This window comes from Balaenoptera ricei, chromosome 4 (genome assembly GCF_028023285.1).
Source record: "Balaenoptera ricei isolate mBalRic1 chromosome 4, mBalRic1.hap2, whole genome shotgun sequence".
In the NCBI taxonomy this organism is placed as follows: Eukaryota; Metazoa; Chordata; class Mammalia; order Artiodactyla; family Balaenopteridae; genus Balaenoptera; species Balaenoptera ricei.
Genome location: NC_082642.1, coordinates 56,454,059 through 56,525,547, shown reverse-complemented (window position 1 = coordinate 56,525,547; position 71,489 = coordinate 56,454,059). Strand labels below are relative to the sequence as shown.

General features: G+C 43.5%; 2 protein-coding genes across 6 annotated transcripts in view; one reads left to right on the top strand and one right to left on the bottom strand.

Annotated features, from left to right (window-relative positions):
* The first annotated feature begins 27,834 nt into the window (after positions 1-27,834).
* On the top strand, positions 27,835-66,834 carry LOC132364618 (NACHT, LRR and PYD domains-containing protein 1b allele 3-like). 5 transcript variants are annotated; one of them, XR_009502852.1, is made up of 20 exons: positions 27,836-28,073; positions 37,410-37,441; positions 40,270-40,314; positions 46,043-46,084; positions 46,416-46,445; positions 49,905-49,949; positions 50,313-50,360; positions 50,519-50,565; positions 50,661-50,710; positions 50,997-51,214; positions 51,328-51,578; positions 53,866-54,000; positions 56,662-56,800; positions 58,095-58,148; positions 58,407-58,487; positions 61,096-61,368; positions 63,076-63,412; positions 64,944-65,129; positions 65,580-65,817; positions 65,925-66,834. XR_009502852.1 is itself a non-coding variant. In XM_059920467.1 (17 exons), the coding sequence occupies exons 1-17, from the start codon at positions 28,042-28,044 to the stop codon at positions 63,093-63,095; spliced, it is 1,542 nt and encodes a 513-aa protein (XP_059776450.1). In that variant the 5' UTR covers positions 27,836-28,041; the 3' UTR covers positions 63,096-64,529. The 5 variants fall into 5 exon arrangements, 2 of the variants coding, with proteins under 2 accessions (XP_059776451.1, XP_059776450.1); XR_009502850.1 differs by having other exon boundaries at positions 65,580-66,834; XR_009502851.1 differs by lacking the exon at positions 64,944-65,129 and having other exon boundaries at positions 65,580-66,833.
* A 3,750-nt stretch (positions 66,835-70,584) lies between these two features.
* The window catches only part of IL12A (interleukin 12A), a 7,109-nt gene continuing 6,204 nt past the window's right edge, over positions 70,585-71,489 (bottom strand). The window contains exon 7 of the mRNA XM_059921955.1: positions 70,585-70,843. Coding sequence (XP_059777938.1) covers positions 70,688-70,843 — 156 coding nt within the window. The 3' untranslated portion in view covers positions 70,585-70,687. The remainder of the gene's footprint in view (positions 70,844-71,489) is intronic.

The window sequence follows — 71,489 nt, the reverse complement described above, 5'->3', positions numbered from 1 at the left end:
CTTTATTTTTATTCTAGACTCTACCTTGATAATGTCTAGAACTGATTCTGTCATATTTAAGAAAGTTTTCCAGTTTCTAGCAACAAGTCCTACCCTCAAAGTTTTCCAAAAAACATTCTTGTTGATACACCAGAAAAAAACCTGAGGTCCTGAAGGGATGATTTGTCCCAGCACACTCAGAAGAAAAGCTAGAGATAAAAACCAGGAGACTTGCTGGACTTTTAGTGAACAAATGACCCCCACTGGGCATCTGCTAGGCCCTCAGGGGACGCCACTGGGACTGGGAAACTGGAGGATGAACGCTGCCCCTTGCCCTTGAGAACTTGCCACTTAGTATATGCTCTCTTCTCATTTTAAGGTCATGGCTTTTGTCATACACTGTTTTGTTTTGTTTTGTTTCAATTTTTTTTTTTTTTTTTTTTTTAATTTTTGAACCTCAAGTAATTTTCACTTTTTTTTTTTATATATTCCAGTTTACCAATATTTACCCTATGGTTTCTTCTGTTGCTCTTTTCTTTTTTTTTTTTTTTTTAATATTTTATTTATTTATTTATCTATGGCTGTGTTGGGTCTTCGCTCCTGCGCGAGGGCTTTCTCCAGTCGCGGCAAGTAGGGGCCACTCTTCATCGCGGTGCGCGAGCCTCTCACTATCGCGGCCTCTCTTGTTGCTGAGCACAGGCTCCAGACGCGCAGGCTCAGTAGTTGTGGCTCACGGGCCTAGTTGCTCCACGGCATGTGGGATCCTCCCAGACCAGGGCGCGAACCCGTGTCCCCTGCATTGGCAGGCAGACTCTCAACAACTGCGCCACCAGGAAAGCCCTTTTTTCAATTTTTGAATTTTATTTTATTTATTTTTTTATACAGCAGGTTCTTATTAGTCATCCATTTTATACACATCAGTGTATACATGTCAATCCCAATCTCCCAATTCATCCCACCACCCACACCGTCATACACTCTTTATTCAAAAAAAGTCCCAACGACCTGAAAAAGCATATCTATCTATCTAGATAGATAGATACATCTCTCTATATATCTGAGTCACTTTTCTGTACACCAGAAACTAACACACCATTGTAAATCATTGATACTTCAAAGACAAAAAAAACAAAAAAAAGTCCCAAAGATCAAAAAGGTTGAAAGGCAACTGAGTTTACTGTATTTTATAACCTGAGTGTCTGTGAAAGGATAAAAGATGTAGTCAAAATCCTTTCAGCTCAAGGTTTTGGCTGGAGCCTGGCAAAACAGGCGGGAGGGGGAGCTGGTCTGTAGCTATCCTTTCCCCTTTTTGCCTCCCACAAGACATATAGCGTCCTCCAGCATGCCCTCTCCTTCCCCCGACCAACTATGGCCAAGCCTGTCCTGAGTCCCCAGGCTCGAAGCTGTCAGCCCTGGACTGGGAACTGCTTCATTTGCCAGCCCTCCTGAGGCAGCAGATCCTACACTTGATAGAACTCCCTGGGTAGCCTTTTAAAAATATAGATTCCTGATGCTACACTAGATGTTCTGAATTAGATCTCCCTGGGATAGGGGCCTGGAAATCTACATAGTGAAAAGCTTGCCAGATGATTAGCCTGGTTTGAGGACCAGTGTTTCAAGGGATATTGCATTTAGGTATCAAAGGGATAAAGCTGGGACTTCCCTGGTGGTGCAGTGGTTAGGAATCCACCTGCCAATGCAGGGGACATGGGTTCGATCCCTGGTCTGGGAAGATCCCACATGCCGCGGAGCAACTAAGCTCATGTGCCACAACTACACTGAGCCTGCACTCTAAAGACCGCGAGCCACAACTACTGAGCCTGCGCGCCTAGAGCCCGGTCTCCGCAACAAGAGAAGCCACCGCAATGAGAAGCCCGCGCACCGCAGTGAAGAGTAGCCCCCGCTCGCCGCAACTAGAGAAAGCCGCATGCAGCAACAAAGACCCAACGCAGCCCCCCCCCCCCAAATTAATTAATTAATTAATTTTTAAAAAAGGGATAAAGCTGAGAAGGCATCTACCAGCTGTTCTGGCAGGGGCAGAGAAGGGAGATGTTCGTGGGACATTTAGCAGGGACAAATTTCTATGATATATGATTGCAAATTAAACTGATTTATAATAACAACAATAATAATAATACATCCACATGTTACAAAAAAGTCAAAACATAGGTTTGGATATAAAATGAAAAGTAACTCCCCCACCCTACTTTTAGGAGCTTGTCTATTCTGTACAGGACAGAGGTTCTCCTTTCTGACTGCAATCTATGGAGATCTGAAGAAATACAGATGTCTGGCCCCTTTCCTAGAATTACTGAATCAAAAAGCCTAGGAATAGGAGCAGCTGTATTTTAAAAACTCTGTAGGTGATGCTGACCTATAGCTAGATTTGTGAGCCTACGGTTCATATGCGCCTTTAAATTATTACTTATGTATAAGGCTATCAGGTACTTTTTGCTGGGAGTCTTTATTTTTAACCTATGATCCCTCAAAATTCTGGCCTCTCATCTTGGTCTCTAGGGGGAATCCACACAAATCTGAGCAAGAACCTGCTTGCCCCACAATTGTTTTTGTACAACACTGAATCTTTTTGGCTCTAGAAGAAGCATTTGTGCAGGAAACATTTGTGAAAATGTGGTTGTGAAATCATGGTAATGGTAGCAACAGTAACATAAATCAGAGGAAAAGAAAAAAATTATCCATAAACCCTTCATCTACCCCTATAAATCAAACTACTTTCACTTTTGCCTGTGACTTTTTCTATCCTTGTAAGCATGGATACATAAACAATGGAAAAGTTGATGTGCCTCTCCAATCTACATTTGTATCTCCCTGAGATCCAACCAAAATAATGAGTTGGTATTTCCAGATGCTTAAGCAATTACCCCAAATTATCTGGTTTTGAACCTTCTAAAGAAATAAAGGGACTTCCCTGGCAGCACAGTGGTTAAGAATCCGCCTGCCAGTGCAGGGGACGTGGATTCGATACCTGGTCTGGGAACATCCCACGTGAGGTGGAGCAACTAAACCCGTGCGCCACAACTACTGAGCCTGCGCTCTAGAGCCCTCGAGCCACAACTACTGAAGCCCACGCACCTAGAGCCCGTGATCCGCAACAAGAGAAGCCACCGCAATGAGAAGCCTCAGCACTGCAACGAAGAGTAGCCCCCGCTCACTGCAACTAGAGAAAGCCCGCGCGCAGCAACGAAGACCCAACGCAGCCAAAAAAAAAAAAAAAAAAAAGAAAGAAATAAAAATACTTCTCAAACATCCTCTACCAGAAGCTAAATGTGACAGTATTTTATTCTCAACTACCTACTTAAAATCCCCCAAGAATGTATTTTAAAGTTCTTTCAAAATAACATGTTTTCCAGAAGTTTCAAATCTACCTTTTTCTTTTATGAGACGCTAATAAGTGTCTAAATAACGATAAGGCGTTGGAGGCTTTGTCTTAGAGTGTGCGGTTCGGGTTATTTTTGGGCATTTATTTTCATATCTACACGTTTTATCTGCCTATAGTTCCCAACAGATGAAAATGACAATAAATATTTTTAAGACCCAGAATTTAATTTTTTCTTTATTGTTTGAAAGACTTAGTATCTCTCATAATTGGAGTCTGTGCAGTGTATTTATGTTTTATTATCCTTGGACATATGGCTAAGCAACTTTATAAAACCCCCAAGGCTTTTGAGTAATGTGAGCCTCTGTGATTCCCTCAGATTCTTTCTGGCGCTATCAATATTTCATTGTTTACCATTTGCTGCATGGTTTGGACCACTTCTGTCCTCCTCCCAACCCAATAAAATTCTGTAGTTTAAGCAGCAGCTTCAGGGAATGAGGGGGGCGAGGTTGGCTGGGGTCTTCTGAAACAGGGGGACAGGAACAGGCATCTAAACCTACTTTAAGATGAACCTTTTGGATTCTCAGGCCCACAAAAGAGAGTTTTCAGAGTTGGAGTTGAAATATAGGAGACTGGGCATTTTATATTTTCTGAAAGGAATCTTCTCTGATTCACGTGGAACTTCAGTGTTGCTGACATAAAACTGCGACCCTCAGAAAATCAAACTGCACACAAATACATTTAGGAATTTATAAGCATGTTCTTGGCACAGACTCTAAAAACAATAAGTGAGTTTAATCGGTTTTCTAAATTTATAGGGTACCTTTTTTCGGCTACTCGCCCAATAAAAAGTAGAATTTTTATTTTGAAGTTGCCTTTGGCAATCAATAAAAGCGTATTTTAATTTTCAGTGACTTGGATGGCCTTTGTCCCTGTGTACTACACAATGAGCACAGGCTACCTTTCTTGCTAGCAATAAGAAAGCTCTATTGTCATCCTCTGAATGCCACTCCTCATTAGAAGCAAATTGGCTTACAGCAAAGTGATTCAGTTATACATATACATACATCTATTCTTTTTCAGACTCTTTTCCCGTATAGGTTATTATGGAATATTAAGTAGAGTTCCCTGTGCTATACAGTAGGTCCTTGTTGATTATCTATATTATATATAGTAGTGTGTGTATGTATATATTGCTCTATACCTGAAACTAACACAACATTGTAAATCAACTATACTCCAATATAAAATAAAAAATTTTTTAAATGTTAAGAAAAAAAAGAAAAAGAAAAAGAGAGAGATAAGGAGAAAAAAAAAAAAAAGCAAACTGGCTTGTCCCATGCTGCCTAGACTGGTACCTGTCTCCCCTAAGGCCCTTTTCTGTCTTGCGGGTCAGTGTTGTTGAATCCACCATGCATGTTGCTGTCATTGTGTACTAATGGCCTAAGTGCAGATAGGATACATGTTTATACTCAAGAATGATGGGTCCCCCATACTAGGGTTGGATGAATGGTAGTCACGCCTAGACACAGCTTAGTGTGATTATGCCATTAGGCATCTCATAGCCTTCTTCATCTGGGGAGTGGGGTGTTTCCCAGGGGAACTTGGATCCATTGTCTGATGCCCACTGCTTTATTCCCATTGATAACTCATTGTCTTTCTCTATTCTGTTTTGTAGCTTCCCATCCACATAAACAAGGCGAATATGTATCTGTGCATGGTACACTGTGGCGTGTTGGGCACGCCACTGCTATATTTGACTGTTATAACTGGAGACCTTTACAAGCATTTGATCATCAAGTTTTATTGTTACACAGCATGCCAGAAGCTATACAATACGTGGTCTAATGGCCCAGTAGGAAATATTTCCTGGAAATTCCTAACTTAATGATATCCTCTGTAGTAGATTTAACCTGAAATAAAAGAGCCAAAAGACACTGGAACATACTAGAGTTCCACTCAGTCATGGACAGTTGGTTCAGTTCATCATTATATCATACGACTAAAAAGTCTCCCAGAGCAATACCACTCAGGTTTGCAGATTTCCACTTGACCTTGTTGGATTCCAAAAGCTGAGGTGGTCTTGGCAAACACATGGCTTTACCCTTTCAGGCATCTGATATAATCGTGCTAATAAACAATATCCTTCTGTCGCTCCAAGCCTCCCTGAAGGCAACAATGCAATATTGGATTTCCCTTATTGCATAATCCATTTATTCTTTCCTTTACACCCAGCTACTATTTCTCCTTCTCTCCATTTGTCATTGATTTTTGATCCAAACTTTTCCACCTTTTGAAGGGATGTTAGGTTCAGTCACTGTGCTGGTCCAGATTTCTGGCAGTAGTACCAGTCTAGCAAGTGCCTCCCCCTTAGTCCACCCCTGTTCATATAGAGTAGGGTCACATAGATACAGAACTAGTAGGCTATCTCTACCACTGGGCAACACAGCTGAATTCACTGTTAACTTGAATTTTGCCAGATAGAATAAAGACACAATGCAACCCATGAGGCCCTTAGGCATAAAGATTTAAAGGGTGTAGTTACAATTTCTTGTTTAGAGATCATCCCTGCTTCATCCTGCTTCTAGGACCCATAGTTGCAGCCTTGGTCCCAGAACCACTGCATCAGTTAGGAAAAAAGAAAGTTGGTGATGTGGGGAATAATTGTATAGCAGTACTAGGATCCTCTGCACACCCTCCCTCAACTCCCCTAGAGAAGCAGAGGAAATCTATTGAGTGAGGAGCCGTCCTTGGCCCCCTTCATGTTGAGTGTGAGCACACACTCAGGAAGGTATGTAAACCAGCCCTACATGCCTTTATCTCCCCCAATTTTTTCAGTAAATGTTTCAATTGCCTATGCCAATTCTCTATCAAATCTCTACTCTGAGGATGATAAAAAAACATGATTTGTCCATTTGATGTGGTATCTCTTTGCCCACTCTTGGACACTATGGGCTGTAAAGTGTGTTCCTTGGTCTGAAGAAATGTAACTCATTTCTTGGTCCAGACTGGTACAGTATCTTCTGCTCTACTCCTTTTACAGTGTTTTGAGCATTTGCATCTACCACTGGGTACGCAAAGCCCAATGTGAAGTAAATGTCTATTTCTGTCAGGACCCATTTATAGCCACCCGGGGCTACCGGCAGTGGCCCACTATAGTCTACTTGCCAGCTACGCTCGGGGGTCTTCTTCCTGGGAACCTGCCGCACAGCCATCTGTAGTCCCTGTCTTGTTGGCAGACAGGACAGTTCTGGTTGGCATTTTGTGCCTCTGTGGGTGAAGGAGGATTATGTCGACAATCAGCCCATCTCAGCATTGCTGCAGCTCCTCCCAGAGCCTCTTATTTCATGGACCCAGTTGAACACCTTGAGTGAGTGCACCAAGATACCCACTTGCTCGTTCCAATCACGGTACGGTCCGATCCGGGAAAGTGGTTGTCCTCCTGGGCATTGACATGTCCTATTTAATACTCCCCTTAAATTCCCATAGTGATTTCCATAGCACCATACCCCATATGGACATCCACTTAATAATCCAGTTTTCCATTGCCCACCTGCCTGACCCTGTGGCCAAGCCACTGGCCACTGGCCAAGAGGAGGAATACACCCAGATTTTGGGTCTCTAATTGTTGTTCACTGCAGGGAAAATATATGTAATCCAGCCCACTAAGCTGATTTGTTCTCAACTTTTTCAATTATAGTTTTTCCATTAGTTGGTCACAGTGTGCAACCTTCTAAACAGCATGCTGCCCGTCCACTTTAGAACTGCCATCCATAAACCAAGCAGCTTTTTGTAGGTTACTTGAGAGCTATTCATAAAATAGCACCCATGTGTCAATAGGATACAGTAGCTTCTCAGATGGTTCCAAAGTCAGCCCCAGAGGAAATGAGGCTACCTGCTTGTGAATATGATGAAAACCTCCTTGCCTTTCTCCAGAAGCATGTCCTTGAATAAACCACTTCCATTTTATTATGGAGCTCTTCTGGGCACTGGCTTCCTTATTGGAGAGTTTCTCCAACATCACCCAAGACATAATGCGTGTTTCAGGTTTCAAGATTATTTTATGTCCTTCAGTCATAGAGGCAGCCTCAATTAATGCCCAATAATAGCAAGCCAATAATTGCCTCTCAAATGACTTGTACCATACTGCTGCATCTGAAAATTTTCTGGCCCTAAATCCCAGAGGTCACCACTGGGCAGTGTTCATGGGCTGTTGCCATAAACTCCAGTCTGTGTTACATATTAGTCGAAGATACTTCCAAAATCTTATCAGAGTATGAATCATAACAGCCCAATTTTGATTGAGCCATTGCTTTTGACTGTTGTTATGGCTCCCATTCAAATACTGCTTTCTTTCAGGTAGCTTTATGATAGGAGTTAGCAATACTCCCAGGTGTGGAATATGCATTCTCCAAATCCAGACCCTAAAGATGCTGTGCTCCTTACTTAGTGCCAGGGGTAGGTATGACACCTGTTTAGTTTTAGTTGCCTGTGGAATGTCAGGGGTGGCTTCTGCCCAGGTAATTCCTAAGAATTTTACTGTTTGGGTGGGCTCTGGGATCTTTGCTGGATTTGTCAACTATCCTCTGTTGGTCACGTGTGTTGCCACTGCATTTAAAATGTGCTTGCTTGTTCCTCAGTTCCTGATATTATCATGATATCATCAATGTAGCATATTATCAAACCAAATTACGGCAGTCAGCTGGTGAATTCAAATAACCCTGGGGCTTTACGATAAATGTAAATTGGGATCCTTCCCAAGTGAAAGCAAACTGTGGTTGGCTCTTTTCTTAGATTGTGATGAAGAAAAAAGCATTTGCAAGATCAATCACTGAGTACCAGTCTCCTCTCCCTTGTATTTTTATACTGTTGCAACCATAGCAGGGACTGCTAATGTTGTAGGTGATACTACTTTATTCAAGCCTTGATAATCTACTGGTAGTCTCCACGAGCCATCCACCTTTTTCATGGGCCACACAGGGCTAATGCACAGAGAATATGTTGGCACCAGCACTCCAACTTCTAATGTCATTAATTAAAATGCAAATCTCTTTTTGTCCACTAGGTATCCAACACTGTGTCAAATTAACAACCTGTGTAGGAGCAAGCAAATCTATAGGTTCTCGCTGAGTATGTCCAATCAACGAGAGCCAAAAGGCAAACGTACATGCCTTCAGTTTTACAATACAAGATATAGGAAGTGTTCCCCAATCAGACATAATATCCATCTCAGTAATACATTCGGGTGGAGGAAACACAACCACTTCACATTAAGTCTGTTCAAATGTTCCAATTTTCATCCAAACTTTCACCTTAATCCCATCACGGTTGCAGCTCCACATGCTCCCAAGCTAACTGTGGCCTCCTTTAGGTTTTGAAATCACCCAGAATAGTTTATGCCCACCCTCTGGTCACTTTACCCACACATATGCACATGGCCTTTGGTCTCCAGCTAGGGATCAGGCCAAGGGACCTTGGCCCTTTTGTCAATCTTCACCCTGATTAATTTGCTGATCATCTCCCCCTGTGATACAAGGTCAGGTTTTTCATTGCCATCTTTGCCTTCTAGCTTTAAAAATTCCTCCAGACTAAATAGAGTGGATTTGTTTAAGGCCCTTTAATGTTGGGGTACCAGCAGGAGCTCCATCAGTCCACTCAACCTCCAATAGCACCTCATTAAGATGTTCTGACCCCATCAATGTCCTCCATATTCTGCCCATTTCTTTTTTTTTTTCTTTGTAGTGTATATTTTATTATGAATTGTATGGTGCACATCCTTTATATCAGTAAAATTTATAATATATTGTGTGTGTATATTTATGCATACATTTTTAATTCTGGAGAACTGGTTGTCATACAGGTAGCAGTACACTGCTGCCCTCAATTCAGGCAGCATGGAGACTAACTTTCTCAAGAAACTGTACTGAATTAAGTTTCTTCCAATATGTCTCATTGCTCTTTATATAAGATCTGGACCTGATGCAAAATTACCAATTTCTGCACAAAAGATTTGCCTCATGAGTCCTGCTTTTACAGCGTAAGTGGCTGTCACCAGAGGCAACAGAGTTGGTCTGCCCATTTCTTAATAACTCTATGAATATTTCCATCCTGGTGGGACTAGCCCCTTTGAAACCACTAGGTGGTGTTCTGCGGGACTTTGAGGAGCTTTGCCTTTTTGTGTTTTAGAGCAGAAAGAATTTAGCAAGAGGCAAAGTGGTAGATAAGAAGTGATTTATTAGAATAGGATACCTGTGAAGCTTATAAGCGGGCAGGCGAGAGGGTGCTGCACCCTGAGAACTTAGTGGGCTACAGTTTTATAATTAAAGGAAAAAAAAAGGGAGGGGAAAAGACCACCTTCTTTCTCATTCTTGAATAGACGTCGCGCTTCCATCATCAGCTGCTACTCCAAGTTGGGCAGGGGAGTTTTCTTGTCCCTACAAGGTCAAGCCAGGACTGTCATGGCACGATGCAAATGAGCAAAAAGGCAGTAACATATGCTAAAAATAGTAAATCATCTCAGGTTTTAGTATAATGTCACCTTTTCCTTATATTTTTGTTTTTAATGTGCCCAGAAGAGCATGTGCTAGGAATCATTAACTTACTGAGCTCACTGGGCAGGATGTTTTATTTTTTATTGTTTTGGGGGCATCTCTCCTGCTTCTGTTGCATGGTTTTGTTGTTAAGCAAGCATGCTTGGTTTTGTGGTTAAGCAAACCTGCTTTCTTGAGTGATCGTTAACTTACAGGGGTCTCCCATACTTCTTTTTTTTTTTACTTACAATCCCCTAGTGGGATTAACTATTTAATTATCTACTTTGTCCCTTTACTCTGTCCCTATCACCTTGACTATCCCTCTTTCCCCCCTATGCTTTTGTGAATGGATCCAATTTTCTTAGACTAAGGGTAAACCGAGATAACAATTCTGATATGGTCTCTTGAACTGTTGCTTGATTTCGCAGCAGTAGGTTTACATGGGGTGTCTGTGCATAAGGGGCTCCCTTAATCACAGCATTTGCTATGATCTAAGTAAGGAGCATACTACTTGGGTGCACATCCTGGTCATCATAAAGCCAATCCAGCATGGACTGCATATGCAGCATGTGGGCTGCCTCATCTGGGGAGTTCCACTCAGCATTTAAGGAGGGGAGCCATTGGCTAACATTCTCAGGGAAAAGAAACCTTACAGTGGCTTTTATCCAGTCCCTCAGGCTAGCTGTCCCTTCAGGAACAACCTACTGTGTGTTTGGATCATATATAGCTATAGCTATCTCTGATTTCTGATTGTTCAATAGTAAGCTGTAGGTCCTGTATCAATCAAACATGCTCTCGTACTCCGCAGCATTCAAAGCCAAGTAGACCAGTCCTAAGTTAAGTCACACTCATTACCCATTTTAGTAAAAGTTCAGGAAGCTGATGATATCGATCTACAAAATGAGATAGCTCCTTCACACTGTATCCTTTGGTTTAATAGTTTCTTGGTTTTTCACACCCTTAATACCTGCTTCCCTTCACCACCTGGACTACTTCCTTGGTGACCAGAGGTTGTAGAGGTATTATCTGTTGTGCCAGCATCATTTGTCCCTTTGATAGTAGCCCTGAGGTTAGCAACCATAGCTCAGACCCACCAAATCCAAGCATGGCACAGTGCCAGGATCTGCCCCAATGCTCCTTTTACTTTCACTTTAGTAATTACAGATAAAAATAACCAAGGGATTATATATTTAACTTGTTTCTCATAGTTTTGCGTTTTTTTCTGTATCCAGTTGGCCAGCTCTCTGGGAGTTGGGGCCATCATTTCTAATTTCCATTGGTAACCTTTATCTCTGTAACTGACAGGAGTGTAGCTGACGTCTCATCCCTATTTTGAGAGATGAGAGAACTAAAGTGCAGAGAGGTTATGTAGCGTGCCCAAGGTCACACAGCAAGAGAATGATAGAGCCAATATTTGAAACCAGGCCTATCTGACTTCACGGCCTTTCCCTTAACCATTAGCAACACTTTCTTCTATAAACAGATTCTAAACCTTAAAAACTAGAAGCTTCTCCCATCCCATTGGGCATTTTTTATATTATTCCATGGAAATTCCCTCTCTTCAACCATCTCCCTCTTCTCCCTTTGAGATTGGACAGTCCACTCAATCTTGCCTAGTTTCAGATGTGTGTTGGGGGCCAGGAACATCCTCTGGGCTCCTCTTTGGGCTTCTTATCTGTTTCTACCCCAGGACTTTTGCTGGGTAGGAGGAGATGGCAGTTCAAATAGATTAGTGATTCTTAAACTTGGTTGTATGTTGGAATTACCCAGGGAGCTTTAAAAAATACTAATGCCCAGGGTCACTTCCTAAAGAGCCTGATTTATTTGGTTGATTTCTGTCTTAGTCTTTTTGGGCTGCTATAACAGAATACCATAGGCTGGGTGACTTATAAAGAATGGAAACTTATTTCTCACAGTTCTGGAGGCCAGAAAGTCCAAGATCAAGGTGCAGAAAATTTGGCATCTGGTAAAAACCCACTTTTTGGTTTATAGATAACCTGTCTTCTTGCTGAGTCCTTGCATGGTGGAAAGGGTGAGGGAGCTCTCTGGAGCCGCTTTTATAAGGGCACTAATCCCATTCATGAGGGTTCCACCCTTATGACCTAACCACCTCCCAAAGGCCCCACCTCCACATACCACCACACTGGGGATTAGGTTTTCAACAAGTGCATTCTGGGGAGACATAAACATCCAGTCTGTAGCAATTATTAGTGGGTTGAATGGTTACTCCCAAAAAGGTATGTTCACTTCCTAGAAACTGTGAATGTAACTTTATTTGGAAAAAGGTTCTTTTCAGATGTAATTAAGCATATTGAGATGATATCATCCTGGATTATCCCAGTGGGCCATAATTCCAACAAGTATCCTTATAAGAGACACCCAGAGGAGAGACACATGCAGAAGAGGAAAAGGACATGTGAAGATGGAGGCAGCTAGGCAACCACAAGCCCAGGAACATCTGGAGCTACCAGAAGCTGGAAGAGACAGGAAAATCCACCATCCCCCCAACCCCCGAGGCTTCAAAGGAAGAGCGGCCCTGCTGACACCTTGATTTCAAACTTCCAGACTCTAGAACTGTGAGAGAATAAATTTCTGTTGTTTTAAGCCACCGTGTTTGTGGTGATTTGTTGCACAGTCACAGAAAACTAATACAATTGGGGCATGGCCTGGGCATCGTATGTTTTAATACCTGGGTGATTCTAATGCACAGATAGGGTGGGAACCCCTGGAATAGGGCATTTTAAAAAAAATTTTTATTGGAGTATAGTTGATTTACAATGTTGTGTTAATTTCAGGTGTACAGCAAAGTGAATCAGTTATACATATACATATACCCACTCTTTTTTAACTTTTTTTTCCTGTGTAGGCCATGGAATAGGGCGTCTTGGAAACATCTCCCCTAGCAGTTTTCCTCAGGTCCGGCGTAAATGCTTTTTGTAATATTGTGATGTCTTGGGACTTCCCTGGTGGTCCAGTGGTTAGGACTCCGTGCTTCCACTGCAGGGGGCGTGGCTTCGATCCCTGGTTGGGAAACTAAGATCCCGCATACCATGCAGCGCCACCAAAAAAAGAAAAAGAATTGTGATGTCTTCTTACTTATGTTTTTATTATCTTTTAACAGAGCAAATATTTGGTGCACTATGGAAGCAGTCAGGGTATACAAAGTTTATGGTGCTTAAAAATATATACACTGCATATGTATATAAGGTATATAAGGTATAAAAAGCTTTATGTACAGGTATATAGGTATCTGTATCTTGAGTACAAATCCCTACACTCAGGATTTTTCCCTTTAAGCCTGCTTGGGCTATATCTGCTACTTCTTTGTCTGATTTATGAACTATCCTGTCCCTTTTTTCTCCTGCCTTCCTGCTGCCTGTTCTTGAGCAGTTTATTCCAGGGCTCATTAGCACTGCTGGAAAGACTAGCCTGAGGAAGGAAAAGGGACAATGCCAGCTGCACACCTGCGGTTGCTCTGTCTGCAGGGCTGAGGAGAAGTTGAGTGGCAAGGAGGAGATGGCCTTTGTGAGGTTTCTGGTGTTTTGCCCTGTCTCTGTATCACTAGACAGGGAGATACTGTTTCTGATGTATAGTCACTTTTCAGTATAAACCTTGAGGATGAAAATGCTGGAAAATGTTGGGCAGTATCTGTACTCAGATAAAGAGACTTTGTTACTCTCTTAAAGGAGTGGGGAGTAACTGAATTGATATTCTGAGAGTTTCCAAGGACTGGGATTCAACACATATTTTTGTTTGTTTTTATTTGTACTTTTCAACACAAATTTGATAGTCTCTGAGGCCTAAGATTTCTCCATCATACCCTGTCTCTTCACACACACACACACGCTGTATCTATATCTATATCTATATATATATATATACATACTCATACTGATATATATTGATATATATGTAAAAACATATATATTGATACTGATATATACATCGATATATTCTACAATGTAGATCACCCTCAAAAACATTATGCAAAGTGAAAGAATCCAGGCACAAAGGTTACATATTGTATGATTCCATTTATATAAAGTGTCAAGAAAGGGCAAACTTATAGAGTCAGAGAGTAGATTAGTGGTTGCCTGAGGCTGGAGGTGGGAATAGGGATGAACTATGAATGGGTAGGAAGGATCTTTCTGGGGTGATGGAAATGTTCTAATGGATGAAAATGTGATGGTTGCACAACCTGGTAAATTTACTAAAAATCATGGAATCATAAACTTAAAATTTTTTATGGTATGTAAATGATACCTCCATAAACTTGTTTAAATATATGTATATGTATGTATATATGTGTGTATATATATATGTAATATCTAATTTAACCCTGTTACTATCAGAATCGCACATTAAATTTTTTCATCTTTAGTGGCAGAGCCTCCTTTGCTTCGAAGGGCCTGGGCACCATGCACCTGTCCAGTCCTGGGAAGTCAAGAGGCCAACACCTGTGAGTGTAATCTGAGTCCCAAGGAGTTTTACTCACCAGGCCTTCAGGTTAGTCCAGGGCCTTTCTCCTGCTGGATAGTTTGGAAAAGTGACACTGTTTTTTCCTCCTGTCAGCATCATACTGGGATATGTACAAAGGTTTTATTATCATCTTCCACAGGAAAATCATTAAAACCATACATACATAGGGTCTTGGTTTTACTTCCTGTATCAGTCAGGGCGGACTGGGTTATGCTGCAGTAGCAAAGGATATCCAAATCTCAGTGACTTAAAGGCACAATAGTTTATTATACACTTTTGCTACATAATGTTGAGGGTTGGTGGGGGGTTTGCTCCGTGTGGTCCTTACTCAGGGATTCAGGCTGACAGAGCCTCCACCATCTAGATGTTGCCAGTGCCATGGCAGGAGGAAGGAAATATGAAGGATTACATACTGTTTTTTTAAAGTTTTTATTTCATCATTATTTTTTTTTTAGTTGAAGTATAGTTAATTTACAATGTCATGTTAGTTTCAAGTGTACCGCAAAATGATTCAGTTATACATACATACATATATATGTATATATATTCTTTTTCAGATTCTTTTTCCTTATAGGTTATTACAAAATATTGAGTATAGTTCCCTGTGCTATACGGTAGGTCCTTGTTGGTTACCTACTTTATATATAGTAGTGTGTATCAGTTAATCACAAATTCCTAATTTATCTCTCCCCCGCCCTCCTCATACTGGTTCTTAAATGCTTCTACCCAGAGGTCACAAGCATCTCTTCCATTCATGTTTTATTGGACTGAGCAAGTCACATGACATCACCTAACTTCAAAGGAACAGAGAAGTGTAATCCTCCCTCCTGTGAGGAAATAGAGAGGAACCCGAAGTGGGTGGATAATAATAATGCCTGTCACACCCACTGTCACCAGAAGGCAGCAGAATGGTAAGGGCTTACAAGGTGCCCTCTGCTGGGGGAGGGTGACCAACTGTCCCATTTTGCCTGAGGAGTTTCCTCAGGACATGGCACTTTCTGTGTTAAAACTGGGAGAGTTTCAGGCCAATTGAGATGGTGGGTCACCCATGCTGTGTTCTGCCTTGGGTTGCACATCCTGAGGATGGAGGATGGAGGCATCTCTCTGCCCATGAATACACCTTTCAAAAAGTCAGTTCCAGGGACTTCCCTGGTGGTGCAGTGGTTAAGAATCCGCCTGCCAATGCAGGGGACACGGGTTCGAGCCCTTGTCTGGGAAGATCCCACATGCCATGGAGCAACTAAGCCCGTGCACCACAACTACTGAGCCTGCACTCTAGAGCCCGTGCTCCGCAACAAGAGAAGCTACCACAATGAGAAGCCCAAGCACGGCAACAAAGAGTAGCCCCCGCTTGCCGCAGCTAGAGAAAGCCCATGTTCAGCAACAAAGATCCAACACAGCCAAAAGTAAATAAATAAATTTATTAAAAAAAAAAAATGTCTTCTAACTCTAAGAGGGAACTAGAGTACTTTCTCCTCTGTCAGGGCCTAGAAACTTCCCTTGCTCATTCAAAAGCCATCAGTGTTAGCCTTCACCACATGCCTGAGGCTTTGGTTGGTGAGAGCCCATCTCTGGCTCCAGGACAGCCAACTCATGATAGGAGAGGTCATACTGAGAATGGGGTAGGGGGGTTTGTCCTTGAACCACCATTCAAAGAGACAGCCTCTCGCCTTGGAGTCAACCTGCAGTTCACAGAAGGACAAAGAGTCTTTCAAATGCTTTAATAACAATAATACCAGTGATCACACCTCAGTCCGAGTGCTTACACATACTATTTTATTAAAAGCTTTTTAAATCCCAGTATGACAATCAAGGACAACCAGACTGGAGAGTTACTTGCCCAAGTTCACAGAGTGGAAAGTAGCAGGGAAAGGGTCCTAAGACTGCCTCTTAAATCCCCAACTCAAAGGCCTTACTGTGCCCATTTCAGTCTATGAAGTGAGTCTATCCCATCCCAAGTGGGTTACCTACAGCTGATGACGCTTGAGCCTTAGAGCTCCTTAATTGCACAGGGCCCTTAATGTGTTTCCATGGTCATGTGCTTCTGTAAAATTTGCAAAAGTAGGCTACATTTATATTCTTTTTCTGAAAGAAATGTTATATTCTTCAGGCCCCGCAGAACCTGATTAGTTCCAGAGCATCAGAACATGTCCTCTAAGCTCTTCACCTCCTCCTCATGCTTCAGATGGCGAAAGGGCATGGCTTTCCTCTGCAAAACTTTCCCCATCTCTCTGTACAGTCATTTCCCCCTATTGTACATTTTCAGAGCACCATGTACCTCCCATTCATAACCAGAGCTGCAATTTTAACATTGACTTGTGCAATTATGTGATTAAAGCCTATCTCCCCTGAGAGACTGTTCACTTCAGGAAGGCAGAGCCCATGTCTACCTTCAGTTGTATCTCCAGTGTCTATCAGGGTGCTTGGTACATGGTCAGAGCTCAATAAATATTGCATAAAATAATGTCAGAATATTGTGTATATTGTGTGCATAAAAATTATTTTAGTTAAGTTTATTTTGAAGAATTTGTTGTATCCTTAGAAATAATTGGAGACCACCAGAAATTCTGCAAAATTAGGGCTGAGTGTCACTGCTCTAGGTTAATATCTAGATATTGTATCTAAATATATCAGATAATATAGGGTGACACACATACACTCTAGTGGGATCACCATTTCTACCTGGGGAAATTAAACCCCAGTTGTCTGAGAATCTGAAAATATTGCATTTTTAACACTCCATTTACCTCCAGAATTCCTTGAAATATAGATAGGAGAAAGCTCAGCAATTATACAATACCCAGCAAACAATCCTTGTGGGATGCTGACAATAGAGTTCAAGTTTTAGAGTCATCATACATCATTGTAGCTTCAATCTGGCACTTCCATTATACAATCCTTCTCAATATTAATAGTAGTTAACATTTATTGAATACTTGCTTTGTGCCAGGCACTGAGCTAGTTACCTTACACGCACTAGCTAAATCCTAACAATGGGCTTATGATACTCCTATCCTCATTTTGCAAAGGACAAAACTGAGCCTCAGAGAGGATAAGTAACTTGTCCAAGGTCACAGAGTGGTGAAGCTTGAGGAGGAAAAGACTCCTGGTTGTCCTAACATTCATTCTACCCTTCTTTCTTTATTAGTAAAATCTATACATTCTAGATGAGCACATGACTGCCGGTATAACGTCTGTATTCCCCAGCCTTCCTTGGATCTAGCCATGAGATGAAGTCCAGACCCATGGGAAGGGGGCAGAATTCATGCTTGCTTGTAAAAGGAAGGGATGTGGACTTCTGTTCTTTCTTCCTTCTCCACTGGCTGGAAAGTAGACTTGGTGACAGAATTGGGAGAAACTGTCCTGATGGTTACGGCCAGACTAAATTCACTGGGATTTGAAGCCAGATCTGTCGAATGCTAGAGTCTATGCTGAGCAAGGTCTTCAAAGGCCTTTCAAAGGCAACTGTGTTTATGAAGAAATTAGCAGAACTCAGCAGTAACCTGCTCCTGGAAACAAAAGGGCATTGGCAATAAACCCGCATTGGGATTGGATGTCCACTCCAAAACTTATTAACTGAGTGACCATGGGCAAGTTTCTTAACCTCTCTGTCCCTCAGTCTCCTTATCTGTAAAATGGGAATGATAATGGTAGCTACCTCATAAGGCAGATGTGAGGACTAAGCAAGACAATACACGTGAAAGAGCTCAGCACTATTGCCAATTATATTGTAAAGAGCAGTGAAAATTAGTGATCACTATTATTGTAATTATTCAACTGTATAATCAACAGCAGAGTGTTGATAATATTGTTGATAGTACCAAAGGGGGTTTAAGATGATATATTTTATTTTATTTATTTATTTTTTTGCCATGCCGTGCGGCTTGTGGGATCTTAGGTCCCCAACCAGGGACTGAACCTGTGCCCTCGGCAGTGAAAGCATGGAGTCCTAATCACTGAACCGCCAGGGAATTTCCAAGATAATATATTTTAAATGCTTGGTATAATCTTTAGCATATAGTAGGCACACCACAAATGGCAGTTTTTATGAATACATACATATTCAAAATAGAAAAGGAGCCCTCGCCACACAAAAAAGGCAAGGAAATAAATATGAATAAAGACATTTCAGGGGGTGGGTGAGGGGAGGGGACGCGGCAGGGGAGGGTAAAAGACTTTACAAAAACTAGGGCTTTTATTTTCAATTTGGAACTTGGAACAACAGACCACAGAATGATTCCATTTTGCAAGTCTCGCTGAGGGAGAAACCAGTCCGCCACCGTTTTGGGGATGAGTGAGTCAGGTGGCTTTCCTTTGGTCTTTCTGAATCAAAACTGCACTGCTTTCTGGACCATTTCTAAGGCAGCCTTCACCACGAAGACATTCCTGTCGGAGAGGAGGATGGACTTGGGAGAAATTCTCTTACTGGAAGCATGAGCTTAGGAATTTTTTTTTTTGGTGGTGATGTTTTTTGTTTTGGACACCTTATTCCTGGCAACTTTGGGGTTTTTGGTGTCAACATAAAATGGACCACACACCACAGCTGCCGTCTTGACATGTTTGTTTGTTTGGTTTTGTTACATCTTACATTATGCAGAACTATTTTTGTACAAATTGTTTAAAAGTTATTTATGCAAGGTTTGAATGCATACCAGTGTTTTTATTGTTTTGAGATTGCCAACTTTCCTGGTTTCCTTAAGGTAGGAGAGAACTTAACCTGTACTTCATATGAATCCATCTACATACATGCCCAGATCTGGCAAAACAGGCTAAGACCTTCCAGTTAAAAGCATGTCTAACTGGAAGTTGACAGCCTGCTTTGTATGTCAAGAAGTTATATAAGCATGTTGTGGATATGTGTAAATTATAGTCAAAGTGAGACACTTTGCTAAATTTCCTCTGTATAGAATTCACCTTTTTCTCAAAATTTTGAAGTTCAGACTTTAGCCTTTGAACTCAGGAGGGTTTTGCTCCCGCATATGAGCTCTTGTACTCTACATAGATCTAATTTATACAGTGAGTCAAGAAGTTGAATAAATGATCCAACATAGCCTTTCTTTTCCTTTTTTCTCTCCTTTGAAGTGTGAGTTGAGTTCTCGTTTAAGGTTTATAACATGGCTGTTTCCTAGTTGTAAAGTTATGCATTCATAAGTGCCATTGTTGTAAGGTGGTGTTTCCCTAGACCTTCCCTGACGCGGTTTTACCTTTGTTGAATTTGTATAAACAATTGTACAAAAAAAACCAAAAAAAAAGACATTTCAGTTTAGATAGGATGGTGTTAATATGTATTTTTCATCATCTATTTGCAGAGCAGGGATTATAACAATAAAAAAAAAAACAACTGGGCTTCCCTGGTGGCGCAGTGGTTGAGAATCTGCCTGCCAATGCAGGGGACACGGGTTCGAGCCCTGGTCTGGGAAGATCCCACATGCCGCGGAGCAACTAGGCCCGTGAGCCACAACTACTGAGCCTGCGCGTCTGGAGCCTGTGCTCTGCAACAATAAAGGCCGCGATAGTGAGAGGCCCATGCACCGCGATGAAGAGTGGCCCCCACTTGCCGCAACTAGAGAAAGCCCTCGCACAGAAACGAAGACCCAACACAGCCAAAAATAAATAAATAAATAAATAGAAGATGCTTCCCTCTACTTAAAAACAAAAAACAAAAAAAACAACAACAACTAATATTCCTTTCTCTACTGCTTTAAATGAAAAGCTATTTCCTAGGGCAGGCTTTGCCAAAGACATTTGACCTTGAGACCTCACCCAATTTAAAACCCTGCTGAAAATCCTTTCACTTAAATGTAACATCAATGACAAAGAAAGAACTAGAGTTAGTGAAATTCATAACAGATGATAAAAGGACCATAGGGTGTGACCTACTGTAAAGAGACAGATGAAAGGAAACTATTGTGTCTTTCTAGAGAAAAAAATAGACTCATTATTTGAAAAACCCAAAATAAACATTGACTTTAAGAACAGAAGACTTGAATTCTGGTCTTATCATTATCCTGGTCCTTTAGCTGCCTTTGAACCTCCTAGAATTGGTCATAGGACCTTGTAGAAGGATGTGGAAAGTATGAGGATAAATAACAAATAATTGAAAGGGTCATTTTAGTTCTTCGAAGTAGTTCAAAAGAAACATTTAAGATTTTCTGTTACTTTCTGCAGAAGACTCTAAACAATGAAACAACTTCAATGTGATCATTTCCTTCCATCTGGGTTGCTAGGGTTTCCTTTATTGCTCATTCACATGCACATCATCACTAATATTAATTAGTAGCTTTTCCTGGTAATAGTTTTACCATAACACAAGGAGAGAAACACAACACAAGCTGATCCTGGGACCAGCATCTTGGTGGATGAGTCAATTCAGTTAGACATGTATTTGTGGAATGTTCCTAGAGTACTAAGGAACAACTTTTACTGGAATAACACATTACAGTTTTCAGTTTACTTTCACACACATGAACTCACGTGGCTGTGGTTCCAGGGTCACAGTACGAGGGCTTGAAGATCTGGGGTCTTAGCACTCTCAGGTCGCTCTGTGCCTCTCTTTTCCAATATGTGAAATGGAGGTAACGTTACTTTATCTATCACACGGAGTTGTCCTGTTGGCTCAAATGAAAATATATGCATGGGAATGCTTTGCAAACTGTAAAGTTCTGTGTCAATAGAAACTATCACTTTAAAGTAATATTAAAGATGAGGAAGTCAGGCTATGAAATGTCCTTGCACTTGCTAAAGTTGTCTGGGCAGGTAATGGCAGAGCGGGACTCCACCATTCCTCCAAAAAGAAATACGTAGGGAGGGGAGGTCTGTCATTCTTTTTTGGCCACCCAGCAGCTGAACCCCCTTGCCTTTGTTTTGAAGAATCCCTCCCCCTCAGAGGCACATGCCTCCTTTCTGTTCCTTTTCCTGGCCTCACCTGAGCTCGGGGGTGGGCTGTGACCTGGGCCCCCAGGCTGCTGTCCTCACTGAGCTCCTCTGAGGAGTGACTTGGATTTTGTTCCAGATGTTAACATCCCAAATCTGGCCCTCCTGAAGGAGAGTCTGTGTACTACCCAGTAACTTTAAAAATCAGTGCTCTCCAAACTGTAAGGTGCCTACAAATCACCAGGAGATTGTGTTAAAAGGTAGAGTGGGACGCATCAGGTCTGGGTGGGCCTGAGAGTCTGCGTTTCTAACAAGCTTCCAGGTGATGCCCCCGCTGCTGGCCTGTGGACCCCACTTTGGACAGCAAGCCTTTTCTAAATTTGTTCTCAGTTTAACTAACACCCTGACTAATATTACAGATTCTGTCATCAAAAATGGGGGGACAGGGTTTATACATAAAACAGTACAGAAACACATGAAAAGGAAAACTTGCAATTTTTCTAGGATGACAATTATTCTGTTGTCTTCTAGAAAAAAGCCTGAATGATGTTTAACTTTCAAAATTAAGGTGAATCAAAATTGTGTTGAGGGACTTCCCTGGTGGCCCGGTGGTTAAGAATCTGCCTGCCAATGCAGGGGACACGGGTTTGAGCCCTGGTCCGGGAAGATCCCACAGGCTGTGGAGTAACTAAGCCCATGTGCCACAACTACTGAGCCCACGTGCTGCAACTACTGAAGCCCGTGCGCCTAGAGCTCGTGCTCAGCAACAAGAGAAGCCACCGCAAGGAGAAGCCCATGTACCGCAATGAAGAGTAGCCCCCGCTCGCCACAACTAGAGAAAGCCCACATGCAGCAATGAAGACCCAAAGGAGCCAAAAAAAAAAAAAAAGTTAAAAAAAAAATTGTGTTGTGACCTTTTATTGTTCTGTAACAGTCCTAGAGTTAATTGAAGACACAGTGATGTATTGTAAAACTAGATTTGGAAATGATTCTTTGAGGTAGTTACATCTTCAGGGGCGTGATTACAGTGGGAGCATAACGGGTGTAGGAGGGCAGGAATGCCAACTTCCTGACTAAATTCACTTTCTTGGAATCTCTTCCTCATACACTCCCTGTCTCTTTAACTGAGACAAAGAGAAAGTTCAGCTAGATAAAGGCAGAAGCAGAGTGGCCCTCCCTAAAATTATGGTAACAGGTGTCAGCCATAGAAGCCTAAAGACTAGTGTCTAAGTCATCTCGAGCTGCCATAACAAAATACCATAGCCTGGGTGGCTTAAACAGACATTTCTTTCCCACAGTTCTGGAGGCCGGCAGATTTGGTCTTTGGTGAGGGCCTGCCTCCGGCTCACAACTAGGCTGCCTTCTTGCTATTTCCTCACATGGTGGAGAAAGAGAGCTCTGGTGTCTTTTTCTCTTCTTATAAGGATATGAATCTCATTTTGGAGGGCTCACTATCATGACCTCGTCTAAACCTAATTACCTCCTAAAGGCCTCACTTCCTAATGCCAACACACTGGGGGGTGGGGGGTTAGGGCTTCAACATATAAATTTGGGGGCCGGGAAGGGGGGGAACATTCAGGCCATTACAATTAGATAAAAGATTCTTCTAGATTCTTCTAGATAAATGATTTAGCTTCAGTGCTGGGAGTCTGTCAGTTCTGGGTAAAGTTCCCTGTTGTCAGTGGTGGTGTGTTTTGCTGTAATGAACATGCACCGTGGTGAGCTCTGACTGACAGTAGAACGGTGGGCAACACCCTCTTTCCCTGTGGAGCCTGGAGGATGGCACGTTTTGTCAGTTGGAGACGCAAATGCATAGGAAGCCCTAGGATGCCATGTAAAGTACCTTAAACAAAAAAATTGGATGCCCTTGTTCTAGAAAACAAACAATGCAAGCTCCAAGGTAACTCAGAACTCAAGAGTATATATCAAATGGCCTTTAGGAAGAAAACCAAGAGTTGCTTGAACACGTAAATAAAGATTTCCCCTGGCTAATGTCAGCATCCAAAGAACATCTTACAGTTGGTTTCTTGTCTGCACCTGCCTTTCCAAGACGGAAACAGAAAACAAGAGTCTATGATACAGAGAAAACAGACATGGAGAGAAAACTGAGTAGTTTTTGCCATAATTAAGTCAGAAAATGGCTGGTCTTCTCTTAATCACAGCTTACATAAGCAATTCTCACCCTGGTATTGCAGTATTTAAGGAATTCTCCTAGATGTCTTCAGGAAATCCTCTCTTCATATCTCTCTCCACTAACACCCCTTCTCCAAAAATTAAAATAAATAAACTTACATTTTTAATCTAAAAACATGCATGACACATACAAATTTCATACAGTACATTTAATATCAGAATCAGATAATTTAAAGTATGTTTAACAGAATAGTGTTAATAAATAAATAATAGTGTTAATAATAAATAAATAAATAGCAAAATTTGTTACTACGATGCACAGACCTTTGAGATATATTGTAGCATAAAAACAAACAAATTGAAAAATAGTGCATATATCATACAATTTTTGAAGCAAACATACACACACAATGTTTTTTATAATATATATGAAGATGCAGGGAAAATGGTCTGGAAGAGACACTCCCAACTGAGATGAGTAATTATCCCAGCAAAGGATTAAGCAATAACCACCACACACAAAAATCTAATCATTGACCTTACCTAGAGAGATCCCCAAGAACAAGCCCCATTTGGGCCTCCGAGAAAGAAGACACACCATCTTCGTGGATTTAACCAAATGTGCTGGGCAAAATCATACACCAATATATTTAAATAAAAGGAGAAGGAGATGGAAAAATAATCACCTTATCCCATTGCTCTCCTCTCCCACTCAAATAATGCCTTGGACTCCACTCTCTCAGGCAAAAAGAGTCGGAAACTAAAAAGTGAAACAAAATAAAGATGAAGAAGTTAGCTCTGGGCCAGGGCATCCCAATCATTTGTGGGACCCTGGGCTAGAGTACAAATGGACATCCATATGTAATATGTCTAAACATGTAAAAGTTATAAATCCAGTGAATGCACTGTTTAATGAAATATATTTTGTCTTCCTGCCTTGACAAATATTCCTGTCAAATATTCATTTGATTCACTTGACAGGAAGGACAGGTCAAGTGAGACTTCTCAGAGTCATACACCAGCACGAGGCAGCATTTGGAGAGCCAGCTTGGGGTCCGTGGGCTTCCCTCTTGGTTTTCCGCTGCTGGCCCGTCTGTGTGGCGAGGGGCTCTGTGTGCGTGTGTAGGCCACTCGGCTTGCACACACAATCTATCCACATCCCTTTAAACGGCTGCACCTGGTCTCCCTGTGCCCTGGCGTGGGCTCTTTAGTGCTATGCCCCACCCTTTGAAAGCTGGACCTGGGGAAAGGCCTATGCTAGCCCTGGAAGTGAGCTCAGGGCCATTTGGACAGGGATGTGGGGTCTCTCATCCCCTGAGACTGGTCTAGAAGTGGGAGGCAGAGCACAGGCTCTGGAAGGGCACATCCCTTGGGCCTCATGGACTTTTTAGCCTGTGGGAGGTGTGATTGGAGGAGGGCCATGGAAGGGTCCTCTGAAGCCAGGGTCCCAGGGTTGGGCTCCCTCTTACACTGGTCTAAAGTCAGTACTATTCTTGATTTGGGGATGTCCTGGGCTCAGGTCCTGATGAGTTAAGGGATTTCAAGGGTCATTTTGACTATGTTATATATAGATCCCAAGTCAGTGAATTAACTTATTCTTCCCACTTTGTACAAAACATGGATATTTAAAAATGTGCATTAAGACTTTCTTCTCCATGAGAGATGCCCAGGACTGGGTCAGAGACTGACTGATGAAACCAGATCTACCTCTTTCACCACATCCCCTTATTTCACTGGAGTAGCAGGCAGAATCATTGACACTGTAACTTGTTCTCTCTCCCTCTTTTGCAGAGTGAGTATGGTTGAATTTACCTAAAAGCGCAAATGATGTGATTCCACCGCACTAACTGTAGGATCTTATTTCCTTTTGTATGAGTTATTATTTGGCTGCATAACAAATTACCCCCAAATATAACAGCTTAAAACAACAAATATTTATTATTTCATAGTTTGTGTGGGTCAGGGATATGTAAGTGGCTTAGCTGGGCAGTTGTGGCTCAAGGTCTGTGATGAGATTGCAGGCAAGCTGTCCACCAGGGCTGCAGTCGTCCCAGGACTCAGGTGAGGCTGCAGGATGCTATTCCAAGTCCACTCACATGGTTTTTCAGGCTTTAGTTCATTTGCTTGTCATATCACAGGGGCCTCCTGGAAGCCAAAGGAGAATTTCCGGAAGGAGAGAAGAGTGAGGCAAGAGTCAAGTGAGACAATGGCATTTGGAAAAGGGTACCTCAGATCTGGCAGCTGCAAGGTAACTTCCCAAACCAGGGTCTGCCAACTGGTGCTGTGTCAGGCTACTTGGGGACCTTACGAAAAATACACCAATAGTATACATATCCTTAGAGTTAATAATACTGTACTGTATATTTGGAAGTTGCTAAGATATTATATCTTAAAAGTTCTTGGCACAAGGAAAACAACTTTTGTAATTATGTGTGGTGATGGACGTTAACTAGACTTATTATGGTGATCATTTCACATATAGACACGTATCGAATCATATTGTTCACCTGTAACTAATAAAATGTTGTCTATCTCGATAAAAAATACCAGTTCCTAGACCCACTTTTTTTTTTTTTCTTTTTCAAGGAAGCTGAAGTCAAGAAAGTTAAATGACTTCCTCAAATTCCCATAGCTAGAAGAAGACTGAACTGAAAAAGACTGGAATTCAGGCTCATCTGGAAGCCACAGTTCCTGTGAGGAAGCAACGTACAAGGCTGGCTCCCCACAAACCCAGGTGAACATGAACCCTGGCTCTCCATTGACCGCCAGGCAGCCTTGTGGGAGCTTGAGTCATAGGATCTGTACAAATCCTGGTTAGCTGATACGTGAAGAGGGTGTAATATTTACCTTGTGCTATTATTGTGTCGACTAAGTTATCTTTAATGCTCCCTTGCCAAAGACCACTAGGAATATACCTATAGTTTAAAAATTTGAATTTATTACTCATCGCAGTGAGGGAAATGTACACCATCCTGGAGGTGTGTCAGTGAGAGGGTATTAGGAAATATTATTAAAGGATTTGGGTTTTTGTTAGCTGATTGGGGGAGGGCTTAGGAAAGCAGGGGTCATTCTATGAGTGTGTATCTTCATAAATCTTATCCATAGAAGGGCAGACCGGAGAGAGGCTAAGGCTGTTAACTGGCAAAGAAGCAGCGGTCACGCTAACTGGCCAGGATAGCTGTGTGTCCACTGTGGCTTGGACAATGTTCATATTTTGTCTGTGTTTAGACATGATTAAGGAGTCTTGTTCTTGTCTTCATCTGTCGTGGTCACAGAGGGGCCTTGTCTCAGGTTGATGTTCTGAGAAATTGTCCACGTTTATGTTTAAGAGAAAAACACCAAGGCCCAGTGATAGCACCAGGCCAGCTTTTTCCCAGAGTATGAAATATCTTATCATAGTGCTGGACTCACAGGTGTTCCATCCATCGGGGTTATGACTTTATTGCACACACCCACACTGCCAGCGCTGGACCTTTGAGTCACAGTGAGGCAGGTAAGGGGTGTTCTGGGGCGGAGACATTTGGAAGAATCTAAAAGACAGATATCCCTTCAAGCTGCAATGACCCATTCTCTTCCCCAGCTTCAGGCATTACATGAAGCCATTTCCATGAGGTCAAGGGTATGTCAGCCTGTGGAGAATTTCAGAAAGAGCAAAGAGGGGTCTACAAGGTAGAGGGCCTATCCCTGACTCTGCCTTGCCTCCTTCCTGCAGTAAAGGCATTCTGAGCACTTACAGGGAGTCAGACCTGAGCTAGATGCTGTGTGACACCCACCACCTCATGGAAAAGACAGACAAGCAAACAATCACGCTGAAAAACGCGGTAAAAGAAAACAGTGTACAGTGAGGATCACCGACAGTCTAAGCAGTGGTTCCCACACTTTCCTGAATATTGTAATCACGTGGATCTTTGAAAAATACGGATGACTGGATCCCACTGCACTAACGTAATTGGTCTGGGATACTACCCAGAGCATCGCGATTTGAAAAACTCCCTGGGTGATTCAATGTGCAGCAAAGTTTGGGAGCCATTGGTTTAGTCCATCCATCCTTACAGTCTGGGGTGGGGTTGGGGTCACACAGCTGTTTTATCTTAGGAAGCTGTGGTCCCTCATCCCAGACACTTGTATTTAGGTACAAAATCTGAAAGAGAATTTCAGAGGGCTTACAGATCCTAAGAAGAGAATCTGGGAATTCCTTGTAGGGGGCGGGCTGTCTCGTGAAAACCCCCCAGACACAGGAGTATCCAATCCCAATCAGAGTGACATGAGCTCTCCGTCCCCTCCAGAATGGCGCTGGCCCTTTCTCTTTCACAGAAGCCTCGGCGTTAGTGTCACCAAACCTAGGTCGGGCATGGCGGTAAGCAGCTACCGAGCGGCCGGTGTGCGCACGTGTGAGAGTGTGCACACGTGTGAGAGTGTGCACGCCGGCGTGCACGCGCAGGGCCGCCGGCGAGCGTGCGTTTCCGTTAGGGAGCCCGGGCGGCCTCCGGCTGCGGCGGCAGCAGCGCGCCCGGCGCCCCCTCCCGCCCAGTCCCCTCCCCCTGTGGCTCTCGCTCGCCCTCTTCCCTCCCCCGGCAACGTCGGCCGCCTCCGGGTGCGCAGGGCAGCGCTCGGCACGCGAACCCCTTCTGCAGGCGCCCCGGCGCCACTCGAGCGTCGAGCCCCGGGCGCGCGTATCGTCCCCCCCCGCCCCGCAGCCGCCGAGCGACGATGAGCCGAGGCGCAGGGGTCGCGGAGAGCAGGTGAGCGCAGCCGCGGGGCTGGGGGGTGGGGGTTTCGGAAGGAGAAAGGGAGAGCGGGGGTGGAGTGCGGCTGGGCCCAACATCGCCGCGTGGAGAAGGGGCTTTGCGGTCTTTAGCACCCTCCACCGCAGGCTCTGCTTTTGCCCTTTCCCGGGCGGGGCGAGGGCTCCACTCCCGCCCCGGCATCCCCGCTCGGGCCGCACAAACAAAGCGCCCTTCGGCGGCGGCGCCTGCCCCGCGCGGGCACGGAGCGTGGGGGAGGCGACGCGCCGTGCTTCCCGGACTCCGACCCCCTACCCCCGGCGGGGGGCCCGGGCGGTCGCACCTGGGTCGGGCGGGCGGCGCCGGGGTCGCGCGCAGGTGCTCGCGCGGAAGGCGGTGGCGCGCAGCTCGGAGGCCCAGGGCACCCTGCCCGGAGGCGGGGCTACGGGCAGCGCTGCTGCCCCCTGTCGCCGCGGCTTCCCCACGCCCGCTACCCGTCTCCAGGGCGGCGGCGGCAGGTGGGCCCGATTTGTTCACAGACACCTGGCGGCGGGCGGGTGAGGAGGAGGGCAGGTCTCCCTGCGGCATCCCCTTTGCTCTCAGCGTGTGTGGACCGGCGCCCTTCCCGCCTCCATGGCGACTCCCCGCCCCCGAGGCCCGGTTCTGCTGTCCTCGTGTGCCCCCAGCTCTCGAGCTTCAGCTATCTGGAGCTCCTGCGCCCTCTGCACCTGGAGGAGGACTGGGGAGGTTTTACTGAACACCATCGGCGCTTTGGCCACCTGGCTGTCAAGTTGAGTTGAGAGCAGGATTATTTCCTTAATCCCTTTTTGCCCATGCGTGGGACACCCGCTCGCCCATCATCCCCTCAACGCCCCCGTGGGGCCCTAACAATGTCTTGAGCACAGTAGGCGCAAGATCAACATTGCTTGAAGGATTTCTGCTATTACTGTAAAGGCAGCCAATGCTTCTGTGTGTTATCAGCGTCCCATAGCCCTTTAAAAGCAGCCGCTTTTTACGTGGGAATGTCTATTAAGAGCTGGTTTGAGATGTTGTGGTCGAGTTCTCCAGGACTCACTGTCATCTGCAAAAGCAGGCTTTTAGATGTAGTGTTTGGATGTAGTATTTCAGCAGAAGACACATGATGGCTTGTTTGTGAAATATATCCTTTAGGTAATCCTCTCATTGCAGTAAATACTTGCAGGAAGTCCAACCCAAAACAGTGCAGAAACGCTCGGCGAAGATTGAGACTCTGCAGAGAATTTACTTATGGGACAGTCCCTGACACAAAAAGAGTTTCTGCAGGATCAGCTAGAGGAAGAAGAGAATGCGGAGGTTTAAAGAGTTCACTTCAGTTTTTCGTGGATCATTCACGGAACATTAGGCCCAGCTTCTCTCAGGAAGGAGGGAGGGATTTTTTGGTTTTGTTTTGTGTGTGTGTGTGGGTGTGTGTGTTTTCCTCGTCTATTCTTTAAAACACTGTTGCAATCAGGAAGACAGTCTTAGAAAAGTCTGTTGTGGATGGGTTTTGCTGTTGAATTTCTTGAAGTTAGCATGAATAAAACTACACTAGGACATAAACTGTGTCTGCTTGGAATATCAAAAACACTTCTTTAGAGGTGGTCAGTTAACAGCAAGACTTGTAAATGATTGTTAAAGAGAACTTTGAATCAAATTATGGCTAAAAGTAAAGTTTTGTTCCTCAAAACAAAAGAGGAAGTGAATTGAAATATAGTGTGTGAAATTAGCACAGTTACTTACACAGAGCTAAGGAAACCTCTGCCAGCCTTCCTAGTATTACTCTGAAATGTGGGCCCTCCCCACCACTTTCCATGAAAACTTGTTAGTCCACCACCTCTGATCTTTCTGGCCTCTTCAGGGAGGTCGTTGCTAATGTGTCATTTAAACACTTCAGTGTGGTAACAAAGTCCATATAATTGTGTGTCAAACAAGGGGGAGGTGCAATTCTCAGTAAACTGTAAAGCACCCTACAGATGTTTGCTACAGTTAGTTGTAATTTTTAGTAGCTGCACAGTATGCCCCTCTGATACTTAGCCATTCCCACATTTTTGGCCATTTGAGCTGTTATTACTGATTTTTCAATATTAAGGAAGTCTCTGTTTTATATCTAATTACCACATTCTTTCTGTCATTTATTTGTCCAATGAACATTTTTTTTTTTAATAGTGCGAACTATATGCCAAACAGTGTGTTAGATGCTGGGGATGTGGAATCCTTGGCTGCACACACGCACACACAAACAGACACTCATACACACTCCTTGTTCCTTTAGTTCCCAGGGGTTATAAACGGCTTATAAACAAAGCACAGGAAAGCAGTGCAATAAAACCATTAATCTAGGTGTACATCAGACCTGGGCTCAGGGAGGGGAGTAGAGAAGGGATCCCTTCTACTGGGCTGAGTCATGGGAATCACCCCACCCCATCCATCCCCAGTCAGGTGAGCTCTCCTTCTTGCCCACCCTGGGCACTTATGATTTCTTTCTCTTCCCTCTTCTTCCTCTTCCTCCTTCCCTCCTTGTCCCTTCACGGCTAGAAGTGTTCCAGCTGCCTCCCGTCTCCCTTAAGCCAGCTTAGTTCCAGCCCTTTTCCCTCTTGGCTCCACTTCCCTTTGGAGTACATTATGCAGAGATTTCATTGGCAGTTAGTTGCAAGGAGAAAGAAGGGAGTAAACCCCGAAACTGTTCCTCCTAATTCCTGCCACCCCACAGCAGCCGTTTGGGCTATTTCCCCAATGCAGTCACCTCTTCCTTCCACCTGGGGTCATTCTCCATTCACAAACGTGGCCAGTAAAGCTAAAGTCCTATATAATACTTTTCCTTTCCCAAGACACTGAAAGCCCTTCCTGTGTGTGTATGTGTATACAGTCATACAGAAAACACAGCATCTTAAGTGCACAGCTTGATGAATTACCACAAAGTGAACACATCTGTGTAACCACCACCCAGGTCAAGAAATAGAATATAACACCCTAAAAGCCCCCCTTGTTTTCCTCTTACTTTCCTGTCCCTTCTCCCCAGAGGGACCAGAGATTAGTTTTGCTAGTTCGTAAACTTTATAAAAATAGAATCATATAGTATATACGCTTTTGTGTCTGGCTTCTTTTTTGGCATTATGTTTGTGAGATTAATTCTCTCGGTTGTGTGTAAGCAGTTTTTCATTCTCATGGCTTACAGGATTCCATTATATGATGATATCACATTTTATTCATCCATTCTCCTCTTGATGAACACGGTAGTTTCCAGGTTTTGTCCTTTAGCCCTTTGATGCCCAAAGACCTACCCATTTCACTATTATTTTTGCCTACTGGTGTAACTGAAAAAAAGGAAGGGAGAGGGTAGATGAAGGAGCCAGCCTGGAGAGCCAGGCCTGTGGATTTTTTATCTTTGCTGGTACTAAGTGTTTTCTGAAGCACTGAAGCCTGTGCTCTCATTCAGAAACCTGAACACAGAAGAAAAAAGCTACGGGATGGCTTCCATCATGGGCGGGCGAGCTGATTGCAGTTGGTGGTCTTTGGGATGCTTAGAATAAAAGAAACTGGGTGATAATGGGAAACCGGCCTGGCTTGGGAAGTGTCCCCTGGGGGCACTGACAACTGGCGGCTCGACCCTGACCCTCCCCCAGGGCCTGGTCCCAGAGGACTTGGTACTCAGGAAGTCCCTCTGTCCTGGCCAGTGTGGAAGAGGCTGTGTAGTTGGCTTCCAGAGCTTGATTCTGAGTGAAAGCAGTTTCCTTGGAGTATGTTTTAAAGTTACCTAGCCTCTTGAGGGGTTTTTGTCATCTGGTACTACAACTTCTTTTCAGGGCGGTCTGGCTTTTGTGGTCTGGGGGACTGAGATTTTCTTTGGGGAAATGCTTGGGCCTTTTGGACTCAACACAGGCAGTCTCTGAGCCTGTAGAATGTCAGGGGGTCTCACAGGATCACACATCCTCCATGAAAGATGCTGATGACAGCAGACCCTGCATTGTTGACTTCCTCCTTTGCTCTCAAGCTTCAAATCTTCCCAAGGGGGAAATACAAAGACTACTCAGTGGACTGAATGATCGCCACTCAGCATCCTGGGGTTGCCATCTGTTTGGTTACCGTTAGAGTTTCTCCACCTCCCTGTCTTTCCTCAGCTCCTACCTCTCTCCCCCTGAACACACTTGCTTTCTTCCTGTTCCTGGACCTTGATTAATTCCTTCCTGCCTCAGACAGAAGCTGTGCAACATTCTCTTGTCCATTCTTGTTTGTCCTTTGTGGCTCAGTTTAAACGTCACTTCCCCAGGAAGCCCTCTCCAATTTTTCAATCTTAGACAAGTGCCCTTGAAGCACTTCCTGTCTCAGATACAAGAAGACAGTCTTCCCCATCAGGCTGATGTGTTCTTGAAGGCACAGACCCAGTTGCTTTGTTCACTTATGCCTGGCACATATCCATCCATGTTTGTTAAATGGGTGAATTGATGGGTAAACCAAGGGGCCTGAGACAAGTTGTGAGACTGTCTCTCCTTATAATTTGCTGTGTGATCTTGGGTGTTCATTAACTTCACCTCTCCTAGAGCCTATCTCCCTCTCTGTAAAATAATGCATCAGGCTGGAAGATCTTGTAGGCACCTTTCCGCTTCAGTTTTTTCTGAGTCTAACAGTGAGAAGATCCTACTTGAGGGGTAGCATTCTTTGAAAATGCAGGCTGGCCTTAGCATCATGGTTTAAGTGGCCTTAGTTACACGCCCGTGTTCTTAGCATAAGAGCTCTGTTCTTCCCAGTTCATCATAGCCTGCTCTGGGCTAAAACTATAGCTTATATTTGCTTTTATTTTGCTCTTCCAACGTCATATACATTTATTTATTTCCTGATCTGTCTTCTCTTCCATTAGTGTGCCCCTTGGGGACAAGGTTCACGTGTCACGTGTTACTTTTATATCCCCTTTGCTTAGCACAGCACCTGTGAGTTAATTTCAGTTGATGAAAAGAGATCTATATTACAGAGAATATTACTTTCATTGAGATTATTCTCTGGAAAGTATAGCTATTTCATGATTATGCAGATTAACTCAAGTTTGTGACTAACATAAACTCTTTTCCACTTTCCTTAACCCATTTAACTTCTTCTGGCCTATTTCCCAGAAGGTTGATAGGGGCTAAAAGAAGTAAAACACTAGTTGGTTTAATTCTGGTGAAAAGTTAAAGGAGGATTTGGGGCTCATTATGGGTTTAATTATACCTAATAACTAAGGTCCCTGAGCCTTATTTCCTCATCTGTGAAACGGAGATGACACTAGTTCAGTATCAAGGACTAAAAAGGTTGTTGCAATGAGCCCATCGATGGGCTTGGGGTCCTTGGCTTGGGTTCAGGCACACAGTAAATATTTTAAAAATATTAGTTAAAGAAAAAAATTAGGTATTATATTACATTTTTATTTTCACTCTAAGAATTGCTAAAGATCTTTAACTGGAGAATTATTACTTATTGAGCCAGATTTGAGCGAAATCCTTCTGGCATCTACTATCCACCTGTCAGGCTGGGAGTGGAGGTTGGAGAAAGGCTCCCTCAGGTTGGATTTTACTATGCTGAGATGCAGGGTTTTTCTCCTCCCGCTGAGGGAAAGGGGCCTGTATTAGACGGGGCCTGGGAGCTGATAGGCATGGATGGGGCGGCATTGAAATTATACCTAGTCATCATGGTTGAGTCCCGATCAAAATGTAAGGAATTTTAAGTGATATTAAGTAAATGTCCAAGTCCCTTCCCTGCTGATCTTCAGCCCCTAGATTATACTGGGAACATTTGGAATGGGTACTCTCTCTCTGTGGTTGCCGTGGTTTTCCTTTTAACAAACCACATGGAAAAAGCAGAAAGGAAGAGGATGTGGGGAACTAGCTTCCATGTAGTGTGTTAGGGAGGAAGAAAATCTTCCTCAACCCTTCTGGGTTCTTCTGGTGTAAGGATTAAATTGACATGACACAGATTAACAGGAGAAAGTCACACAAAAATGTAGTAACAGGGACACGTGGGAGATACCGAGGAAAACTTGAAAAAGGCCAAAGCCCTCACCGTAAATACCGTCCTCAGCTGAAGACGAAAGAGGATGTTGAGGGTGAGGAGAGTGAGTTCTGGGAGGTCACCAGGAAGAGCACGGTAAACACAGGTAAGGTTGTGATGCACATTTAACTCACTGCCTTCTCCAAGGATAAGATACAGACTTGGACACCCTTGCAGACAGCGATTTCCCTTACAAATGTAAATGTTTCTGACAAAGGGTAACTCCTGCTTGGTTTTCAATGTTTTTTCCCTTGCCTGCTGTTTCTTAGAGAATAACCAGCTTAAAATAATTAATATACCAAAGAGACATATTTTAGGGTAGCAAATTCTGCTACTCGGTAAAGTGGCTAGGCCCCTGTGGGTCCCCTGGGGTTGCTCCCTCCACCCGGCTGTGACTCCTGGAGCTGCCCTGCGGGCGGGCGGGCTCCTCCGCCTCGGGGCTAAGTCTCCTCCCCTATAACTGTCGGGTGTTTTAGTACAGAGAGCTGGCCCTCTACCCTGCAGCCTCACTACATGGAGAAAATAAAGGTTTTCCATAAAGGTTTTCTGGTTTTTAGCAGAAGTTCTGTCATCTAGACGCATGTACGCACATCTGGAAATGAAGATAAACAGCTGTAGAAAGGGGAATATGAAAGGGACAATTAAGAGAAAAATGCGATTTGTCACTGGGGACACGGAGTGGGTTTTAAGCAGACATATTTTGTACAGTAAGAACGGCTAACTCTCAATACATGTTCTCATAATTATTTTTAAATTAAAAGGCACAGCGACTGCATTATAAGAGGTATGAATCTGGAGAAAAAAGATGCAGTGGTTGGCTTTTTCTTTTATGCATTTCATTGGGAACCATATTTTAGCCTTTCTTAGTGTCTTGAAGCATTTCCTAATTTCAAGTTTACCACCACTCTCTGACCTTTTGAGCTGGAGTTTAGGATTAAAAAATAAGAGGACTTAGGTCTGAAAATGAAAATACATGTTTTTCCTAGAAAATACCAAATACCAAATACTTGGGAATGTTTACCAGAAAAAATCTTGATTCAAGGAGGTTTTCAAAATCTGGAGGCTCCTGACTAACTTGACTGAAGAAGAGAGAAAGGAAAGGGCCAGCAGTTGGTCTGCTGCTTTTGCTGTTTTCTTCCTCAGTTTACTTTCACTACCAGGATTGGGGTTTGAGGTAAAGTGGTGGGGAGTGAAGGGAGACATGGTACCGGGCAACTATGGGGCTTTGAAGTCATAATGGCCTAGGGTCAAGTGCTTCTTTTCTGTTTGTTAGCTGTGTGACCTCAAGGAAGTTAATGAACCTCTCTGAGCCTCAGTCCCTGCATTTGTAAAATGGCCTTCATAGGCTTATTGGGATGATTCAGTGAGAAAATGCAGAAAGATTTTACACCCCCATAAGTGCAAATAACATCATTGTTGTTTTCTGCCTGCTTTTTCATTTATTCATCAAAGATTCTGATTCGGTGGGCCGAGAAAAAATGGTTTTTAGAAGGCACCCTGTAGAGTTCTAATGTCCTCAGTCCACACCTTGAGAAATGCTGTCCTTAAGGGATGAGGAGCAGTTTGGGCATCAAGGGGGAGGGCAGGGCTGTCACGTACGTGCACACACAACTCGAGGGGATACCCCAACATTGTAGTACATGTCCATGGAGCACACATAGTTGGGGTACCTGACCTGCAAGGCCACAGGCGGTGACCCTTTTTGGGGGAGGGTGCAGAGAGTGGTGTGTGTGTGTGTGTGTGTGTGTGTGTGTGTGTGTGTTATGCAGGGTATGCTTGGGACACTGAAGAGCTTTCCCTCTGAGGGAGCACGCAGGGGGTGGGAGACGAGGAAGCAGGGTGGGGGTCCTTGTGTGCCATGCCAGGGAACTCAGGCTTTGGCTAGGAAGTGGTGAGAAGCCACAGAAGAGTCTAGGCAAAGACATGATTAGGTCATGCTGACGGTCACATGAGGGACGAACCAAGAGAATGAGACAGTAATTATGAGAGAATATAATCAACCAGCTGGGTGGGGAGAGCGCTTGAATGGAGGCGGAGACAGTTTGCACTGAGGAGGGAACAGATTTGAGAGATGTGCTGGAGGAGGTTAGGAGGACACGGATGGTGCTGCTCGCTGAGAAAAAGGGAGCAGGAGCTAGTGATGGCTTGGAGGTCCCAGTTAGGTGACCTGGTGAGGTCAGGAGGAGGTTTTCGTGGAGAGGGGAAGACAGTGATTAGTTAAGTGCTGACCGAAGTCAATGGAAAGCGCTGAATTGACCCTTGGGCCCTGGGCACCTGGAACTCTGGGAAGTGGCCTGGAAGGGGGCAAAGATTTAGGATCTGAAACCTTGGCATGAAGGCGAGCATGAGGCAGTGTGAGGAGGGTGCACTGATGTGATCCTGGGGCACAGCGATCTAATCCCCAGGAGGCTGGGGCCTGGAGCCAGGAGATGGAGCACATGGAGAGTGGAAAGGCCACTGAGGCAGGGGAGGGGGGAGGTGGGAGCCGACCGGGTGAGAGGGACTGGAAGCCACGTGGGGGGGCCGGGGGGGGGAGCCTGTCATGTGCTTCATCTAAAGAGAGAGCGGGCACTAAGGACGGAGAGGGCCCGTTGGGTCTGTCGGACAGGAGTCCTCGGTGGCTCTAGCTTGGGTGGTTTGGGTAACGTGGGAGAGCAGAAGGCAGGTGGCTTTGATTCTAGGAGAGGGTGGGGAGTGGGAAGCGGAGACCGTGAGTTCCCCCGTGAGACCGGCACTAGCCGGGCAGAGGGAGTCCAGGCGGGCAGAGGGAGTCCAGGCGGTGGTGAGGATGGGACGTCAGGTCAGGCGGGGGAAGGACCGGTTAATTGAATGGGAGCTGTCCGAGCCCTTCATTCTCAGGCGTGCTGTATCTGAGGGAGGAGGCCAGAGAATCAGGTGAGAAGACCTGGGCGAGGGAGGGCGACTCAGGGAGCAGCTCTGGGAACCAGGAGGAGCGGCTGGGGGCCAGCGCGGCTGGGCTGGGCGAGGAGGATGGATCGCTGGAAACGCGGCGGAGCAAGGGGCGTGGCGGGCACGGGGATGCCGCGAAGCGACCCAGTGCAGCGGTGCCGGCGGCGCCGGGGTGTGAGCGGACGAGCTGGGCTTCAAGCGCGCGCTCCATAAGCCCCATCTATCCCGTGGTTCGGAGTCAGGCCATCGTAGGTGGGGAGTGAGAGGGGCAGGAAGAGCCTTGAGGAGGGAGAGAGTTCTTTCATCTGTTTCTGGAGAAACATAGTATGATCATTTTGAAGACTTCCATAATTACTTTGTATAAAATTAGTATCCGTTTATAAAACTGTTTTTCTTTTCTTGTTCTAGTGATGATCGCAGTGCCTCTTCGGAAGAAAAAGGTATGGAACTCTTACGTCAATGCTGAGTTACCGAAAACTTAACCTATACTGTGGAAATTTGCATTTTTAGAAAATGATTTTTTAAATTAATTTTCTTTTTTGGCTGCAGTTTACATTCATGCATTCACCAACTTATAGAAATGTGTTAAAATAATCAATAGGTTAGGATGATGCGATAATGACAATTTTTCAGAATTTTCTTTAAGATTGTTTTTCAACAGATATTCCAAAAAAAAAAGAAATGTAAAGAATTTGGGCCTTTGTAGTTTTTATAACTTAAGAATAGAAAATAAATGCTCTTACATCTCTCTCCTTTTAAACTCTGACTCTAACGTTCTTTTTAACCTTATTTTAAATTCAATAAAGTAAGATTAGGGAAGTATTGTCAAATGAATTCTATAAATGTTCCATACACAATGACTGGATATTTTCTTAAATACTTGAGTGTTGTCGTCAATTTTAGATACTTAATGAAAATAACAGCACACAATTCTATCCCTGAAAGTGGGTAAAATAAACACTTTTATTTATTTATTAAAAAAAAATAAATTTATTTATTTATTTATTTTTGGCTGCATTGGGTCTTTGTTGCGTGCAGCTTTCTCTAGTTGCGGCGAGCGGGGGCTACTCTTCATTGCGGTGCACTGGCTTATCATTGCAGTGGCTTCTCTTGTTGCAGAGCTCAGCCTGTAGGTGTGCGGGCTTCAGTAGTTGTGGCACGTGGGCTCAGTAGTTGTGGCTCGCAGGCTCTAGAGCACAGGCTCAGTAGTTGTGGCGCATGGGTTTAGTTGCTCCGTGGCATGTGGGATCTTCCCGGACCAGGGCTCGAACCCGTGTCCCCTGCATTTGGCAGGAGGATTCTTAACCACTGCGCCACCAGGGAAGCCCAATACTCCTTTATTAAAGGAAGGTCTTGGTCTAGGTTTGGGGGTTGCTGAGGGTTGAGTCCTCTTTTTGGCCTGTGCTGCTTGTTATTAAAGGCTGTAAACAGTGTGTGGGGATGTATTTCTTGCTTTGCCTCCTTCTCTTTATCGTGTGCTGCATGGCTCCGAGTCCTTCTGGAGGGTGGTTCCAAGGCCACTTTAGTTGTTGACCTGTGTCACTGGACTGCGGAGTGGCTTAGAAACTCCTCAGCTCATTGCTGGGCCACTGTCTTACTTTTGCAAGTTACATATCCCTCCTGTGTTTCATTTTTCCAGCACAGAATAATAACCTGCCTAATAAAAGTATCCTGATTAAAATCTAATAACAGTTTCTGTAACATTTGGCTGGAATGTGTAGTGTATGGGGCTGTCATGAATCTGTCAAGTGTAGGGTTGGATCTGGCCAGCTTTTCTGCTTCCTGGTGCTGACCTCAACCTCACCCGTCCCTCTATTGGCTTTTGCCTGTTTCTGTCTGCTTAAGATGCCTCTCCCTTCCTGCACACTTAACCTCTCAGGCTTGTTTCAGCGCTACTGAATTCAAGGACTCGTGCTGAATCCCTCACCTGCAGTGAGTGGTCTCAATTTCTCTCTTGGACCAGCAGAATACTGGCCTTCCTTCGTTTCGTATTGTCCTGATTTCTTCATTTGTCTATGCACGGCCACTGCTTGTCCGCACACAGGCTGTTTGCTGGAACATGGATTTTCTCCTAATGCTGCAGAGTGCCCATCACACGGTGGACACTAAGTCAATGTTCATTAAATTGAAGGGACAGTAGTCTCTGCCCACGCCCAGGGGAATTAGTCAACTGGTAATTAAGCCCCTGTTGTTCACCAGCCTGGCGTGGGTGAATGTTCCAGACAAACGAAATGGAAGAGTTGTGTGTTTCATGAGCAGTCTAACTGAGCATGGCGTAAATACAGACTAGGGACATGGTAGCTAAGGGGCAATCCTTCCCTACACAGAAATGCTCTTGCTCTGTTTAACATTGTTGGTAACTTCTGCAGCAGTTACCCCTTCTTCTCCTATACTATAATATCTCCATTCCCATGCACCCACACTGGCCTAGGCTCTCATCACTTCATACCTGGATCTCTGCAGTGACCTCCGTGTCAGGCTCTCTGGAGTCTAATGCATCCTGAACGTCAGTACCCCCCAGTGTCCACCAACATCTTGGGGAACACCAAGGCCCGTTCCAGCTTGAAGCTGTCGTGTAATTCTGCATCTCCATGTTATTCCGCGTCTCCATGTTATTCCCTGTAGGAGAACCATCCCCCAAGGCCAGTTCTTCCTAACTGCATTCCAGGTCCTCCCCAGTCTGGTCACAACTTATCTGGCCAACTTTACATCCTCACCTCTAACCTATTTGTGTCATTTCACTAAATTGTTGACAGTTGTTTGCCTGAATTGACTGTTAACTGGGGAAGGACACTGATTCTTTGGTATAGTAACACCACTGTCTGCCCTTCAGTTACAAAATCTAAAACCAGGTGCTTTTTTTTCCTTTCTGGTGTCAAGTTACTTAATTGCCAGGGATGTTTTTAGGGAGCTGCTGAGTTAATCAAACAAAGAAACAATGCCCTTTGGCACAAAATTGAGAGATTGCCAGGGATCCAACCGAATGTAATCATAAAGTTTGTTGGCTTTCTGTTTGCCCTCTCTTGGAAAAGGCTTATGGTTTCTTGGGCTAAATCTTTTTTCCTTTGAGAATATGGCATTGTTTACCATTGGTAACTGGGCATTCATTTGACATGCAAGGCTGCTTTGGCTCTAAAGAGGTGATTCAGTTTATGGAATAGGGTGCTTCTGTTATTTTTGGTTTAGCAGCTTTTACAAAAATGGACATAATCTTCTATTTTATCCTTGTATGTATACTATTAAACTTTGTTTCTTTCTCAAAATTTAGATTGCCCCAGTCGCAACCTAGATACTTCAAAGGACTCTAAATCAGGTAAGGGATATGATTAATATTGGTAAATGCCCAAATGAAATTTTTACAAAATAACCAATTCATAGCAAGATAAATTACAATTTATTTTTCTGTTTTACTTCAAACAATCTGAATGAAAGGTAGGGACTTTCATCTTTCTACTTGAAAGAGTTGAATGAATTTTAAACTTTCATGATTACCTAGCCTAGTGAAATCAGTGACTTTAAGGTTTGGTGATAAAGATGTACTTAGTGAAACTGAGAATTTATCTGATGGGGGCAGTCAGGCCATTTTCTAGATTGGCTCCACTAACCTAGTAGAGGGTCCTCTGTGAGCCCAGCCAGGTGGTGGATACTTGGCTAGGGTAGTCCTGGGAGGCTTCCCTGAGAAGGTGATGGTCGACTTGAACTCTGAAGCATGAATTGAGGTAACAGGGCAAAGGTGGGGAAAAGAGTTGTCTTAGTTCAAAAGACTTGCAGGTGTAAAGGCCCTGATGTGGGAAAGTGCACAGTGCTTGTTTGCAGAGGCTGGAGAAGGTCAGATGACTGGAATCAGAGAGAGAGGGGAAAGGTGGCAGGGCCATAGTGTGTCTGCAGAGGCAGGCGGGGGCTAGATTACAGAGGCCCTTTGGATTAAAAAAATCTGTTCTCCGGAGAAGATGTACAAATGGCCAATAAGCACATAAAAGATGCTCAATATCATTTCAGGAAGTTACAAATCAAAACCACAGCAAGATACCACTTCACACCCACTAGGATGGCTATAATGAAAAAGATAATAGCAAGTGTTGTCAAGGACGCGGAGAAATTAAAACCCTCATATACCGCTGATGGGAATGTAAATTGTCACAGCCATCTGGGAAAACAGGTCATTCTCAAATAGCTAAACAAATTACCATTTGATCCAGCAATTTCTCTCCTCTGTGTATACCCAAGAGAAACTTGTGCGTGAATGTTCACAGAGTTATTCATGATAGTCAACAGTTGGAAACAACCCAAAAGTCCATCAAGTTTTAAATGCATAAACAAAATGTGGTATACCCGTTTGTATTACTTTGCTAGGACTGCTGTAACGAAGTGCCACAGACTGGGGGGCTTAACCAGCAGAAATGTATTGTCTCACAGTTCTGGGGGCTAGAAGTCTTGAGATCAAGGTGTTGGCAGGGTTGGTTCCTTCTGAGGACTCGGAGGGAAGATCTGTTCCAGATCTCTTTTGTTGGTTTGTAGATAGCCATCATCATGGTCATATGATGTTCTTCCTATGATGTGTCTCTGTGTCTGAATTTCCCTTTTTTGTAAGGACACCAGTCATCCTGGATTAGGGCCTACCCTAATGACCTCATTTTACCTGAGATAAATACCTCTATAAAGACTCTATCTCCAAATAAGGTCATATTCTAAGGACTTCAAACATGAATTTTCTTTTGGAGGGGGAACACAATTCAATACACAACACCATATAATGGAATATTATTCAGCCATAAAAAAGAATAAAGTGCTGATACGTACTACAACATGGTTGAACCTTGGAAACATGCTCAGTGAGAAAAGCCAGGTACAAAAGCCTGTGTATTGTGTAATTCCATTTATATGAAATGTCTAGAATAGGCAAATCTATTCAGGCAGAAAATAGAGTATTGGTTGTCTAGGTCTGGGAGGAATGGGGAGGTTGGAAATAGTTAAAAGTTACAGGGTTTTTTTTGGGTTATGAAAATGTAAAATTGATTGTCATGATAGATGTATAACTCTGTGAATATGCGAAAAGCCATTGAATTGTACACTTTGAGTGAACTGTATAGTATGCAAATTAGATCTCAATAAGGTCGTTATAGAAAAATTAAAAAGGTTATATCAGAAGAAAAATATCCAAAGCTTGTTGTCCAGAAAAAAATCCACGTGTTTTCTTGAAAAACTTATGCTCAGTCATGTCTGTGCCCAGGGCCCTGCTTCCCGAACAGTTTGCTGGGACTGTGGTTTTTGCACACTTGATTTATTCCTGTGATTAGGTTTATGTGGAATAGAATATACTTCAGGACAGACAAGTAGCAAAAGTTGTCCCTCTGATTTGTTTCCTTACCCTTGTCATTTCTGAGAACAGAGCCAGCTGGCAATCTTGTTGCCAGATGGTAGAGTTTTTATTGTTATATCTGGAATATTAAGTATATTTTCTTTTTCCTCAAGGTAATATTTTATGGGTTTGATGATTACATCGGCTATTTTTATGAGGTTTCCATGTTCCTAGTGACGAAAGGGGAACAGTACCTAAAGTTATGCGAAGTACCCTTTGGTTTTAATGTTAAATAAAAAAGGAGAACTATGGATTTGTAAGATATAACCAAAATGGAGATTAAAATGGGATTGTGCAAGGGCACCTCTCCCCCAGCTGTCTGAGAAAGGAGGAGAAAGTCCGCTGCTGGTGATAGTGTCCGAATCTAAAGATGAGAGTTAAAAGTGTGTACACGCAGAGTTTAGTCCAGCCAGTGGGTAACACAGGTTGTCAGGTGAGTGAAGGGACAGACACCTCAGGCCAGAGTGGGGTGGAGCCTTCTCAGCTGGATGAAGGGAGGCTGGCCTTGTCAAGAAGCAGAGGGTGATTTTTGTAAACTGAGAGCAGAGGTGATACGGGGTACAGGGCAGGGCAACGAGCCCCAGAGGGGAGACGGGAGTGACCCCCGACTTGGCCTCGGGGGTGGAGAGGGAGCGGGCTGTGCAGCCGCTGTTTCTATCTAGGCTGAGAGTATGTGGAAGGGGCTGTGGCCTGCATTCCCCGGCTGTCTGCCCCGAAGTGTCCAACCCTCAGAGGGGAGAAAGTGCACCGGCCTCCGGACCAGATAAGGCATGGGACCTGCTCTTTCAGTTTGCCTGCTTTCACATTCCCTCTGTTCCCTTTCTCACCTTTCTCTCCTTTTATTTTTTTTTTAAAGTAAAGTTTATTTTTAAAGGCTTAGCTTTTTTTAGTTGAATGCAGTGGATCAAAGGAAGGAGTATGGATTTTGTCCACATCTAGGCTGGCGTTCTGAAGGACAGCTGGGTGTGGTGAAGGTGGCACCCATCAGAATGAGAAACTGGGAGAAGAGAAGCTCAGAGTTGGGGGTTGTTTGTGCACCAGCTTCCCTGAACAGGAGGCCTGCTGCCAGGGCTTTCACCTGCACAAATATGGGAAGGGTTTAGTGCTTGTAGTAGCAGGCTTGGACTGGCCTGTCACTGGAGTTTAGGAGTGAACGTGACCTATTAGTAACACTTATTAAGTGCCTACTGTGTGCGAGGCCCTGGGCTGGTCCCTCTTCGCAGACATCTTATTTAGTTCTCAAATTTGTGCCGTGAGGCAGAAAAATGGTCCTGGGGCCTTGAGCAGGCTCACAGGGCAGGGAGGCAGAAATAGAATCAGGAGTCCTAGGTCCAGAACCAGAGGAAAGGTGAACGAAGGGCTGGCCCCAGACTCCCTCTCCCAGGGACCTGGGGCAGAAGGTGGGCCTCACCTGGGACTGGTCCAGGCAGAATTACAGCCCTGCAGAGGTCCCAGACTGCCAGGGGGAACCGACAGAATAAAGAGGGGCCATGGTAGGGGCTGCTTGGCTCTTTAAAGCTGGGCAAAGCATTCGTTCGTTCACACATTCATTCATTCATTGAGCATCTGTATAGGGATGGGTGCTGGGGAATCAAGGTGGTGAGACACAGCCTCAGTCCTCCGGGGCTCACAGACCAACAGCTAAGCAAGCAGGCACTGCTTGGCAACGGGGTAAATGTGGCAGGATGGATCAGGAAAGAGGCACGGCTCACCTAACTTGGTGGGGCAGAAGGAGACTGTCAGCAGAAGTGACATTGGGCTGGCTCTTAATGGATACCTAGGAGCTCTGGAAGTGGGGTCCGGGGAAGGGATTTCCAGGCAATGGGATGGCATCTGTAAGGGCTTGGAGGAAGGAGTGGTAATCATCCTGGGGTACAGCTTGGGGAACGAGGAAGTGATTAAAACGGGTTGATTCTAGGCCAGTGGTTCTCACCCCTGGCTGCACACTGCAGTTATCTGGGGACCTTTAAAAAAAATACTGCTGTTCAGGCCCCAGCCCGGAGTCCCAGGCATGGGTGTGTTTAGAAAGCTCCCTAGGTGATATCAGCGTGCAGCCAAGGTTGAGAACCACTGCTCTGTTCTTCCAGCCCTGGAAGACCAAGGCCTTGTCGTATCGCTTTGATCTCCCAGCACCTGTTTCAACGCCTCACCCTCCCCTCAGGCATGCTCTCATGCAGGAGTCTGCCTCCTACTCCCCCCCTCCACCCCCCGCCATCCAATCAGTCACCAGCTCCTGGGTGTTGAACTGCTGAAGTAACAAGAAGCATGTTTGCAAGTGTAACAACATGGTTAAGAGGGCAAGTTCAGGCCAGACTGCCCAAGCTGAAATCTTAGCTCCAGACTTCCTGGGCCGGGGATGAGGGGTAGTGCCCTGGTGCTCACGGTGTTGCATAAGTCAGTTAACTGACCTCAGCTTACCTCATTTGGAAGTGAGAGTTAATGTGTAAGTATATGTAAAGCCCTTACGTAAACATATGTAAATGTATATATATATATGCAAAGTTAGTAAATAAATGTAAATGAGTGAATACACGTAAATGAGTCAGTATATGCACAGTGCCTGGCACATAGTGAACACTCTAAAAAGCTGCTCTTAGCTGCTGTATTATCGTTCTCATCTTTATTCTCAAATCTTTCCATTTCTCCGTGTAACGATTGTCCGTCCTTGGTTTTGGTTGTCAGTAGTTGCGTGCAGGGAGGGAAGATCTGAGAATAATATTAATAGCTTTCTGTGTATTTACTCAGGGGACCCTGAGCCTGCGTGGAGGGTGAAGCAGGACGCGCAGCTGAGGGGAGGGAGTGGAGGGGGTGAACTTGGCTGAACAGATTCTGCCTGGCGCTCATCTGGCCAGCCAGGGGAGGTCCAGGGTGCGCCTGGAGGTGGAGGTCAGATCCGGATTTGGGAGTAGGTGGCAAGCCCTCTCAGGGCTCTTGAGGTGGAAAGAAGGCTGGAAGTGGGGAGTGGGGGTGGAGTGTGGAGAGGAGCAGAACGCAAATGGAGGACACATGGAGAGGTAGGCGGAGAACCAGGACAGACGGGAGAGCTGTGCGGGCAGGATTGGGTGGTAGGGGTCTCTAGCTGTGGGAACCCTGGGTCTACCCGTGGGAGTCATGGGTCTGGGGGTTAGTGGGCCTTTGGGGACATCAGGGAAAGGATTCCAAACTAGTTGTGGGAACAGAAGCCTGATTGCCGTGGATGGAGGCGCTGAGTTGGGCGTGAGAAAGGGGAGGGAGCATTCTTGGGGACCGCTCTTTCCAGAAGTAGTTGAACAATATAGACTGTTTGTCCTATGCTTCAGGGAAATGGCATTTACACTACAGTATTCTGCACTGTTGTATCATTGAACTTTTGCATGGAGCCTTCTAGATATACAAGTGCGGGTCCAAGACGGGAGCAGCAAGGGCAGGTCAGGCTGGGTGGGACTTGGGTGACACCCAAATAAAGTGATTATTGCAGCCAAAGTGTGATTTGAGCTCATACTTAAGCAATTAAAGTATGTTTTATCCAGCTCCAAAGAAAGATAAGCCTTCTTTTATGTAAACCAGGCTAGTTTTGGACTTAGTGAGAATGGATTAAAAGAAATTAGTTGAGTTCGGATCTGTTTTATTATATGTATAATTAAAAAAAATAGTTCCTACTTTTATTCATTGTGTGCTTCTCCTGGCATATGCTTTTTTTTAGGTGACGACAGCAGTTCCGAGAGCAGTTTGGAAAGTGAATCTGGTGAGTTATCTGTGTATGTGTTTCTTTAATTACAGAATTCTAGTTAAACATAGACACCTTTATTTTTATTTTAAAGTAATGCCCAGATCACTTACATTGCTTGAGGACATAATAATTACTAGTGTCTTTTTTGTGGAGTACTGAAAAAGTACTTACATAGTAAATAATTTCTAGTTGGCAAGCAAAGTGGCAAAACAGGATGAGCTGAAGAAGAAAGACAGGAAATGGTTGCTATTGGTGAGAGGCAAACATTTTACCTATTCTCCCATTAGCCTGTGTTTTTTCTTAGTTGTATGAATCTGATTTAGACCTTTTTTTTTTTTTTTTGTAGATAATGAGGAGCCAAAACCAGAAAAAACAAGTGAGTATATCCTTCCTTCCTCTGACTTTCTTTTTTGTTGTTGAAAGGAAAAAAGACGGATAGGCTTTGAGATTTTTAAGTTGCAAGTTGCTTGTTCATGATCTTTTCCTGTGTAAAATCGGGTTCAACATTGGGAAACGAATAAGCATTTTGAAAATTTGAGCTCAGTGGACTTGGAATACAAAGGATGTGTTCCTGGTCTGCATTGATGCCAAGACTCTGCATGTGTGGTTCTGCCCTCACGGTTCCCAAAGGAGAAGAGATTGAGGGACTGACTGAAATCTGCAGTGTCGCCGCAGCGGCCTTGGCTTCCTTCCGAGGTGGTCACCGCTCACAGTTTATCACAGAGTAAACTGTTTGCTGCTGAAAATGTTGTAGATTTGTGGTTTAAAGTTTCTGGCTTGCTCTTCTGGCTGTTTGTGAACAACTTGAGTATGAAACCGCTGTAAAGACGTAGATTCTAAATATAAAATTTGGTTTTGATCTAAAGTTTTGTGAAAGACTTAGGAAAAAAATGTTGCATGACTAAGCTTATATTCTAACTGATTTTATTTTACTGCAGGATTTTTTTCCCCCAGTTCTTCGAATATAATCTGCTTATGAACACAAATACTATAGCAAGGCAGTCAGAGGGCTCCTTTGTAATATTTTAAAATTAATGAAGTCTCTTCACTCAGAAGTCCTTCTGTCTTTAATCTAATTCTCTCTGCGGTTTCCCAGTGGGGAAGCCGTGAAGGTAATTATAAGCTCCTTGCAATCATGTTATGTATTGATAAGAACCTGTAATTATTTCTGTATCACACTCGTGGAGTAGATGTCACATTCTGATACCCATAAGGAAAGAATGTGTATCAGCCCTCCTACTCCCAATCCCCTTTATACATTATAAGGACTATTTCATCCTGCAAAATGCAGTCAGAAGTCTAGCCTCCAATAGATTGGATTAGGATAGAAATGAAGTCAGAAAGCTGTGTATTGGGATCTGGTCTTTGTTGTCCCTGGTTAATAATTGAGTAAATGGCCATAGGGACACAGAGTCCAGAGGCAGGGCCCTCAGGGTCCTGGAAGCCAGGCCTGGACCAGGGCCTCACTAGGGTGGCAACCAGGTGGAAGACATTTGAGTCAGAGAGGCTCAAGATAGGCTCATATTTGGGTGGGAGGGCACGGTCAGTGCGGTCAGACAGGGCATGCGTGGGTCAGGGAGCTGCTGGACCTGGCCCTTGGCCAAATTAGACTCCTGGATGTCTTTGGCAGTGCAAGTGGGTGGGCTGAGGATGCTTGTCTCTGGAGCCCCGAGGCTATCCACGGGACCCTGCCTTCCCCCAAGGTTATTCTCTTTGTTAAAAGACCTTTTATCCTCCACGCTGGGGGGGAGAAATCGAAGAGACACCCCCCCCCCCCCCGCCCCCCGCCGTTCACCTCCATTCTCAGGCCAGGTGGAAGGACCAGGCGGGCCGCCCTGGGATGCTTAACCTTTCTGTGGACTGGCTGGTGATGCAGGCCCACCCATCATCCTCATGATCGGATATGCCTTCTACTCATAGGCATGAACTCTGAGGTCACCTGTGTCGTGTGGATTAAAGAGAAGCTGTGGTTTATGTGTTGGAGAGAATTGCATCAATTTCTCTGCTTTGGCTGGGAAGACCTGGTGGAAGACTCAGTTTGCTGGGTGGTTAGGATTCCCTAACCTCTTTTCTTTTCTCTGCTCCCAAGGCAGATAGGTAGAAACAAAAACATGGGATGTGGATGAAATGCAGTGTAGATCAGCAGTCCCCAACCTTTTTGGCACCAGGGGCCAGTTTCATGGAAGACGATTTTCCCATGGACCCGGGTCAGGGGGGTGTGGATATGGTTCAGGCGGTAATGCAAGTGATGGGGACGGTGATGGGGAGCCCCAGATGAAGCTTTGCTCGCTCGCCCACCACTCACCTCCTGCTGTGCGGCCTGGTTCCTAACAGGATCCAGGGGTTGGGGACCCCGGGTATAGACGATAGCCATTAAATAATTTAGAATTTTATGATGCTTTTTAGGATAGTGGCTGTGGAAATATGATTGAAGAATTTTGTGGTGCAGGACTTGGGTCAGTATTTAAGAACCTTTGGATCTATAGTATTCTGAGTCCAGAATTCTGGATACTTTTAGTCTCTAGTTTCTATTTCATCTTAATGCTGTTTTTTAAAGCTGGTTCTCTCTTGCAACTCCTGGTTCCTGTATAATGAATGCCCTGATAGCCGGCAGCTTGTGTAGCCAGGGCTGGAACAGCATCCTGGGGAGAGTCCGCACCTTCTGGGCATTGGTGGTGGCCTAGGACCTTCCACACGTGGTGAAGATGCCTGTCCTACCCATGGGCTCACCCTCCCAAAGGTTGTTCAGAATCTTTAAAATATAAAACCAAGCATTCAACATATTAGGTCTTACCCCAAGTGAAGGGTTATTGTCTACTTCAGAATTCTTTAATTTTTTAATGAGTTCCACCCATTGCCCTAGCAAAATAATAGTTAATAACAGTTAGCTAGCACTCACTGAGTGCTTGCTGAGTGCCAGGTGCAATACCTACCTGTAATTTTATTTTCTGTCTTTCTGGGGGTGGTATTATGTTAATCCTCATTTTACAGATGAGGAAAGTAATGGACAGAGAGGTTTAGTACATAACTAGAGTGCCCAAGCTCATGCAACTAGTGGCCGGTGTAGATAATAGGAAAATTCACCACTGTTCCCTTTCATAATACATTTTTGTATTCTGGAATTCTAGTCATTCAGAAAGTGAGCACTTACCAGGCCCTGGTGTTACAGTCCTCATGAGGCTTACATTCTAGTGGGGAGAGAGAGAGGAAGCAGAAACACTGAACTGTATAGTGTGCAAGGTGGCAGGCAGTGCCCTGAAGAAAATGGAGGGGGAAGAGAGGTGTCAGGCAGGCCCTGCTTTGGTCGGGGCGGGGGCATCAGGAAAGCCTCTCCGATAAGGCGACATTTGAACAGAGACTGCAAGGATGTAAGCGAGTGAGCAGCGTGAATATTTGTGCTAGGAGACAGTAAGTGCAAAGGCCCCGAGGCAGGAGCGTGCTTTGGTGTAGAGAGTGGCTCGGAGTGACAGGAGGGCAGTAAAGTGTGGGGAGGCTGATAGAGGCTGAAGTAGTGGGGAGCCAGTGGAAGGAGTCTACATGCTAAATCAGAGACGCTTACAAGATAGTTCCAGTTTAAATATGCCTAAAATCAGATGTCAACTCCTCTCTTACTTCCAAGCTTATCTCTAACTCTGTACTAACCTGAAGGGCTGATGCCAGTCAAGCTCCACCTTGGGGATAATGACTCCAGCTTAGTTCCCGACTCCTGGCCACCGTGAAGGGCTCTGCACTGGGGGCTGCGGCTGTCCAGCTGAGACGCTGGCCTAGGTGAGGAGTAACTAGTGAAGAGCTCGTTCATGACCACCTGTGCCTCGGTCCCTTCTTGTCTCCGCAGATGGGGAGCTAAGAGAGTCTTCCACCGAGGAAGCGTCTAATCAGGGTAAGAGCGAGGCAGTGCCCTTGCCCTCTTGTTTTCTCTAATTCATCCCGTTCTGCCTGTGCCTGTGGTGTGAGAGGAGGATTCTGAGAGAGCTGTTGCTTCTGTGCCAAAAGATCAGCTAAAGACTTAATGTGCCAAAATGGGGTGCATGGAAACTTAAGAGTCGCTTCCAAGCTCGTTTTCATGCCTTAGACCTACAGCGGGACTCACAAGCATGATGCGTCATGTGGCACTGAATCCACTCACGGAGGTGTTTAATGTATGTTTAAAGTTCCTGTTGGTTGTGAAGCTGGAGATGGGGGTTTGAGTGATTTACCCTGTGGCTGACTTACGCCAATACATGTGTGACCATATCTTTTACAGTTGAAGAATGGGAGGGTAAAGAATTGCCCACAGATCATTTTAATTCAGGTATGAACTGATGTTTTCCAAAATATTCTCATGATTGCTGAGGGACCTGTACCTTTGAATTTTGTAATCTGGTCATATCTTATATATTTATTAAAACAATTTTTGTCTGAAAATGCCAATCACATTCCTATAAGTAAAACTTTTTCTCTATCATTTAGAATTTAATGAAATCCAATCTCACTGTGAACACTGTAATGCTGAAAATGTAAGTATCTTTTAATTACGAAGGATGATTCTTTAATTTGCTTTATTTAAGAAAACAGCATTTACTTATAGGTTATATATGTGCTTTTTCTCCAGAAACACAATGAACTAGTGACCCCCAGGCTCCTTTCCCGGGGACAGTTTTTGTAAGTAATTGTGAATACAGAATACATATCGTCAGTAATTTAACTTTCTACATAATTATAACCCCAAGTAGGGGAAATACAAAAAGCATAACTAACTTTACACATTTTATGTAATTACTTGGATTGTTTTCTTTGATAATGGTGCTGCTTCAAAATGTTATAGAGTTCCCTTAGTGCTTTTGAGTGAAATTAAAAACGAAAAAATGAATTAAAAAAAATAATAATTTTCAGAAGTCTCCTAAGCAAACATCAGGACTAAACAGGTGTTCTTATCTATCCAATGCAGACTGAAGGTGGACACAGAGGGAACTTACCAGTGCACGGAGACTGGTCTGATATTTGAGGTTAACAGAAAAGTTGACATCAAGTATTGCGTCCTGTCCTGGAGCAAATACGCGGACCTGGTTGTGAAGCCCTGGGTTGTCGGTGGACCCTTGTTTGATGTTAAATGTGACCCAACCTGTCTTACCTCCATTCATTTTCCACATTCCCTCTGCTTGGGTCGTAAGTACTCGTTTGCTAAAAGTTTAGTTAGTGTGTGCGTGTGCATATGTGTGAGAGTACGTGTGCAACCCATACAGTACCTGGAATACTGATTCACCTTCATGTGTTAACAGACTGCGATGCCAACATGATGTTCAAAGTCTTACATGTTAAAAGTACTGGGGCCTTGTTAGAATATACTGTGGACCATTCTGCAACCCATGTCAAATGGCACGTGAGCTCTCTTTCTCCTGTGGGACCTGTTATTCAAAGCGAAGAAACAGTATTCCACCACGGGGCCGTGATCCTGTACAAAGCCATCGACCATAACCCATCCTTGTCTTTTCGAGTGTACATAGCAACCAATAATGAGTCCTTCATCAAGGTAAGTCAAAGAAAGTGAATACTAAATGTTGAATACTTTGTGTTCAGACTTGACATGACGTCCAGGTGGGTCCCGTCCCTGTTGGTTTAAGCGTCACCCACAGCGGGTCTGATTTGGTGCTCGCCCACAGAGGTCATCAGGTCAGTGCCTGGGTGCATGCCAAGTCCTCAGATCCATGGAGTATGGGTGTTTATACATGTAAACAGTGTCGTGAAGATAACAGATAGGAAAATAGCGCTCCAGAGGTGGGGATGGCGCAGACAGGCAGGCCTGGCCTTGGAGAGGGTTGCCTGGTGGGGAACCTAGGCCATCTATTCTCTACACCTTGCTGCTCAACATGTGGTCTTGGGACCAGGGGACATGGAGACCAGCAGTGGCTGGCTGACATTAGCAGGGAGTTCGTTAAAATGCAAAGTCTCAGCCCCACCCAGACCTGCAGACTCAGAGCCTGCACTGGTCAACATTCCCAGGTGATTGGGACGTTAGAGTTGGAGAAGCACCTGCTCTGGATACACTGGGGAGCCGTTTCAGGTCTTTGGGTCAAGTGTAGGGCGACTGAAGGTTTCTCCTTGGCCTAAAGCTCCGTCAGTAAGATGGATCTCGTAGGGTAACTCATTCCAGAGCAATTTTTTGGATAAAAATTGACCTTGGGTTCAACATTCTGGGTTTTGTAGCAGCAAATGTTCATGAAGCACCCAATATGTTTAAGGTAGAATGGCCTGAGGGGAGGGGTGTGGATATTCATAATGGAACCAGTTTTCCAGAACACAGAATAAGGCCATGATGTTTAGCCCATTTTCTGCACTGTATCTATAACAGAGAACTGAATCTCCTTTCATAGGCTGACTCACTGTCAATACAGTTATAATGACTTAGAGGTGGATGGAGCACTGAAATATAGTAGATAAAGCAGTGACTCAAAATTATACTTTCAGATTCAAAATTAGGGTTTAACAGAATTGGAAAAAAATAAGCATTAGAGCTATAATAAAGTGTACTAATTTATGAGTTATAATTTGAGTTATAGAATTTATATCAAAATACCTACTCCCAGTGGTTTTAGGTTGTAATATTTCCGTGCTTTAAAAATATACTGATTTTAATTAGCAATATGTATTAAAGTATAAAAACTTTATTAAGTAATAGGTTCTTAGTTTCCTCCTAAGCAAGTAGAATATGCTTCCTGTAGTCTCATTAAAGATAATACTTTCCGTTGGGAAAGTAGTCTTTAAAACGGTATAAAAATAATCACATCTAAAGTATAATTAGTATAGCACAGGGCACTCTGCTCAGTGTTATGCAGGAGCCTGGACGGGAGGGGAGTTTGGGGGAGAATGGATACATGTATATGTATGGCTGAGTCGCTTTGCTGTGCACCTGAAACTTTCACAACATTGTTAATCGGCTCTACTCCAATATAAAATAAAAAGTTAAAAACAAAAGTATAATTAGCATAGATTTGGAATAAGTACTATTATTTGATGAACTTTATATTTTTTTAAAGTAAAATCAACTAATTAAAAGAGCGTTATTCCACACTTCCTGGGAAGCTGGGGTAGGGAGCTGATTGTATCAGCAAATGTAGAGAAGGATGCCACCAGAACAATGGGGAGTGTGGCATGCATAAGGCAGGATGTCCTTCCTGGCTGATGTTTTATTTTTACACCTTTCTTCTTGGGTTGATTTTTTTCCTACGTAGGAAAAGATTTCCTTGAACTCTGCCTCAGGAAACCTAAATTTCATGTTCGGGTCTACAGCTGCTTTACCAAGGGAACTTGGGCCAAAGGTTACATTAACCTCTTGGGGGCATTCGAACATTACATATAAAATCAGTGTCCCCTCTAGGGCCATGTCAAAGGGATAGTTGTGAAAATAAGGATGGAAACAAGCTCTGAGTAGGCTGGAACCATGTACAGGAAAATAGTTGCTTTCTGTTCACACGACGGGCATGTAGTTAGTAATACAAATGTGTAATGCTAGCGCTAATTTAATTTTCTCAGATTCTTCAGAAGCAGATTTTTGGTGCCACACAGGGTATAAGTGTTGCTTTTGGCTGTAGTGCTTTTGCAGGAAGATGTTTGACGATCTGGGTGCCGGAAGTGCAGATCAAAGGCGACTCAGCCTCTGTGGCTTTTTTCCCTTGTGAGCACTGTGAAAGCTACTCCCCCGCTGTCATTCTGTAGGAGGAAGTGAAGATAATGCAGCTGGCACATGCACAGCCTGGCTCTTAGGTCTCTGACAGTTGTTGCTGATGGATTTCAAAACCAAAACCTATTTCCTCCTTTAGGATATTTCCAAATCTGTAAAGCACTCCTCTAAGAAATTCATGAAAATCGACAAGCCTCCCGTTTGCCAGAAGTTGTTGCAGAATGGGAAGAAGTACAGGCTGATCAGTGAGCCAGAAGCTGAAATCACCCCCGAGGTAGATATTTTAAAAACCACCTTGGAGTAGTAGCAAGGATGTATATTTCTTAGATATGGTGTTTTGAAGATATTCAAATTAATGCATTTTGTTTTCCTTTTTTATTTCCCAGTTTCTAAGAAGGCAGTTGTTTTGCTAAACTTGTTGTTTATTCCAAAAATGCAGTTGAATTTCAGGATTTATCTGCAATCATTGGAAAAATAGACTATCCAATCTCTTTCCCTTTAAAAAGGTTTTAAACGTTCTTGCATTTTAAATTAAATTCTTCAAACAATGTTAGCAAGGGATATTGGGCTTTTCTTACTGGAAGGCATTTGAAAAATAGTTATGAGGACAAACTGTTGTTAGATTTGAACTATTCACTGTACACACCAAGACATTTGTAAGTGATCTTGGTTTCTTGGAAATGACTTAGTTTATTTTTAAAACTTATTTTCATTATGTGCTCTGAGCATATGCCACAGCTTCTCTAGTCTGGACGGCTGCATGGAAATTCCTTTTGTACACCTCCTTTTGTTTGTTTGTTTGTTTGTTTTATAGTTTATGAAAAGTTGAACACATGTTTTGATTCCATTAAATTAAAATGTGAGGCAAGAGAGCTAATGGCAGTGGTCCATGTTGTACTGTTTTATCATATTATTAGGGGCCTCGTGCCCTGTAGAAGCAGTCAGGTTGGTCAGTCAGTCTTCTATAACCTTCCTTCCTTTCCAGTTTCAAAGCGTCTCTCCACACCCTTTGAACCATTTGAGCCTTACAACAACATGGCTGAGGAAACTAATGTGCAAAGCAGGTGGGCGATCTGCACACACCTGGGCGCTGGAGGGCTCGCCCAGGGCCCCGACTGCCCTTGACCTCTAAAGCCACTGTCCCCACACAGGGATCTGAGAGGCTGATTCTCAGCCCTTCTAAGCTGATCAAGCCCTGGCAGATGGTACATCAAAACAATCACGAGAAGCAAACTGCAGCCTTGTCTGGGAAGTGGAATTAAATTAGAAGGGTGTGCTTAGAGCAGTGATTCTTGGCCTTTGCTGCATAGTGAAATTCCCTGAGGAGCTTTAAAAACATTCCGTGGCCTGGGTCCCACCTCCAGAGATGCTGACTTAATTGGTCTGGGAATGGCCTGGGCATTGGGCTTATTAAAGCTCCCAAGGTGACTATAATGTGCTGCCACGTTTAAGAACCACTAGGAGAGGGAATAATACATATTGAATGGATGGATGTGCCCAGGAAGACACTGAGGGGGTCCCAGGAGTTCATTCTTACAAAAGATGTTGATAGCTGGAGGGCTTTAAATAGTCTACGTTCTGTTAACCACACTTCTGGCCAATAAAATGGGGATAATCTCCCAGGATTGCTGTAAGGATCATACCAAGTAATGGTTTGGGAGCACTCTGAAAGTTATCAAACTGTGTAAATATAAGGTGTTCTTACTAGTTTTATACCATTAATGATTTGCTTAACTGACATTGATCAGAAGTGCCTATTACCAGTCAGGTTGAGATAAGAGCTAAGAATTGAAAAACAAGTCACAGTCTTTTCCCTCAAAGTGATAGAAATACTCCATTCATGAAAAGAAATAATTTTAACATAATGTGTTACTATAGAGATGGGTGCGAAGTGCAGTGGGTCTCCAGGAATGCTTTTCACGTGGGTGATGTTTGTTCTGGGTTTGAAGGGTGAGGGATTCCCTGGAAGAGATGAGCTTTCTGAAGCTCTCCCGGAAGAGGGGCCGCAGGTGTCTAGGTGAGGGGGCGGGGATGTGCAGGTGGGCTGGAGGCCCCAGGATAGTTCTGGAGAAGCTGAACGTGGAGGGATTTAGGAGGAGTAGGGCCCGGGGAGGGCGCTGTCTCAGGTTTGTAGACCCAGGTGACTGACCCCTTAGAAGGTTGTGAAGATCATACTAGTGACTTGGAACGGAGAGGGAGGGGGACAGGTTGTGATGGTGACGCCCCGTGCAGGTCACTGATATTTTTTAAAAGATGTATTTTTCCCGCCAGCCTTGCTAGCCAGCCTGGAGAGGAGCAGAGGAGGGGGAAGGCAGGAGGCAGTCTGTGTAGTGGTTAAGAGCTCACACTCTGGAGCCACGAGGTGTGGATTCAAATTCCAGTTCCGTCACTTCCTAGGTGTGGACCTGGGCAAGTTCATTCGCTTCTCTGGGAATCTTTATCCATAAAATAGCGATACGAGGATTTGTTGGGGGACGGCGGTGTTCAATGAGGACATGTGGATAAGACACTGCACATAGTTCTGTAAATGCGGAATCAACCGCAGATTGGAGAATGATCTAGGAAAAGGATGGTGAGGAGTTTAAAAGCACCTGGGATAGGGCGGCTGATGGGTGAACACAGGTTCCATTTGGGAAAGATGAAATGTTGGAATCAGGAAAGGCTGAAAAGTTACACTTCAGAAAACTAGGGCCACAGGACTAGAAGCTTCCATGAGGTGGGAAAGCAGTTTGGAGTACGAGTAAGGAGGGGCTAGGAGCAGGAGAGTGAGAGGATATATGATTAAGGAGTGGGATTTCCAAGGTCGAAATTTCAGTGAGCCTTCAAGCACTAACCCTTCTCATTGCCATTATTCCTTATCTGACATTTTATGTTGTTAATTAACGCAACTTTTAAATTTCAGAAAATCACGTGTTTTTTTTTTTTTTTTTTAAAGGAAATTGAATTTGTGGATGGTTCACTTTTAAAATTGAAAAGTTATAGTGAAGTGTATTTGGAGCAACCAGCGGAGTTTAAGTTACTTTTGGTTGAAATGGATTCCGAGGAAATTGTATGGAAAGCAAAACTGAGAGAGTGTGAGTGTTTTGTATCTTGAACTAAAACTCTGTTTGGGGGTTGAGGGGGGCAGGTGGCCTGGGTGGAAAAGCAAATAGAGTAGTTGTCTGTCCCATCACTGTAATATTAAAACATTCGATTAAGAGAAACAGAGGCCCCAGCTCCTGGGCAGAAGTGCTGGCTCTGCTTCTCAGGCACCCACCGTCCAAATCCCGAGTCAGTGGGTGCACAGAGTCCATATTTGCTCTCATGTCTTTATACTCCAGAAACGAAACCCAGTCTAATCAGCTTGGAATTCTGTGCTAGTTTAAGCAGGAAGCTTTTCTATAGGTGTGACTCCTGTTCTCAATATTATACCCTTAAGTTAGCCAGTTTGAAACAGGCCCTTTTATCCAAACTACAATTACTTAGCTGGGGAGAGTCCTAGTTGGGACTGTGTATTGGGGATTGTAGTATTTTTGCTCGGTATTCATTAATATGCTCAAATAAATGAACCCGAAATACGTTACTTTTTAATCACAGCAAATGCCACAGGAATAAAGGTATTTAACATGTAGCAACCTGAATGACAGATGTTCTTCTAGACTAAGCCTCTTGGCAATTTTAAAGACCACTTTTTAAGACTTCTTTTTTTAAACTTACTTAATAATATTCTGCACTGTAAGATGGTTCTGGTCTCCATTATTTTGGCGGCCTAAGCTAACAATGAACTGAAATTGCCCATCACTATTAGGCATCTTCACTAAAGGAACCTGCGGAAGGCCTGCCTGACACATAGGCATCGGTTAGAGCAGGGGCTGAATTTCACATGGGGCAGGTGGTGTCGAATCACAGGTGGAGTGTCCAGAAAGCACCCCTCAAGTACAGAATGATAATACATATATGAGATTCTTTTACGTGGAGTACATATAAATACAGTTAAAATTTAAAGATGTTTATTTTTATGGCTTCCTTCTCCATATGGCACATGATGCCAGTGTTCTATTTACGGTCATTCTAGATTTAAAGAAATACGGAGCGAATGACATTTCACCTGGCAGATGGGTATGGCAGATATCATGACAGTGGTGTGCGGATGACTGAAGTTTGGGAAACACTTGTCCCACAAGACGTGTTGGAAGGAGTACTTGTTATTTATCTCAAGAGTTCAAGCCCAGTGCATTTGCATACATACCAAGTTAAAACCCCAAACTCATATTTGAACTTTAGAGAGATTGCCAAGACCCTCGGGTTTCAGGTGCTTTCATAAATCGATTGCTTTACTTCCAGTTTCAAAACCACTTTTTCCAATTGCTGCTTATTGTACTTTAACAGGTGACTGGGTTCAGCATGATCAGAACCCGAAAGTTTCGAAAAGCGGCACAAGTGGTAAGTGCTCGTAACTGGGCATTAGACTCGTCTGTTCCTGCCATCCACTAGAATTTTAATTCTGCTGTGCAAATATGGTAACGTTAAGGATCTGTTCAGTGTTCCGTAACTCTTAATCATCTGAATGACCTTTGAATCCATTTTCAATTTGTTTCTATCTCAGTGATGATTTTTTTAAAAAGAACTCTAGTTTGAAGATGGATAGACAATAAGAACCCTAAGGGAAAGCCAATTTTTTGTTGTTGTTGTTTTTTAAAGGTAATAGGAGACGAAAAATGAGTAGCAGCTTACCTGATGAGGTGGTCTATGATAAAAGAATGAAGCAGATTGACACTTCAGGTTTGTAAAAATGTCACCCGTGGCTATCAGTTGTTTTCCCTCGTCTCCCCTATTGACTTTCATGCAACACATGTGCTTTTTGGGTCAGTCCTCCTGGAGCCACCTCCTAGGTGTGCGTGCCCTCCCAGATACTTGCCCCCTGTGTCCCAGCTCCTTAGGGCTGGATAAGGGTCCTTCTTGGTCTGCCCCAGCTTACTTTTCCAGCTTGACTGCCCACTCCTCCCCTTCACTCGGTGAAAGTAGAATGGAGGGCCAGGGGAAGCTCCTGCAGCCCGTAGGGACAGGGGCCGTGGCTTGTCCATCTGTGCATTTTCCCATAACACTGAGCCTGCAGCCTTTTATGTAGAAGATAATGAATATTCATTGAAGGAGTAAATAGTGAATGTCCATGTGTGCATTCATTGGCCTCTAAGTTATTAGCTACTTTTGGGGGAAGGAGCCGCCAGCTCAGTTATTGGAGACAAAGGTCAACTTAATTTCTTCCAATTAAATGGCAGAGACCAAGGCTTGATAGTTGTGAAAATACAGTAGAGATTTAAACATTTAAAAACAATACTCCAAGGAGCCAGAAGATGGAGTATGTACCTCAAAATTCAAGTCCAGCCGGAATTCACAAATTTAAGTTAAAAAACCCAGACTCAAATTATATGAGACAAGATCTCAAGGCTTTGGGGGCCTCATGTAACTCCCCAGATTAACCCTTTCATCAGAATACCTTTTATTTTACTATTGTAAGAAGGTATGAATCTCTAAAAGCAGATAAACTCTCTATAGACTAAAATAAGCTATTCTTTACTTGCTAGAGCAAGAGGTTGTGAGGATGACATATGTCTGATTTTACTGTATGTCACTAGAGAAACGTTTATTATTTCTATTTAATGAACATCAAAATGAGGCTCTGGAGTTATTTTAAAAGCTAACCAAATTGGGATACAATATATTTCCAGTTTTATAGAGATATAATTGACAAAATTGTATATACTTGAAGTACACAACGTGATGTTTTGATGTATGCATATATTGTGAAATATTTACCAATCAAGTTAATTAGCACATCTATCATCTCACATAGCTTTTTTTTTTTTTTTTTGGTGGTAGTGAGAATGCATAAGACCTACTCTCTTAGTAAATTTCAAGTGTACAACACAGTATTATTAACTATAGTCACCATGCTGTATATTAGATCCTCAGAACTTACTCATTTGTAACTGAATGGGAAACAATTTTATATTAAATTGATATATAGGAAAAGTTTTTTTCTTGCAATTATTTGGCTATTTAAAATTAGCTCCAACAGCAAGTAACTAGAAATAGAATTAAAATGATCAAATACTACCTAGAAAGGTTAAGATTTCCAACCTTTTTAGAGTTGACCATGTAGTAGCGAATAAATTAATAAGATTTACTTTTTTTTTTAAAAACTTTTTATTTTATATTGGAGTACAGCCAGTGAACAATGTTGTGATAGTTTCAGGTGCACAGCCGAGGGCTCAGCCATACATATAACATGTATCCGTTCTCCCCCCAAACTCCCCTCCCATTCAGGCTGCCACATAACATTTTGGGGGGTTTGGGGATGGTCCTGAGAACTTACATTTTTGACAGATTCCCTGTGCAGTTTTCACTGTAGCAGTTTGAGAGGTAGGAGCACACTCCCGTGTATCAGGAGACCACTAGGGGGCAGGGGCCATCCTTTAGAACCCATTCTTCAGTCTAGAACGTTAGAGAGGAAACTGAAGTGGGTTAGGGTCCAATACAAACGTTAGGTTCACTGTAATAGATTGTTGGCTGTAGATGAGTGAAAGCGTTACAGTCCTGGAGGAGGGGCAGGAAGGATTCTTCCTCCCTCTTATTCCCTTCTAATGTCACCTCCAGTGTTTGTAAGGCCTTGAGGATCCTTAACCGAGGCTCTGTACCCCATGAGCTTTGCCGCACCGTAGCACAACCAGCTGAAAAGTGGGAATGTAGAAAATCCACCTTACTGCTCGGGCTGATATTTTTTATGGGGCCAGTGGTTTCCATTGGCAAACATATACCCTTCCAAGATTATGACACTGTTTCTTAGTGAGCAACAGATATTACAGATACCATCCCCTGGCTTTTCTGTGGAATGTGCTCTTTCCCCTAATGCCAGGAGGTGGTGGAATGGAGACTGCAATTCATATCTCTTGCTGTTCTCTTTATTGACCACTAAAGGTAGCATTTTGTATGTGGTGTTAAAACTTAGATGAAGATGCAGAGCTGGGCAAGGGCAAAAGCTGTATATTTTTCTTTTTGAGCCACATAAATTATTTTTGGTGCCTGATTTTTTTTTTTTTTTTTACTCCAACCTAATTTGTGCTGCTTTATAAAACAATTTCATTCCCTGAATTATTGAATTATCATGTGAGCATTATACCCCAGTTTAATGTTGTATGAAATTGTTCCCTTTGGTCCTTAAAATAGTTGGGAAAGCAGGGATTTTTTTGACACTTAAATATATTTTAAAAGCAGTTATTAAAGTTTCGAATCATGGTTTCTTTTTTTATATAAAGAGAATACATTTTCATTGTAAATGGCTATAAATGAAGTGTTTAGAGGAACAACTGAATTCTTCATGTGCTTTTAGATGGAGTGAAGACTAAAACCTTGTTAACAGACACTCAGTTGATTAACCTTGCTGAGAAGTTGGGGAAGGAGTGGGTAAAGATTGCCATTGCCAACTTGAAGTTGAAGATTAGCGATATTGATGCTATCCTGGAGAAGAAAGAAGATGTCACGATCAATAAGTTTAGGATGCTGAAGAAGTGGCAAGAAAAGGAGCAGAGTAACGCCACAGCTCAGAATTTATGGAACTGCTTAAAAAATGTCAATTCAGTTGAAGTCCAAGATGTGCTGAAAGGTAAGTAGGAAGTTATCTTAGTCATTTACTTGAAATCAAGCTGTGTCTTTGCAAATAGCAAATTTCTATTATAGATTGTGTTGCTTGTGTATTTATAAGCTCGGGTTTAGAGAACTGTGCAAATGCTGTAGCAGTAAGCATGTGGGCTGCCATAATCTAAGTAAAGGTGACTCGTGTATGGAGTCAGAGGAAGTGTTCAAATCCCATCTCAAGTGCTGGCTAGGTTTGTGACAAGGCCAAATTTTTTTTTTAAATTGAAGTATAGTTGATATATAATATTATATGTCACAGGTGTGCAATATAGTGATTCACAGTTTTTCCAGGTTATACTCCATTTATAGTTATAAACTACTGGCTGTATTCCCTGTGTTGTGCGATATATCCATGACTAAGCAAATTCCTTACCTGATTTTAAACCTCTGTGTTCCCATCTGTCAAATGGATGCAAAACCCCAATGTCCTGGGTCTGGTGTGATAACGAAAAGAGGTAATGCGTGTAAACTCCAGGCAGGTAGTGAGGCTCAGGCAGGGACCTGACTGGTAGCATTCATTGATTCTTCTAGGCTTTCTGTGGTGCTGAAGCAGTGCTCCAGGAGGCCACTGCGTGGCACTAGTGAACCTCCAGCAGCAAAGAAGGGAAGGGAAAGAGCAGAACCCAAGAGAGAGCTAAAGGGAGTTGTTTCTGGTCTCAATCCAGAAAACCACAGGGTTCCTTCCTTTGTTCTAAGCACTTCTTTTTCTGTGGCTTGACTTACTTAGCACATTGTTAGAATCAAGGTCAAACCAATTCACAACTTTGATTATTATATATTGTTACCATGATTAACAAATGTGGTGTTACTTCTCAGAAGCCTCAGCAAATCAGAGAGAGGTTTTTATTTGGACTTTTTATTCCTTAAAGAATGTAAAAGTGTGTCAGCTCCCCAAAAGCTTATATGAAAAGTAAGAGTCTGGGGCGAACTTTCAGGATGCTGTCAGGTGTGGTGGGCAAGCTTTCTGAACTCCCCCGCCATAGTTTGGATGCAAAAGCTGCAAGCAAATAGAAGAGCCAGTTTTTCAATATCAAATTTTTCATTCTTTTTCATGGGTATGTTGAAATTATGTAAGTCACTGAGGCCCACATGTGGAAATCTGCTTATTTGCATTTAAGCACTTCTGCCTGTTGACAGTCTGGCTTCTGTGCTGTGATAAGGAAATAATCACAGCCTCTTCCATCAAAGGAAGGCTTGGAAATCTGACTATCTCACAAATCCTGTAGAATGGGTTGTTATTTTTTGTTTTGTTTTTATCTGCTGTTGACCTCACTAGACGCTTGACTTGCTGACACAAAGCTATACCAGGGTTTGTGACATTTTTTAGCAGTGAAGGGGATCATAAAAGCTTCTTAGTCCATTCCCCTCATTAAATAGGAGAAAAATCTTCTGTGAGTTAAAAACGAACAAACAAAAAGCCAAAAATTTACCAGTGTTTTATGCCCTCATGTAGCCAAAATGTCTGGTTAATTGGCAGAATTTTGTTTTTTTATCAGGACGTTTTAGTATCTTGTAACTACAGCCTTAAAAAATTGCACTGGTTTATCTTCAGCTCAGGAAAACCCAGCCACTCCCAGGAATTCTTTTTTGAAACGGACAAGCAACTTTCTTTAAAAGCATGTGCCTTTTCCCCCCCCAACAATGAATCTCTGAATTCATTTCTCTGTTTTGTTAGGTTTCTTACAGGAAACGTGAAGTTTGGAAGATGAGCTGGAAAAGGAAGCTTCAGGAACTTTTACCTGCAAAGACCCTCGCCGTGGTAATTGGGTGTGGACTCCGGAACCTAGAGCTGCACAGCCTGTGGAAGCAGCTCCTTTCACAGGCTGCCCACAGCTCACATTATTCAGGGGCAGAGGGAATGAAATATTTGGAAACCTTGAGGAAGAAAAAAACCTCTGCAATATCAAGATTTTTTTTTTTTTTTTGTACCTCCCACTCACACCCTCCCACCCGCTTCCCCACCCAAACAAATACACTTACAAAGGGTGCTTAAAATGACCCAACGCAGTCAGGTGAGAAATGCGATAGTTTTCCTTTTGGAGTCTGTGAACTATGAAATATATATCAAGTGTTTGAAACATTTTTAGCGGTTAAGTGTTGGAGTACTTAAACGGCACCAATTTCTTTTAGTTTTTTTTCCTAATGACATTAATAATAAAGAGAGGTTCCTATTCTTTTAGCTCCCACGCAGTCAGACACTTATGTGCCTCCAGGTACAATATGTCTTTTTATGTGGGGTGTGATTTCCATGTCTCACATTACTAACCAGTCTGGCTAGTGGTCTGTTAGACCATTAAACCAATCATGTTACCTGGTCCTAGGGTGATTAGAAAGGAATGTAATCCTCTCCCCATCAGTGCTGGTGCAAACCCTCAGAGGTGATTGCCTCATCTCACTGGGCAAGTGCAGCTGGGTCCGTCTTCAGAGTCCCTGCAGGTTTCATCAACCTTCCGAAATCACCAGGCCAAACACTACATTTCTTGACTTTGGCCCCTGGGTCCTTTACTTTGGGGAGGGTTGGTGGGTGGGGAGCACAGGAATGCCACTCAGAAATAGCCTTAGCCAGGACCAAGGGAAAACTGTCATCTCTTCTCGAGGAGGACTTGCCCCAGGGAATCATGGGCCATATTGGCTCTTGTTAATGGATGAAATCTTTTTTTTTTTTTTTTATGTATAGATACTGTCACTCTCCCAGAATCATGCATGTGGTGATTAACATTTTGGATATGTTTTGTTAACTTATTTGAAGAAACTATAAATTACCATTAGTCTCCTGTAGACATTAGCTGGAGAGTAAATTCAATCTCAATGAATTAGAGAAACACACTTTAACTATAGCATTGCCTGTGAAGAACAAATTGACTTTATAGGGAAGAACGTATTTCTAATGTCAGGGATTCTGTGGAATTTAAATCAATGTCACTTTATGAGTTTTTTTTTAATTGTTCTATATTTTAGGAAACACATGGAGTTTTAACATTCAGAAGTGTAAAATACTTAAAGGACTTGAATTTTTTAAACGTTTATTATTTTTTATAAGTTGTTTTCCAAAGAAAAGCATAATTTCAGAAGTGCTTTGTATATAAGCTGCTTTCCTAGCAATTTCCAACCTTTTTCCTACTATGGATAAAGGGAAGGACAATAAATCTGCATTTGTACAGTGCTAATATGTCTTCTTTGTATTATTATTCACTGACAAATTACTTTTTAAAGCATCATATTCCTTGGTTGCTATTATCTTGGCTGTTTGGACGTTAGTTGGTTTTGCTCCCAGCCCCAGTTCTTGGACTGAGGCCGAGTGAGTGTAAACCAGGGTAAACTAACCCAGGAGTTTGCACAGATTCAGGAGAACCTGCACATCCCCTAACCCCTCTCACTCCAGGAATGATTTAGAGTGTGTCTCCCCCCCACCCCGTGGATGGGGAGGTATGTTTTTATGTAAAACCAGGTGGATTCATAATTAGTTCCTTACTTGTGCATCTCTGTAACAGGATTTTTCTGCATATTGGGGGCACATTTTGTTATTTTTTTGGATTGCTTTAGGGGACAACCTTTCTTCCCTGCTTCATCATGTGGAAGTGTGTTTTCACTCCATTTTCTAAAGAGGCCACTGTATTTGCCGATATTTAAGTGTGCTCTCACGAGGACAGTGGTTTTCAGTGGTTGGCCCAGCCTGTTGCCGTTGCTGGAAGTCCTTCTTGGGTTGAAGCAGCACACTGCTTGCTGAAGGTGAGGATTCCAGACTGCTTGGGAATGCATCTTTTCCAGCCCACATTCCAGGGCTTGAGCATTTCTGTTAATGGCTCTGTGGCTGCTGATACTAAAACAGAGGCCCTGGGGTTGAGTTCTGAGTGCAGAGTTCTGAAGTTCTTCCTGCTTTTTTAACTGGGACTTCCAGCCTTGAGCCTCCAGAGGATTTAGATCCAATTTATTCAAACCGTGATGTAAATTTCTGGTTAAACAGCCTGTAGTTAGGCTGCTATCTTTATTCTGCAGAAGTACATTCTTGCTGTTTGCTGTAACCTTTGGCACGAGTTTCATTTTTAGAAGGGGGTCTGATCTATGCATTTATAGCAGTGTTTTATTTTCAAGCAAGTTGAGAAATCTAAAAGATGGTTTTGTGACTTATAAAAACTTAACTGCGGGGAGGGGCTTGGCTGAGTTCTGTTCTTTCTTTAGCTGTAGGAGCCTTTTGTGAAAGGAAATCTCACCTGGAACCTGCATTGGTAAAGCGTTCAGAAGTGGAGCTGCTCTGCTGGGGGGTTACTGAGGGCTGATGAGGGGCCGTCGAGGCACCCTGCTGGATCCCTGACCCACTCCTGTCGGGGGCAGCGTGGGAACCAGCTGATAAGATGACTGCTTGGGTCTCTGGGAGCTGTCGTCCAGGAGTTTGTATCTACGATGTCTGCAACGGGAGGTAAACCCCTTTCCAGTTCACCAGTGATGGATGTTTGGGCGGCACCTTGCTCCTGAAGGGATCACATAATGCCAAACCATAGACACGTAAATGATTTAAATCAACAGGCTTGTGGAGACCTTCCAGCCTTCCTTTCCTCTGCAGTGATGACCGCAGATGACAGCTGATGCTCCATCAGCCTGGGTTCCAGAAGAGAACCATGAGAGCAGAGCCCCCAACTGATAGGCAATGAGCATGTACCTCAAGCAAGAAATAAACCTTTGTTTTAGGCCAAAAAACCAAAAACAAAAACAGCCTCAATGAATTTTGGATTTTCCCCCATTCTAAGCATGTATAATGGTTTTGAGCCAAGCAAGCATGTGCATTTTATAATTTTTAACTTTTTTTTTTGTAATTGGGAATACTTTGATTTTTAAAGACTAAAGACTTTCTTATGTATTCCTAGATTAGGAAAAGAAATGAGAAACGTGTGGAAACCCATGAAGATTTGCCTTTCTCTACCATTTTTGAGTGCTGGGGCCTGAGCACACAAATACTTGTATAACATGACATTTCCTGTACTTGAAGCTCTCACAGTGTAGTGAGGGAGAGAGGAGAAGCATAAGTAGCTATGATGCTGTTTGCATGGTTATGATGAGTTACTGTGTGACCTTAATACGAGAGGCAAAGGATACTGTGGCTGTGTGCATCGGCCAGAGCCAGGCCGCCTGGGTTCAGATCCCAGCACCTGCCACTTACCCTGTAAGTGTCTATGGCCGCTTGGTTTAGTTTCCTCATCTATAAAAAGGGGAAGGTAATAACACCTCCTCCTAGGGTTTTTGGGAGGATTCTGTGCATTTGTGGTAAACACTTGTAGAAACATGCCTGGCACTTAGTAAGCACGGAGTAAGCATTAGTTCCTATTGCTTCTGAAAAAGGTTACGTGAGTGTATTGTCTCTGATGTTACATTGATGTCATAATTTATACTCCTAATTTTAATATCATACTCAAAGATACATACATGCAACTAAAGTTTTTGACTTGTTCTGACCAAATACATTTCAACTGAAAAGTTGATACAATTCAATTTTTGGAAAATTGTCATTGGGTTTTTTCTTTTTTTTTTAACATCTTTATTGGAGTATAATTGCTTTACAGTGGTGTGTTAGTTTCTGCTGTATAACAAAGTGAATCAGCTATACGTATACATATATCCCCATATCCCCTCCCTCTTGCGTCTCCCTCCCACCCTCCCTATCCCACCCCTCTAGGTGGTCACAAAGCACCGAGCTGATCTCCCTGTGCTATGCGGCTGCTTCCCACTAGCTATCTATTTTACGTTTGGTAGTGTACATATGTGCATGCCACTCTCTCACTTTGTCCCAGCTTACCCTTCCCCCCTCCCCATATCCTCAAGTCCCTTCTCTAGTAGGTCTGCGTCTTTATTCCTGTCTTGCCCCTAGGTTCTTCATGACCTTTTTCTTTTTTTTTCTTAGGTTCCATATATATGTGTTAGCATACGGTATTTGTTTTTCTCTTTCTGACTTATTTAAAAGTTTTCTCAGCTCAGACTACTACAACAAAATACTGCAGACTGGGCAGCTTAAACAACAGACCTGTGTTTCTCACAGTTCTTGAAGTTGGGAGGTCCAAGATGAGGGTGCTGGTGGATCTGGTGTCTGGTGAGAGCTATCCCTGGTTTGCAGCAGGCCACCGTGTCACTGTGTCCTCACATGGAGGTTGGGGGGAGATCTCTCCAAGTCTCTTATAAGGTCACTAATCCCACTATGAGGGCTCCATGCTTATGACCTAACCTCCTAAAGACCCCATCTCCTAATACCGTCACACTGGGGATCAGGGCTTCAACATATGAATTTTAAGGGAACACAAACGTTCAGTTCACAGCGATATTGTAGGTGCACTTTGCCTTAAACTAGGAAGCCACAGTTACGCTAGCTAAAACCAAATGTTTTGTCCTTAAGGGCAACAGCTGCATGGCCCAGGGTGACATGGCCAGGGGGACTCACGGTCTCTGTCTGTGCTGGCTTCAGACAAAGCTGGTTTTCTCCCCTCCCATGTTTTCTTTCCTCCTTAGGGTGTCTAAGGCCCTTGTGCATCTCTTGAGTTTTCCCAAACCCACCTTTGGGTGTCTGGCCAGACCACTCCCCAGAACTGACCCCTTTCCCCAAAGCTCTCGGCTCTCAGTAGGGCAGCTGTCAGCTGTTTTTTACGTTAATTCTCTGATTCAGTCATTTTTAGGTGTGAGAAACACTTAAACTGTTTATTTCCTTTTTAAAAAGTAATTTGTTATCAAATGTCTCTAGTAGGCTAGGTCTGGGGCCTGTTTTTAGGGGGATCTCGTTCTCACCAAGTTACTTTGCTCCCACCCTCTGTTCTGGAAAGGCAGGACCCTGCTTTTTTTGCTGTCGTGTCTTGCACCAGATGGCCTCCTCTGCTGAAAGCCCCCGATAGCTGAGTGCCCTGGAGGGACAGGGCGTCACTGAGGTCTTCAAGCAGACAGTCTAACAATTTAAAAAAATTGGTGTTAGGCACTGACTAGATGCCAACACTGTACTGAGTCATTGAGTCCTCACAATAGTGCTGTGAAATAGGGGCTACAGTTTTCTGAATTTCACAGATAAGAAAATAGTAGCAAAGAGGCTTTAACCAATTTGGCCCGGTCACCAAACCCAAAGGCTAGTAATCGTTGTCAAAGATTGCTCACATTTATTGTGTACAGATTATGTGCCAGGTACAATGCTAGTGCTTTGTAGGAGTTGCTCCATTTAACCCTGGATCGATCAGATCAAGGTTCTAGTAGTATCTTCACTTTTTTTGTTGTTGTTTTTGGCCGGGCCGCATGGCTTGCGGGATCTTAGTTCCCCGACCAGGGATCGAACCCATGCCCCCTGCAGTGGCAGTGCGGAGTCCTAACCACTGGACTGCCAGGGAAGTCCCTATCTTCACTTCTTAGAAGAGGAAACAGGTAGGGTGAGGGCAAAACAACATGGCCACATCATACAAGTTATAAATGGCAGACCCAGGCTTAAAACAAAAAAACCAGAAAACTGACCATGTAGTGAAGAATGCAATTAGTTGTGAAGATGTTTCTTGGGCCAGTCATGTTTTTGAAGCATATGTCATGGCAATTTCTAGAACGAAAGCGACCCTTTGTGTGCCACTTTGTCCCTTTGTATAAACCCAGTCTGTAGCACAGTCAGCAGGCTTTCCTCTCCTTGTTTCTGGGCACAGACAACCGGCCAGACAACAGACAAGTCGCCATTCGATGGGCGGGCGGGAGGAGGAGGGGGAGGAAGGCAGGGTGGGGGGGGGATGGCAGCAACTGGACAGCGCCAGCTTGCTTCATCAAAGCCATGAGTTCTCGCCACATCAAAGCTGCCGACCCCAAAACCGATACTTAAAGGCAAGAAACTCCTACCTGTGAATCACCTGCCAGTCATCCAAGCTTGGGGAGGAATTCCTAAAGAAAAGAAGGTATGTGATGGGATCCAGCTTGATGATTTCTATCTAATTGTACATCACGTGGGGTGAGACTCTGAAAAACGAGTAAGTTTCCCCACATGTGAGGAACTGGGGTGGCCATCCATGCTCCCCTCCCTGTTTACAGGGATAAGACTGGAGCTCTGGAGGGGAGGGAGGATTCACATGAGGAAAGGTAGGGGGGACAGGACAGACTCTGAATCGTTCATTTCTTACGACCTTTTCATATGAAGGAGGAATGTGATTATCAGAGTTTGAAAATTACATGGTATTCCATCAGGTAAATCTTTTAAAATTCTCATGGTTTAAAGAATTAAAAAGCACATCTCTTAAGCCAAAGGAAGGCAATTATCCATGTGGTTCAGGCAGAAGTTCTATATAATTTAAAGCAAAGGGAGAGTTTTTTGAGTTGTAATTTAGAAACAACTTCCCCCTGAGAGCCCAAAGGGTCACAAAAATTAGAATAATTTGACTAGAAGTCCTCTTAATGATGCTTTTCCCAGTTGGTGGATGTTATCATGTATTTGTTTAATGCACAGTATGTTATGGGGCTGTGGTTAATAGGGAAAAACATTTTTATGTATTTTATTTTTAGATTCAGATGTTGAACAAAAGTAATAAAGTATATTATCAAAAACTAACTCATTCAACGGCCTCAGTATTAAGTCAGATCTAGTCTTATGAGGCTCCCTTTAAAATATGAGATTAAAGGAACTAGCAAATGAGTAAGAATCTCATGGCATTCTTTCTAAGGTGATTTTGTTCAAATTTCATCAGAGTTTTCAGTTTTCCCATGATCTGTATTTTAACACTCAAAGTATTCCAATCACATTAGAAAAATATGAGAATTACTTTAATTCAGTCATTTTATTTTAAAACAACATAAGGTATATCTCAAATCCACTTGGCAATAAATATCTTAATAAATATAACATAAATAAATATAAGTTAGTTCACAGGCTTTCATGAACACAAAATTATATAAATAAATATTTTAAAATAAATTATGCTTGAGTGTTTGTTCCTACAAACTCTTTGGTACTGAAATAGCTTATAAATTCTTGCTCTTCTATTAAAGGGAAAAAAAGAAAAACACGTTCTGGGAGGACATTACCCCTCCTTATCAGTTTGCTCATGAAAACTTAAAAATAACTTATCCATAGTAAATATGAAATAGACTTGATCAAAGGAATCATGTGGATAGGACAGTCACATCCTGCAAATTTGGAGTAATGACTAATGTAAACAAGCATGAGAATTCCTGTTCCAGCTTAAGTAGGAACAGGTCAAGCCACCCCCCGCCCCAGTTCTTAACCCATGCCCTATTACAATTTCTTTGGTTCCAATATTTATAAAAATGACTTTAAGTTTAGGAGAGACCTCAGCTTTTTAGGAAGAACTCAGATAGCTCATCATTCTGTCGATGGTCACCACACGAATTCTGAAGGCATGAAGAAGTATGCAGAGCTTGATTTTAGTCTTATAAAAATCCAGTTCTTCCAGGGAGGGTTTCTGTGACACAGTCTCGCTGTGGGAATTCAGGGCCTAGGAGAATAAATATTGAGCATGACATAGACAGTATTCCAAAATTAAAACGTCCATCCGTAAAGGTGGGTGAAGCCAATACGTGTCTCAGAGCCTGCAACCCACTCCCTCACTGCATCTCCTAAACCAAATTAAATCTACTCCCAGCCAGATGGGCAGGCAGAACCTGAGAGAAGAAATGCTCATTATCCAAGCACATGGATCTTCAGTGAGCTCTGAAAAGACCCTGAAAGCTATTTAGAAAATCATCAGTGGGAGTTGTATTTTAGAAAGAAACAATTCTGTTAAGATGACATCTGCTGTGATATCTAATTAATTTTTATATGTTACATTAAGAAGCGGCATCCTTTTTAGAACAGGGAGGTGATGGATTGCTATTGATTGGAAACTCTCAGTCAGTATCAGACCTGTTGACTAAAGACACTTATTCATGTGAGATAAATAAACCTGGCAGTTTGAGCCCTTTAATTTGATAACACAATGCAAGACCATATATTTGCACAATGATCAGCAGTTTTGCTTGTACTTCCTCACAAAAAGCTTAAAAGACAGGTAGGGTGGGTAAAGTCATCCCATTTTACAGAGGAAGAAACTGAGGCACAGAGGGACAAAAGGTCTGGGCATAGTTGTCTGATTACTGGTAGAA

What these genes read in the sequence shown, in the direction of transcription:
- LOC132364618 (XM_059920467.1), top strand. Translation starts at nt 28,042, where the DNA reads ATGAGCCGAGGCGCAGGGGTCGCGGAGAGCAG. An exon ending in CTTTCCCGGGGACAGTTTTT is followed by an intron (nt 50,711 to 50,996) that starts GTAAGTAATTGT and finishes TATCCAATGCAG; the next exon opens with ACTGAAGGTGGACACAGAGG. An exon ending in GAAAGCAAAACTGAGAGAGT is followed by an intron (nt 56,801 to 58,094) that starts GTGAGTGTTTTG and finishes GTACTTTAACAG; the next exon opens with GTGACTGGGTTCAGCATGAT.